Here is a 72089-nt window from a genome sequence, read left to right on the forward strand (position 1 = left end):
GGTGACGAAGATGATCATGGCGCCCCGAAGATGGAGATCAAAGGAGCAAAATGATATTGGCCATATCATGTCACTATTTGATTGCATGTGATGTTTATCATGTTTTGCATCTTATTTGCTTAGAACGACGGTAGTAAGTAAGATGATCCCTTATAATAATTTCAAGAAAGTGTTCCCCCTAACTGTGCACCGTTGCGAAGGTTCGTTGTTTCGAAGCACCACGTGATGATCGGGTGTGATAGATTCTAACGTTCGCATACAACGGGTGTTGACGAGCCTAGCATGTACAGACATGGCCTCGGAACACACGCAATACACTTAGGTTGACTTGACGAGCCTAGCATGTACAGACATGGCCTCGGAACACGGAAGACCGAAAGGTCGAGCATGAGTCGTATAGAAGATACGATCAACATGGAGATGTTCACCGATCTTGACTAGTCCGTCTCACGTGATGATCGGACACGGCCTAGTTAACTCGGATCATGTTTCACTTAGATGACTAGAGGGATGTCTATCTGAGTGGGAGTTCATTGAATAATTTGATTAGATGAACTTAATTATCATGAACTTAGTCTAAAATCTTTACAATATGTCTTGTAGATCAAATGGCCCACGTTGCCCTCAACTTCAACGCGTTCCTAGAGAAAACCAAGCTGAAAGATGATGGCAGCAACTATACGGACTGGGTCCGGAACCTGAGGATCATCCTCATAGCTGCCAAGAAAGATTATGTCCTAGAAGCACCGCTAGGTGAAGCACCCATCCCAGAGAACCAAGACGTTATGAACGCTTGGCAATCACGTGCTGATGATTACTCCCTCGTTCAGTGCGGCATGCTTTACAGCTTAGAACCGGGGCTCCAAAAGCGTTTTGAGAAACATGGAGCATATGAGATGTTCGAAGAGCTGAAAATGGTTTTCCAAGCTCATGCCCGGGTCGAGAGATATGAAGTCTCCGACAAGTTCTTCAGTTGTAAAATGGAGGAAAATAGTTCTGTCAGTGAGCACATACTCAGAATGTCTGGGTTACACAACCGCTTGTCTCAGCTGGGAGTTAATCTCCCGGATGACGCGGTCATTGACAGAATCCTTCAGTCGCTTCCACCGAGCTACAAGAGCTTTGTGATGAACTTCAATATGCAGGGGATGGAAAAGACCATTCCTGAGGTATATTCAATGCTGAAATCAGCGGAGGTGGAGATCAGAAAGGAACATCAAGTGTTGATGGTGAATAAAACCACTAAGTTCAAGAAGGGCAAGGGTAAGAAGAACTTCAAGAAGGACGGCAAGGGAGTTGCCGCGCCCGGTAAGCCAGTTGCCGGGAAGAAGTCAAAGAATGGACCCAAGCCTGAGACTGAGTGCTTTTATTGCAAGGGAAGTGGTCACTGGAAGCGGAACTGCCCCAAATACTTAGCGGACAAGAAGGCCGGCAACACCAAAGGTATATGTGATATACATGTAATTGATGTGTACCTTACCAGTACTCGTAGTAGCTCCTGGGTATTTGATACCGGTGCGGTTGCTCATATTTGTAACTCAAAACAGGAGCTGCGGAATAAGCGGAGACTGGCGAAGGACGAGGTGACGATGCGCGTCGGGAATGGTTCCAAGGTCGATGTGATCGCCGTCGGCACGCTGCCTCTGCATTTACCTACGGGATTAGTTTTAAACCTCAATAATTGTTATTTAGTGCCAGCTTTGAGCATGAACATTGTATCTGGATCTCGTTTAATTCGAGATGGCTACTCATTTAAATCCGAGAATAATGGTTGTTCTATTTATATGAGAGATATGTTTTATGGTCATGCCCCGCTGGTCAATGGTTTATTCTTGATGAATCTCGAACGTGATGTTACACATATTCATAGTGTGAATACCAAAAGATGTAAAGTTGATAACGATAGTCCCACATACTTGTGGCACTGCCGCCTTGGTCACATTGGTGTCAAGCGCATGAAGAAGCTCCATGCTGATGGACTTTTGGAGTCTCTTGATTACGAATCATTTGACACGTGCGAACCATGCCTCATGGGTAAGATGACCAAGACTCCGTTCTCCGGAACAATGGAGCGAGCAACCAACTTATTGGAAATCATACATACCGATGTGTGCGGTCCAATGAGTGTTGAGGCTCGCGGTGGCTATCGTTATGTTCTCACTCTCACTGATGACTTGAGTAGATATGGGTATGTTTACCTAATGAAACACAAGTCTGAAACCTTTGAAAAGTTCAAGGAATTTCAGAGTGAGGTTGAGAATCAACGTGACAGGAAAATAAAGTTCCTACGATCAGATCGTGGAGGAGAATATTTAAGTCACGAATTTGGTACACACTTAAGGAAATGTGGAATAGTTTCACAACTCACGCCGCCTGGAACACCTCAGCGAAATGGTGTGTCCGAACGTCGTAATCGCACTCTATTGGATATGGTGCGATCTATGATGTCTCTTACCGATCTACCGCTCTCATTTTGGGGCTATGCTTTAGAGACTGCCGCATTCACTTTAAATAGGGCTCCGTCGAAATCCGTTGAGACGACACCGTATGAATTATGGTTTGGGAAGAAACCTAAGCTGTCGTTTCTAAAAGTTTGGGGATGCGATGCTTATGTCAAGAAACTTCAACCTGAAAAGCTCGAACCCAAGTCGGAGAAATGCGTCTTCATAGGATACCCTAAGGAAACCATTGGGTATACCTTCTACCTTAGATCCGAAGGCAAGATCTTTGTTGCCAAGAACGGGTCCTTTCTGGAGAAAGAGTTTCTCTCGAAAGAATTAAGTGGGAGGAAAGTGGAACTTGATGAGGTGATAGTCGCCCCTTCCGAACCGGAAAGTAGCGCAGCGCGGGAAGATGTTCCTGTGGTGCCTACACCGACTGGGGAGGAAGTTAATGATGATGATCATGAAGCTTCGGATCAAGTTACTGCTGAACTTCGTAGGTCCACAAGGACACGTTCCGCACCAGAGTGGTACGGCAACCCTGTCCTGGAAATCATGTTGTTAGACAACGGTGAACCTTCGAACTATGAAGAAGCGATGGCGGGCCCGGATTCCGACAAATGGCTAGAAGCCATGAAATCCGAGATAGGATCCATGTATGAAAACGAAGTATGGACTTTGACTGACTTGCCCGATGATCGGCGAGCCATAGAAAACAAATGGATCTTTAAGAAGAAGACAGACGCGGATGGTAATGTGACCATCTATAAGGCTCGACTTGTCGCTAAGGGTTATCGACAAGTTCAAGGGGTTGACTACGATGAGACTTTCTCACCCGTAGCGAAGCTGAAGTCCGTCCGAATCATGTTAGCAATTGCCGCATACTATGATTATGAGATATGGCAGATGGACGTCAAAACGGCATTCCTTAACGGCTTCCTTAAGGAAGAATTGTATATGATGCAGCCGGAAGGTTTTGTCGATCCTAAGAATGCTGACAAAGTATGCAAGCTCCAGCGCTCAATCTATGGGCTGGTGCAAGCATCTCGGAGTTGGAACATTCGCTTTGATGAGATGATCAAAGCGTTTGGGTTTACACAGACTTATGGAGAAGCCTGTGTTTACAAGAAAGTGAGTGGGAGCTCTGTAGCATTTCTCATATTATATGTGGATGACATACTATTGATGGGAAATGATATAGAATTCTTGGAAAGTATAAAGGCCTATTTGAATAAGTGTTTTTCAATGAAGGACCTTGGAGAAGCTGCTTATATATTAGGCATCAAGATCTATAGAGATAGATCAAGACGCCTCATTGGTCTTTCACAGAGTACATACCTTGACAAGATATTGAAGAAGTTCAATATGGATCAGTCCAAGAAGGGGTTCTTGCCTGTATTGCAAGGTGTGCAATTGAGCACGGCTCAATGCCCGACCACGGCAGAAGATAGAGAAAAGATGAGTGTCATCCCCTATGCCTCGGCCATAGGGTCTATTATGTATGCCATGCTGTGTACCAGACCTGATGTAAACCTTGCCGTAAGTTTGGTAGGAAGGTACCAAAGTAATCCCGGCATGGAACACTGGACAGCGGTCAAGAATATCCTGAAGTACCTGAAAAGGACTAAGGATATGTTTCTCGTTTATGGAGGTGACGAAGAGCTCGTCGTAAAGGGTTACGTCGACGCTAGCTTCGACACAGATCTGGATGACTCCAAGTCACAAACCGGATACGTGTATATTTTGAATGGAGGGGCAGTAAGCTGGTGCAGTTGCAAGCAAAGCGTCGTGGCGGGATCTACATGTGAAGCGGAGTACATGGCGCCTCAGAGGCAGCACAGGAAGCAGTCTGGATAAAGGAGTTCATTACCGACCTAGGGGTGATTCCCAATGCGTCGGGCCCGATGACTCTCTTCTGTGACAACACTGGAGCTATTGCCCTTGCCAAGGAGCCCAGGTTTCACAGGAAGACCAGGCATATCAAGCGTCGCTTCAACTCCATTCGTGAAAGTGTTCAAAATGGAGACATAGAAATTTGTAAAGTACATACGGACCTGAATGTAGCAGATCCGTTGACTAAACCTCTCCCTAGAGCAAAACATGATCAACACCAGAACTCTATGGGTGTTCGATTCATCACAATGTAAATAGATTATTGACTCTAGTGCAAGTGGGAGACTGTTGGAAATATGCCCTAGAGGCAATAATAAAATGGTTATTATTGTATTTCCTTGTTCATGATAATTGTCTATTGTTCATGCTATAATTGTGTTATCCGAAAATCGTAATACATGTGTGAATACATAGACCACAACATGTCCCTAGTAAGCCTCTAGTTGACTAGCTCGTTGATCAACAGATGGTCATGGTTTCCTGACTATGGACATTGGATGTCATTGATAACGGGATCACATCATTAGGAGAATGATGTGATGGACAAGACCCAATCCTAAGCATAGCTCAAAGATCGTGTAGTTCGTTTGCTAGAGCTTTTCCAATGTCAAGTATCTTTTCCTTAGACCATGAGATCGTGTAACTCCTGGATGCCGTAGGAGTGCTTTGGGTGTGCCAAACGTCACAACGTAACTGGGTGACTATAAAGGTACACTACGGGTATTTCTGAAAGTGTCTGTTGGGTTGACACGGATCGAGACTGGGATTTGTCACTCCGTATGACGGAGAGGTATCTCTGGGCCCACTCGGTAATGCATCATCATAATGAGCTCAATGTGACTAAGGAGTTAGCCACGGGATCATGCATTACGGTACGAGTAAAGAGACTTGCCGGTAACGAGATTGAACAAGGTATTGGGATACCGACGATCGAATCTCGGGCAAGTAACATACCGATTGACAAAGGGAATTGTATACGGGATTGATTGAATCCTCGACATCGTGGTTCATCCGATGAGATCATCGTGGAACATGTGGGAGCCAACATGGGTATCCAGATCCCGCTGTTGGTTATTGACCGGAGAGGCGTCTCGGTCATGTCTGCATGTCTCCCGAACCCGTGGGGTCTACACACTTAAGGTTCGGTGACGCTAGGGTTGTAGAGATATTAGTATGCGGAAACCCGAAAGTTTTTCGGAGTCCTGGATGAGATCCCGGACGTCACGAGGAGTTCCGGAATGGTCCGGAGGTGAAGAATTATATATAGGAAGTCAAGTTTCGGCCACCGGGAAAGTTTCGGGGGTCACCGGTATTGTACCGGGACCACCGGAAGGGTCCCGGGGGTCCACCGGGTGGGGCCACCTATCCCGGAGGGGCCCATGGGCTGAGTGGGAAGGGAACCAGCCCCAAGTGGGCTGGGGCGCCCCCCCATGGGCCTCCCCCTGCGCCTAGGGTTGGAAACCCTGGGGGTGGGGGGCGCCCCACCTGACTTGGGGGGGGGAGTTTCCCCCCTGGCCCCCCCCCCTTGTAGATGGGTTCCAGGGCCGGCGCCCCCCCTCCAAGGGGCCTATATATAGTGGGGGAGGGAGGGCAGCAACAACACAGCCCCTGGCGCCTCCCTCTCCCCCTGCAACACCTCTCCCTCCCGCTTGCGCTTGGCGAAGCCCTGCCGGGATCCCCGCTACTTCCACCACCACGCCGTCGTGCTGCTGGATCTCCATCAACCTCTCCTTCCCCCTTGCTGGATCAAGAAGGAGGAGACGTCGCTGCTCCGTACGTGTGTTGAACGCGGAGGTGCCGTCCGTTCGGCACTCGGTCATCGGTGATTTGGATCACGACGAGTACGACTCCATCAACCCCGTTCACTTGAACGCTTCCGCTCGCGATCTACAAGGGTATGTAGATGCACTCCTTCCCTCTCGTTGCTAGTACACTCCATAGATGGATCTTGGTGATGCGTAGAAATTTTTTAAAATTCAGCAACGATCCCCAACATATATAGTGCAGGGGTGGGAGGGCAGCCGCACTCCCTTGCCTGGCGCAGCCCTCTCCTCCTCCGTAGTGCTTAGCGAAGCTCTGCCGGAGAACCACGAGCTCCATTGCCACCACGTCGTCGTGTTGCTGGAGTTCTCCCTCAACTTCTCCTCTCCCCTTGCTGGATCAAGAAGGAGGAGACGTCCCCGGGCTGTACGTGTGTTGAACGCGGAGGCGCCGTTCGTTCGGCACTAGATCGGATCTTCCGCGATTTGAATCGCTGCGAGTACGACTCCATCAACCGCGTTCTTGTAACGCTTCCGCGTAGCAATCTTCAAGGGTATGAAGATGCACTCCCTCTCTCTCGTTGTTAGCATCTCCTAGATTGATCTTGGTGACACGTAGGAAAATTTTGAATTACTGCTACGTTCCCCAACACTTTTGTGGAATAAACTCACTACTAGACATTAATGATCTAATCTCTGAAACCAGTTGTTCATAAGCCGGACAATCCACGCCAGCCCATGAAGGATCCAAGTGAACAATGATTAGAATTGTAGTGCGGTTGATGGCAAGAGACATACCTTGCATTAGAGCATGAATCTCCACTTCCATAGCATCATTGTAGTGAAAAATATGATAGGTTGTAAAGATAATCGACATGTTGTGTCTCTGCATCATCATACTAGCCGTCGCTAAGCCATCCTCCAGGGTGAAGGAGACATCAACAAAGAGGGCGACATGGTCCGCCGGTGGAGGAGGCCATGGGATAGCAGGCACCAACGGCTTCACTTGATGCATTGTCCGTTCTACATTTTCTCTTTTAACATTTCTTCGACGAGGTACTTTCGAGCATGTCCATTAGACTTCCAACAACTGTCCAAAAAATCCAGTGTGGCTTCAACAGGTGGTACCTCCTTGTCATACAAATTTTCATTATGAAGGTGTCACACACACGCCAGGCGGGTGTGATGACTTTATCTCACATGGATTCAGGGCACTGCGGCTACACATTCAGCATCCACTCCTCTTCGTTATCAACCAGCAGCTTGTGTCCTGGGAGGTCCCGAACCTGGCGCATGTAGCAATAGCGAGGTTGCTAGAGCACCCGACGCTATCTGCCAAGCCATCACCTTCGTCTTTTGTGGGATAGAAGACCGCCACATGTAGTTCCACAAGGATCTCTCATGCGTAGGACGGGCGATGGATGCCCCACCGGCGAAAGCATCTTCATGGGCAGTAGTAACTAGCCAATGGGCACTCTTCACCGAAAACGACGGTGCTCGTCCGGATGCCAGGTCTGAAAGTCTTGGCGCAAACTAGGGGATGTGCGAAGCTTCAGTATCTCGTGTACGGTAGGGCCATATCCCAGAATAACTCATTGAGGTGTTGGATGTTTCCGTCACCATACTCATCCAAAAAGTCTGAGACCCAGTTGAAGCAGCGGATCCACTTCGATGACACCGACTGGATAGATGGTCCCCGAGGGATCCATGGATCCCTCCAAGCTCTGATCGAAGTACCATTACCTACAAGCCATATAACTCCTTCCTTCACAAGTTTCAGTCTATATTAAATTCCCTTCCAGACATTTGGAGAATTCCCATAGAAAAATGCAGCCGAAATACACACATCACATAAGTGGGGATGGCTTTGCGAGCTTTTCATACCTTACCAAGTAAACTTTGCGTTCCTTTTCCACGAACAATACTGACAAACTTTGTGAGAGGTAGGCGTATATCATGCTGGACCCGCATCCTAATGTAGTCACCCCTTGAGTTGCCATTCAATCTCATCCAAAATTTTACCAGAATTCTTCTTGGGCTTTTCTATCATATCCTTCTTACAAAACACATCCTAGATCTTGTGAATCTAAAGCCAAATTGGCATATATGCAATCACAACCTCTTATGCAGGTTTGATCCCATCATACACACATAAGAGTATAACCCAGTATCTGAAGATCCATGACCCCTGCTCTGTCATCCTTTCCCAATCACCAAAACAAGATGCCTGGACAACGAAGAGGTTCGGAACAACGGGAAGGAACCTGATTTCTTGCACCGTGTTCCATGCCGCACCCATGTGTATGAAGAACGCAACATGGCTAAAGGTTTTGTGAGTGTGAATCCTAGCCAATGCCCACCATCTAGCACTTTTTCCAGCTTTGGATCATCCCAATCAAACTATGAAAAACCTTGTCTTTCAGATCAAGCCGATCGAAAAACACACCTAGGTCACCAGCGTCGCCGCCAAAACCACCCCTTCCCGCCGCAGACTGGGCATCGGAGGGGCCTGCATGGAGACTTGAGGAAGGCGTCCCAGGGAAAAGGGGAGGAGACAAACGAGAGGATCAGGCCGCGAGGTGAACGTGGTATTTAGTCAACCTTGCACTACTTATATTTTTTTTACTGGTGAACCATATGTAGGTCCTTTAGACGGGCTAGGACAATAAATTTCTATTAAAAAGAGATCTCAAAATTATGTTGTAAGATTGTGTACCAGTGCCAAAGTTGATAAGTGCAGGCATATTGCTGCCAAAGACCTACTTAGGTCCACATCGTGAGCACCAGTCCCTCCCGTATATCCGATAGTAAACCGCGGTGATTCTCTTCGGCACCACATTGAAATCTTACCATCTCTCTGTTTAAAACAAAAGTATCTTCACAGGATTTGCTGGATTTCCACACGACCGTACGTGAATGAAGAAGAAAAAGAAGAACCGTCTGCCTGGTTACCGACACGGTAATTACCTGGATCCGCGAGGTCGCGGCTGCAAAATGGGGCCACCCAGCTTATTATCATCTCTCGTGTCATCGCGTGAACAGCGACAGCCCCAGCGTCCCTCGAGCCGCGCAACGTCGCCGATCCGACGGCGGGGACCGGGGCCGACGTCGGCCCTTTCAAACAGAGCCGTCCGATGCCCCTGCGTCTCCTTTCCCTGTCCGCGCCGTACGTAGCCCACACCGGTAAAGAAAGCGACACCGAAGCAAAGGAAAAAAGGCCGGCGGTAGTAAAAGGCAAAGCGTAACACAGCGCGCGCGTGTGCCCCACCCCGCGCCGCAGAGACGGGACCCGCACGGGTCTCCGGCGGTCGGCGGCCCCACCGCCACGAGAAGGAAGCCGGAGCTCCAAAAGCGGGGCACGTTCCCGTATCTTCCGCAGTTCCGCTCCGCCGCCCCCTTGGCCCGCTCCGTCGCGTCCCGGCGAGCGATCTATCGCCTCGGCCGCGTCCTCGCCGTCGCCCGGGCGGCGGTCCATCCATGATCTTGTACGTGACGAGCGGACGGATTCTCTTGGAGACGAGAGGAGATAGAGGCGCTGCGCGCGCGCTGGGTTTGGGAGAGCGAGCGAGCACGCGGGCGTATGCGTGTGCCAATGAATGCGGCCATCAATGGGCGGCCGGCCTAGCTGGGGTGGCCGGGTGGGTGGGTGCATCGGCATCGCCCGGCGCCTCGGCGGAGCCTGCACGGCACGACAGTGAAAGCCCCCGTGTCCGTGTTTGCAGCTCTGCCGCGCCCTTGATGTGGTGCCAGGACAGGGAGGGAGGCCATGGCCCGACCCCTGTACGTACGTACGTACTACGTGCGTGTGTCCATTAACGCGCCACTGGGATCGGGGACAGACATACGTACATGCTCCACAGCCCACATGGACATGCGCGTCCGTGTCCGCGCGCGCGCAAATGATGCCGCTTTGCCCGGTGCTTCCGAAGGCCCGTGTGGAAAGGAAAGGAGCTCGACTCGATCTGTTGCCGTCTCGACCTGCCAACCCGGGCGGGCACTTTGTCTTTGCTCTGGCTCCAGGTAAGGCAGCCATGATGCTCCATGTAACGTTCATGTCGTGGCAGCATGGCCAACACCAACTGTCGACGGCTCTTCTCTTCTGGTAGCTTAACGGCTACGAAACACGTGTTTGACTGACTGCGTGCTAGTGTTCAGATTGAGTATAATCTTGGACTTTGTCAGGAGTCATGGCTTGACTGACTGACAGGTGGATCCAAGGAGAGTTCGATTCGAATGCGCGGCCCAAACGTCAACGGCTACTACCAGTTCTCCAAGCGTGTCCGTCATGAGTTCCTTTGCCTTCTTTGGTACTTTTGTGATGATGAAAGCGTTTTTATCCCCACGCAGTGTATCTTGTGCACCGGCGGACCCAAGGCCACTAACTACAGGACGCTTTACACCTATATATATACTGACTGGACATAATGATGGTTCAGCGGCTCGTTTTTGTCTCTGTAGCGGTAACATGGGTCGCACGTTAGCCCACAGGTGAAGATAATACGCACCGTACGTACATGCATGTCTACATGTGCCTAGGCCCAGATAGGTGAGTGGGCGGCGGCAAAATTTCGTGTTTTGACCTTTTTTGCAAAGAAATTCGAGATCTGACCCCTGTCTGAAACTATTTCGGGATCTGACCCTTTTGACTACCGCCAGGAGGGCCGGCGGTAGGTTTGCACGTCCTACCGCCATCAGCGGTGGCGGTAGGCCCTCTAACGACGACTGACGGCCGTCGGCGCGTACTGACGGGGAAAAGGGCCTACCACCGCAGACAGTGGCGGTAGGGTTCGGTGGCCTACCGCCAGAGGTGGTGGCGGTAGGTACCGAAGAGGCAACTGATGCTGCGGGCGGGCCCTACCCCACCCACCAGCCCGTTCTTCCTCCTCCCCTCGACTCAAACAGAGTCGAGCGCCGCCTCTCTCCTCCTCCCGATCCCCTCCCTCGATCTCCCTCTTCCCTCCACCATTTTCGCTAATCTTTGGGGCAAATCGAAGATACCGGTAAGCTCCTCCATTCCCTCAAATCAGTTTTCGCAATGGTTTTTTTATTTTTGAAGCTATTTTTGGCAGTAGGTGCAACCTAGGTTAATTTTTTAATGATGTTTTAGTTGTTTAGGAGTATATGATTTAGTAGTAGGCCTATGTAAGGATGTGTGGGTGAAACAATTGTAAGATATGTGAGGATATGTTGGTGAATGCATATATGTTGGTCCATTTTGTTTTGTTATGTATATATGAATTTTATAAGAAATCTTTCTGTATGTTGAATGCAAGATTGTGAGGATGAAGGCATAACAAAATTCGTAGATGGTTAATGTATTGCAAATTTGTGAAGATGAATGTTTTGCAAAATTGGTAGGTGGTTAATGCATAGTGTGAAAATGTGTGTATTTCTATTTCATATAGTTGCAAATGTTGTGATGGAGAATGCATATTAATTGTATGGTATTTTCAGATTTTGCAGTTTATAATTGAAGATGTATGGTTATAGTTTTTTTTATTCTATGTATAGATATGTATAGACGATGTTGTATAATAAGTGAAAAAATTATATATATGTTAGGATGGCCGAGGACGAGGACAATGGGCGTTTGTATACGGGGCTTGACCTTGCTTTTGACAAGGATCATCGTGCCCGTGCTATCGAGCGTGGAGAGGTAACCATTTTGAGAGACAATTTTTTTCGTCATTTTCATGTAATTTTTTTGAATGAAGGAAGCTTCTGACATATTTTCTCAATTGTTACAGAAACTTGCTGTCGTCCGCTTTAGGAGCCACACGACGGAAAACCAGATGCAATATGACATGCGCTACGAGCCGTATTTTGAGCGTGCCGGGCTGCTACCGTTTGTTCTTCAGTTCAAGCGTGTGCCGCCGTTGATGTGCCATTCAGCTCTCACTGCCCTCGTCGATCGTTGGCGGCCGGAGACACACAACTTCCATCTCCCTTGTGGCGAGCTGACGGTGACGTTGGAGGACTTTGCCATGATCACCGGGCTTCCCATTGACGGCAAGGCTCTCACCGGTCGAGTGGACAGCAAGAACTGGCGTGCGAGGGTTACCGCTCTCATCGGTGATTGCTCGGCCTCTCTTAGTGCGCAGGGAAGGACTGACAACAGGACAAACGGTGTCCCATTCCCTTGGCTCCGGCTTCATAGGTCGGGATGCCCTTTAGAAGCCAATGAGGAGACAATGGAGCAGTATGCTCGAGCGTACGTGTGGCACCTCCTATCACAGGTGGTCTTTGGAGACGTTGCTCCTTGGATGTTTCTTGACTTCTTGGCCGACTGGGACGAGAAGTACAGTTGGGGGGTCTGCTGGGCTCGCCTACTTATACCGTCAGGTAACAAGTTATGCAAATATCCATTAAGCATGGTAGTATGTGAAGGAAATATGCCCTAGAGACAATAATAAAGTTATTATTTATTTCCTTATATCATGATAAATGTTTATTATTCATGCTAGAATTGTATTAACCGGAAACATAATACATGTGTGAATACATAGACAAACAGAGTGTCACTAGTATGCCTCTACTTGACTAGCTCGTTGATCAAAGATGGTTTTGTTTCCTAGCCATAGACATGAGTTGTCATTTGATTAACGGGATCACATCATTAGGAGAATGATGTGATTGACTTGACCCATTCCGTTAGCTTAGCACTCGATCGTTTAGTATGTTGCTATTGCTTTCTTCATGACTTATACATGTTCTATGACTATGAGATTATGCAACTCCCGTTTACCGGAGGAACACTTTGTGTGCTACCAAACATCACAACGTAACTGGGTGATTATAAAGGTGCTCTACAGGTGTCTCCGAAGGTACTTGTTGGGTTGGCGTATTTCGAGATTAGGATTTGTCACTCCGATTGTCGGAGAGGTATCTCTGGGCCCTCTCGGTAATGCACATCACTTAAGCCTTGCAAGCATTGCAACTAATGAGTTTGTTGCGGGATGATGTATTATGGAACGAGTAAAGAGACTTGCCGGTAACGAGATTGAACTAGGTATTGAGATACCGACGATCGAATCTCGGGCAAGTAACATACTGATGACAAAGGGAACAACGTATGTTGTTATGCGGTCTGACCGATAAAGATCTTCGTAGAATATGTGGGAGCCAATATGAGCATCCAGGTTCCGCTATTGGTTATTGACCGGAGACGTGTCTCGGTCATGTCTACATAGTTCTCGAACCCGTAGGGTCCGCACGCTTAAAGTTTCGATGACAGTTATATTATGAGTTTAAATGTTTTGATGTACCGAAGGTTGTTCGGAGTCCCGGATGGATCACGGACATGACGAGGAGTCTCGAAATGGTCGAGACATGAAGATTGATATATTGGAAGCCTATGTTTGGATATCGGAAGTGTTCCGGGTGAAATCGGAATTTTACCAGAGTACCGGGAGGTTACCGGAACCCCCCGGGGGCTTAATGGGCCATAGTGGGCCTTAGTGGAAGAGAGGAGAGGCGGCCAGGGCAGGGCCGCGCGCCCCTCCCCCCTAGTCCGAATAGGACAAGGAGAGGGGGGCGGCGCCCCCCCTTTCCTTCCTCTCTCCCTCCTCTTTCCCCCTCCACTCCTAGTCCAACAAGGAAAAGGGAGGGAGTCCTACTCCCGGTGGGAGTAGGACTCCTCCTGGCGCGCCCCTTCTGGCCGGCCGCACCTCTTCCCCTTGCTCCTTTATATACGGGGGCAGGGGCATCCTAGAGACACAACAATTGATCGTTTGATCTTTTAGCCGTGTGCGGTGCCCCCTCCACCATAGTCCACCTCGATAATACTATAGCGGTGCTTAGGCGAAGCCCTGCGTCGGTAGAACATCATCATCGTCAGCACGCCGTCGTGCTGACGAAACTCTCCCTCAACACTCGGCTGGATCGGAGTTCGAGGGACGTCATCGGGCTGAACGTGTGCTGAACTCGGAGGTGCCGTGCGTTCGGTACTTGATCGGTCGGATCGTGAAGACGTACGACTACATCAACCGCGTTGTGCTAACGCTGCTTTCGGTCTACGAGGGTACATGGACAACACTCTCCCCTCTCGTTGCTATGCATCACCATGATCTTGCGTGTGCGTAGGAATTTTTTTGAAATTACTACGTTCCCCAACAGTATGTTCATGAATTCCTATAAAGAGCACTCCTCCAACTCTCATGTTATTACATTTAACCAGTTTGATTGTTGGGTTGCAGCTCGACGTCACATGTAGGAAAACCACCTCGAAGCCATGCATGGGTGGATGTATTTGGGGCCTCTCAGTTTGGATGTTGGAGCGTTTGCCGGTTGGGCGTCCTGAAAAGCATCCTTCACCGCACGTGCGGGTAGGCCTTAATGAAGAAGATGATGTTTTTCGACTCCCAACCGTGGAATTATCTTGGGACCGGGTTAGAATTTTTGGAAGCAAGAACAAGTCCTTGTACAAGAATTTCATCAACGAGATGGACAGCCTCACATATCGTCAGGTATATCGATTCAATATTTTCTCTAAGCTTTCATCAAATGCATTGGCCGAACTAATAGCTCTTTGACAGGTTAACTGGAGGCCTTACGAGGCAAATAGGGATTTCTCATTGAACCAGATGTGCACTAGGGACTCCCATCTTTGGCGGATCAGGTGCCCTCTCATATGCATTTATGCTGTCGAGTGGCATCTACCACATCGAGTGGCCATGCAATTTGGTATGAGGCAACGCACCCCACCGGAGCCAGTAAGCACGGGTGGACTTGAGCTTCACAAGTGAGTTACCTAACCGAGGCTATGTTAACCAACAATACAATGTTTCACATTGTTTCTTATGCTTTGTTGTTGTCATTCTTTGCAGTCAGAACCGAAAGAATAATCAGAATGTGGTTGAGTGGGGACAACACCATGCTAGGTATGTCGAGATGTGGGAGCAGAGGCTCGGTTCTATAAAGACGGATATGACTTTGGCGGACATGAGGAATTACAAAGAAACTCATCTAAAGTGGTATGACAATGGGAGGCGATTTCGGGTGCGTTTGAGGCCAAGGTGGACCGACACAGATCTCGCAGATCATGATGCAAACAATGAATCAGACGATGAGTATGACGCCATGGTGAGAAGTACACAAGGTTCTCACAGAGAGTACGCACCTTTGACTGATAGAGTGGTAAATCTTGTTAACCTATTTGGAGAGTGGATTCATATTATCTTGATTGTGCAAACTTTTGAGCTTACGTTGAATTTTCAGACTTTTGAGCTCAATAGAAGTATCATCGAAGGCTCGAATGCACTAATCCATAACCCCGGGACTCCGGAGTCGGACGCTACCTTGAGGGAACGGTGAAAGTAAGCACTTGATGTCCTTACTCCGTTGCATTAAAAATGTTTACTTCACAAGTCTTTTTACTTCACAAGTCCTTACTCTGTTGCATTAAAAATCTTTGTTGTTGTTGTTGTTGCTGCAGCGTTTCATGAAACGTTGCCGGAAGCTAGTCACCATTCTTGGATGCGCAAGCCCGGGTGCCGTAGATGTGCAGGCTAGTGGCGCCGCCGCTTCTTATAGCCACGCCGGTGCTAATACCCACGCCGGTGCTTCTTCTAGCCACGCCGGTGGTGGCAGCGACTCCGGTGAACCTGAGGAGGAAGAGGAGGTGGACTTGCAGGTCGATGAAGCCCCGGAAGAGATCAACATGTCATAAATGATGGATGCACCACCGGACTCCCAAGCAAATGAAGATCCATACAACCCGTCACCGTTCCAAAAGCCGCTACTTCGTCGCCGCAAGAAGACCGTGAATGCGGGGTGCTCTCAGAGAGGAAGAATGGGACGATGAACTAGTGTTTGGGCATGTTAAACTAATGTTTGGCCATGTTGAACTATCATGAGCTTTTAGTTTGCTTTGGACTTGAGGACTTTTATTTCAAGTTTTATGTTGGACTTGAGGACTTATATTTCTATTATTGTGTTGGACTTGTTTTGTACTATTTGTGCTCTATTTATGACACATTATGCTGGTGAAACTTGTGCATATATTCTGTTTTTGCTCTGAAACAGTGTGAAAACTGTAGTTTACAGGCTTGTTCTATAGCTGGGCTGAGGGCAGGACCCTACCGCCATCGTCTCCGGCGGTAGGCCTGGGTAGCCTACCGCCGGAGACTATGGCGGTAGGGTCCTGCAACCACTAGAGAAGGATAAGGCAGGGCAGTGGGTGTAAACTTCCTGGCGGTATGATCCTACCGCCACGGCCTATGGCGGTAGGCTTCAGCACCCTACCGCCAGATCCCATGGCGGTAGGCCCTTTTCCCCGTCAGTACGCGCCGACGGCCGTCAGTCGTCGTCCGAGGGCCTACCGCCAGCGCTGACGGAGGTAAGACGTGCAAACCTACCGCTAGGAGGGCTGGCGGTAGTCAAAAGGGTCAGATTCCGAAATATTTCCAGACAGGGGTCAAATCCCGAATTTCTTAGCAAAAAGGGTCAAAACACGAAAATTTGACGTGGGTGGCAGGATTCAAAGAGGCATGGAGCAAAATCCTACAAATCCCAATACATTTACCGTTGAACTGTCCGTCGTTTCCTGTTCGACCTCGCCCGCTGTTTTGTGTTTGGTTTGTTTCGGACGCTCCTGCTGCTGACCATTCCGGCATGGTGGCACACACACTGGCACGTAGCTGGAAAGGAAGCCAGGAACGACCTCGACCATGGGTCAAAGTGCCAAGGAGTGAAGTGTGTTTTAAACCTTGAGATTGTAGAATTAGTCGGAAATAGATCCTCACCTCCAAATCCCTGAAGTTTGTACCCTGTACTCATGATCCCGGTCTGATCCCGACCCTTTCACTTTGTTTACAACAATTTGACATACCGGGAAAAAGACAATCCCATTGGGAAAACTTTCTACTCTCACTGATTAAGTAGGCCCACGCGACATCATATCCATCTTCGCGCTCGGAAATGGATCAGAAGTTGCATGCGTACATGTACGCGTCTAGCCGGCGGCCAGAATCGGTCGATCAACGTGCTGCGTTGTACGTGTGTGTTTGTACTTGTGCATGAATTACCTCGGAAAGGTAATTGGCTCGTGTATTATTTGTGTCTCGTCGTACTGGCCGCTGCGGCAACCGACGCCGTTCGCGCGCTGCACCGGCAAGACTAGCATGCGCACGCTGCGGTGAATTCCATTCCTCGCATTGGCAAGACCTGCATCGTTCACATGCACTCCATGCTCGTGCACAACGGCGGCCCGGAGAGCAACTCCTCGCTGGACATCTCGGCCACACACACGCCCGGTGATGCGACTCTCAGCTTGCCGCCAGTGTCTTTGTCTGGATTGGGCAACTCTGGTGCGAGCGCACTCCCAATTGGATGCCGTTGCGCGCGATGCCACGGTGCTCTAGTGCTCTATGGAGGACTCTAGATGAAGCACTCATCATCATGCGCAGCCCAAGGCGTTAGTGTCTCCAGCGGTGTATCGCTATGGGTTGCAACCCATGTATGCACTCTAGTTATCGAGGCAAAGCCACTAGACCTTGTGGCGGCAGGCAACTCTGAACTGCTCGGTGCATACTGTAGAAGGCTGAAAAGCTTTGGGATGCAACTCATTCAGTATTCACATCAATCGGATACATATACATGGGGTGTACACAGCACACTAGCTCAACTAACTCTTATAATCAAGCTAATTAGCTGAGAAAGATTAGGAGACGTTCCTGAACGTTGCATGCAGAACAAACTGTCTCAACACATACGAAGCAGAAGCCGTGGTCGCACACGCAGCTCGATGCGATGCTACCCCCACGAACTTCACGTCTTCATGGCGAGGGGCGCACCGATGTGCGTGTAGCACTTCATCATCTTGCTCTCCTCCACTCACGACCAGACCACTACCGGTGCACGGCCCGGGTCCTGGAATGGACTGCAGCGCACGACGTTGTCGGCAACGGGCGACCCGGCGGCGCATGGGGTGCATAACGTTGGCAAAGCGGAGCAGCGCGGCACATGCACGGCTACGTTGATTTCAATAGAGAAAGAGAAAGGCACTAGGAATAGACAATGATATGACACGTGGGGTAGGGATGTAAGTGAGAGTAGACTCTGATCCTGGGTGGGATGGAACTTTTCCCAGTTTGCCAAACAGGTTCAAGGTCGGGATCAGACCAGGATCATGAGTACAGGGTACAGTCTTCAGGGAATTTGAGGTGAGGGTTTATTCACGACGAGCTCTACAATCTTAAGGTTTAAACCAGACTTCACTCAAGTGCCAACCGCCCACGCCGCTCGCGGGCGCGCCAATCTACGTGCGTTTTGCAGCGGGCGGTGCCTACGCGCTCTCCTTGCATGGCCGCGGTATCAGGTTCCTACGTGGTACTGGGACCGTCCAGACCCCCGATTATTTTGCTCCTTGCATGAGCGTGACCTCCCACCAATCTACCTACGTTGATGATGGGAATGGGCTTGTTTTATCTTTGGCCTTGATGCTGGGAATGTGCCATGAACCACGAATTACGGCATTAATTAGCATATCTCCAACTGCGATGCAAGTGGAAGTCGAACACGTACAGGTAGAGGCCAGGTGAGTGGTGACTTGACAAAGCCGGGGCGGTCGTGTCGCATGTGCCGGAGTAAAGGAGAAAGGAAAGAGGATGGCGAAAGGCGACCGACGAGACCCGACCCGTGATTAGGGACGAGACCGCCGGGGCGACAGCAGCGCATGCATTTAGGGCCATTTAAATAAATTAACCGACGAACATGTGTAGTGCAGTGCAGTGCAGTGCATGGACCATCGACACTGTCCTCGTCCGGTTTTGAAAGCGTTTCAAAAGCTTTTGCGCGATGTTTGGCAGATTCATCGCTTCCTTTTCCATGTCGAGATCAACATATCTTAGAATTTTAATGGCTCGGCTCGGAAATGGGGTGCTACGCGCGACGGCCGCCAGGTTTGAACCTGTTTTTCCATTCTAGTACTAGTATATATAGTGTAGCTACTCCCCACGAGGCTCGTGGTCGGATTAACGACACCCCCTGGCTTCAGTTCCCGGAGCGGATGACAAAAGTTCAGAGAGACAAAGGCATGTATGTATGTCGGCCAAGTTCGAGTGAGTAACACAAGGAAGGACATCTGTTCTGTTTGAAGCACGTTCATCTGAAAACCCGCCCCGGATGAGATGAGCACTGATGAGTGATGACTGTTCTTGACTTCACAGCGCACACGTTCAAGCAGGAGTATATATGTTTATGCAAACAGGCGCCCAAGATTCTTTCCTGTGCTGGCGGATCTCTTGTCAAAACTGGCAACTTCCCGCTCCCGGCGCCGGATTAGGCAAACCAGCTGCGTTGCGAGAACCAGTGAAACGCGCGCGGCATGGGAGTGACCCTGTGATGGTACGCCGGAGCTGTCGTGGCTAGCGTCCAATCTCGATCGGGGTAGCCCACGCTGGCGTCCCTGGAGTCGCGGGAAGGCGCATGTGGGTGATGTGAGGTCGGCCGCAACTCTAGCTGATGCCGCATCTTCTTTTGTGATCTTGTCACTGGACTGGACCATGTTTTTGTGTAGCTTTTGCCTTACGTGCGTGCGCTCCACATCTACGACGAGACGATGATGCGTCTGGCCGAGCGGCCGGAGGGGCTCGTCTGGCACTGGCTTCGGACGGCGCCATGCCATGTTTGCTAGCGCAAACGGGTGACAAAGTCGACATGTTTCACTCGACCTCTCCTCGTGCTTTCAGGGCATGGTATGTGCTTAGACTTGCACTAATGCACTCTGACTGTATAATGCCGGAATACCCGACAAACGCTCAAATGAGTAGTAGTAGCACGTACAAGTGGTCACGCAGATGGTAACAGTGGCACGTACTACAAACAAACAACCTTATCTCGCTTTCATTTGTTTATTATTAAGAGGGCGGCAGCTGAACCGGAAGGCGGGCGTACGTGCGTGCGTGCCTGTCACCAACGCGCCACATGCAGGCCAAATCGGCATTTACCCGGCGGACCACCCGCGCTGTCCTCCTGTCGTCTCGTCGCCTCTCCTCTCCTCTCCTGTGAGGTCGGTCGGTCAGGTCAGCCACGTTCGGTTCGACCCCGGGACGGGACCCTTCGAGCCTACCTCGCCGACCGCCGCGATCTCTGCTTGATTCCCGGCCCACCGCCGCCGCGCCGACCCAGCCCCGTTGACGAGCCAGGTTAAGTGGTTGCCTTGCTGCTTTCACCGTTTTGGGCAAGGGGGTGCTCGTAATACGTAATAACATATACCTCTGCGAATAGTTAACGAGAAAGAACACACTTGTGCACCGGGTTCGAGGCCGTGGTTCCTGGAATGTTTTTCGAGCCAAGACACGAGCGCATGTGCTAGCTTAGACCAGCCATAGTAACATGCCCATGTTACCACTCTATGTTACTACCTCCATAGTGTAGTAACATGTCCATATTACTACTCTATGTTAGTACCTTCATAGTGGTAACATGCAACACTTTATTTATTAGACTATAGACACATTTTGCCTTGATATGTGTGATGTTATTCATACTACTAGTAACTAGCTATGTTATCACACGTCTCTCTTTCTTCATTTATTGCTTGCGACATCATCTATTTTATCTAGATATGTGTGATGTTACTACCTATGTTACTCCCACTGTGGGTAGCCTTAGCTGGGCATGAAGCCATGAATGCAGGTGTTGATGGTTAACGGAATCCACGTGCCCTCTTGCTCTTGGGCTAACCTAACAAGGCCGATGCTAGGTACTACTCCTACCAAGCATCATCAATTTGTGATGGTACACGCGACCGGACGCGAGAGGCAACAACCGTTCTCTTCCAAACGACCTGATGCATGGGCGAATGATCTTTGCATTGTTCGGTCCATTTTGGGCGGCACCATGCAGACAACGAGCAGAAGCTCCCGTTGCGGTCGCTGTCCGTCGCGAACGCGTTCGTTCGTCCAAGCAACCTGCCGCGTGGGAGAACGATTCTCGTTCCGTTGCTCGGTCCATTCGAGGGGGCGCCTGCCTCTCAACCTGAGCCTGAAGACAACCGAGAGGAGCTCGACGGCGTCCCGACGTAGTCACGTCGACGTAACGCGGCACAGACGAGAGGTGGCGGCACCGGGAGAGGTGCTGGGACGCCGGACGGGGCGGAGAGGGAGAGGTCGATGGTCGGTTGACACGCGCGCGCCCACGGGCTTCACAGTGATTCCGTTACGGATCCGCCGAGCTGTTGGCCATCGCCGGGACCCCTGGCTGGCTGGCTGGCTGGTGAATCGCGGCATTGATCAGAGGTGTCAGGCGGATCGTGGATTCGCGAGACGCGTCGCCTCTCCCGTGCTGTGCCTGTGCGTGCATGCAGATGAAGGGGCGGGGTGGACGGACGCGGAGAGGGACCAGCGCTTCTTTGTTTCACGGTCGGCTTGGTTGGCCGGCAGAGTTACGCTTCTCGTGATATTTTTCATATGCTGCTTTTTTTTTCATATGCTGCTACTTGTTGGAAAGTTCTCAACTGCACGCGAGCTCTAAACAGGAAATTCGATTTAACGAAAAAAAAAAGTTCTTAAATTTTCTTGGGCAAACTTTAACAAATGTTTTGAGAGCTTGCCAATTTTCATGTTGAAATGGCATTCGTAAGTCGCGGCAAAAATAAAATAAAATCAGCACACCAAAATGCTTTTGAAAAATGGCATTTTTGGAGCATTGATTTTTTTGCCACGGTTCCAAGAATGTGATTTCATGATGAAATTTTGCAAGCACTCAGAACATTTGTCAATGTTTCACACAAAAAAATCTGAATTTTTTAATATGATTTTACTGTTCATCTGAGCTCATTTGTGCTCGAGCTAAGAATAGCTGTGTAACTCGTTTTGTTATTTTGGACCTTTTGTTTGTGGCGAGGTGGAACCGTGCAATATGGGAATACGCGGATAATGTTGTAAGATGTTTATTTAGTTTTCTGGTGATAGGAAAGTTCTTATGTCAGAAGAATATCCACACCCTTGATGAACTAATCTTTTGTTCTGGATTTTTTATCTATTATATATGATCTAATCACCTAGAGGATCACAGCTTAATTTCATCATTCCAAATATGAAGTTGCTTTACCACACATACCGTGTGGTCTTGATGAACTAGTCGTAATCGATGTATTCTTTCTTTTGCGAAAATTGTACCTTTTGTTTTCAAAGCAACGGTCTACCACGTCAATTTCTATTAGAGAAACCACCAAAAACTACATAGTTCAGTACATCTATGTAAACAAAGAAAAGAAAAACCGCTGCCAACCTTAAGCAAGGAAACATATCTCCAAGCTGCTAGGCCCTAAATCCCAAGACAAAAGTTCTCCGTTCAAACATAAACAGATTGGTACAAAAGCAGAAAACGCACGAGTAATCTGAACTTTCGAAAACACATTTTATTATAAATGGGTTGAATGTCCACTCCATTATGGTTTGTATGCAATAATTATTATTACTTACTATTGTTTCATCTAACTAAAATTTAACAAGAAAAGGTCTAATATGTAAGCCTAACATTGACAAGCAGTACTGGTTAACCTGTTGTGACATTAACTATAAACTAAGTACATTTTAAAATATGCAGCTGCCTAGCTCACACCTTGTTGTAGATAAAAGTCAATGATTCTAAAACTTAAATCTTAGTTACCCGAGCTTAGCCATAATATTATATTTTAATGTATGATGCATGCTTTGTTTGTAGGTTCGACAATTGTATATTTTTTCATGGTCTACTTGGCGTACTATTTTGGTGGAGTATAATGTGCTCTCCTTTTGTGTTCGTCTTCCGTAAACGCCTCCTCTACTGCTTTTGTTCTTCTACAAATTTTTATGGTTACTGTCACTAGACCTGCCACCACAATTGACAACCCATATTTTCATAACGTCACCACTTTTCATCACCATCTACAATCCCCGGCTCTGTTAGCCATCTCTCCTGGTGTGCGATTGGAGGTATCATCGTACCTATCTGTCATGCCGTCCATCGTCGCGATAATATGTCAACTTGCCGCACCTCATCACCCTCATATATCGTCATCGTTGCATATGTATTACTCATCGTTGATCGTCCCACTAAACTGCAGGAAGCACGAATCTGGTCTGACTATGGTAACCACTCTTAGTCTTTAACCCAAAACCTCTAATACCTTACCTGATGTCCTCAGTTTTTTTACTTGCTTGTATTTGTTTTATAGGTCCAATATGGGTGCTCCTCAGCCTAAGCAAGGAAAACAAACCATGACAGAAAAAGGAAGGGAGGGGGTGTATGACTGGCAAGAAGGAGTTACAAGATATTATAAGCACTTCTCAGTGGGTGTTTGAGTTGTAATAAGGCCACACACCGACTACCTACACCAAAGTGTAAATCATAATTCTCACACGTATGCACATGTAACTGTTTTCAATATAAGAACCAGAAATAATATTGACAACCCTTGATCTCCTTAGTCAGATGAAAAGGCGCACTCATAAGGTGATGAGGACGTCCCTATTACAACTACACCCACACCCCCTGCAGCCACTAGAGTTTGCCCATGACAACTGAATTATCAAGTAATTTCATTTGTGGGAACTACTTTTAATATTCATGAGAACATGATGCCACGTAAAGTAAATATATTTGTATTGTTGAGGAAGAAGGGGCAATCATGGATAAGAAAGATGAGCATTGAAGCGTGATAAAGCATGGAGAAGAAGACGATCACGCAATGGGTGATGATGTAGATTCAAGTGGAGATTCATGGTGTGTGCTTAATTTCCTTTTTGGGAAAGAGATTATGTTTTTCTTAGACTAAGAAAGGGTGTGTATGGCGGTTTGTACGTTTGCAAAGAACTAATTCCTATTTTGAAATGCATGAACTTAAATTGTAGGAATAGAAAAAGGTACACGAGTTAATATGTATATCCATGATTCATACGGGAATCATAACCACACGAAAACTTCAAAAGTCATTATGATGTTGCGTAGGAAATATGTGCAAGTGTAAACACAAACATACCTCACGTTTGATTTCCTCCGAAATTCTTATAAATTCTCCACTCCATAAGAAATTCAAATGAACATATAAGATATCAAATTCTTTGCTCCAAGTGACATCAAAGGGATTTTCCGTATAGGCATCATGTCCTTTAATTTGTTTTTGTTCCAAACAGGGCCTAAAGCTATTTTGGACCAGAATGGACGATGTCAACATCTTGTGCAACCCCGTTAGCAGTTTACAAGTACACAAGCGGCAATGTGGGACTCCTGGACCAAATGGGACCTCCTGTACGATGCATTCTGCCTTAAGATGTTGCTCGATTGCATAGGGCACATGAGCAGGACAACTCATTAACCAACCGTTCCGATGGCACGGTATATGTAATTCAATTTAAGGAAAAAGGGTTTTTAAGTAAATATTTTTCAAAACATGTTTAAAAAAAATTCTAAAAGCTTTTTTGTGAAATCTCTAAACATTTTATGAAAAAATTAACAATTTTTAAAACACAATTGTGTTTTTGGAAATCCAAATATTTTTCGGAAATCCAATCATTTTTTGCAATCACAAACTTTTTTTTGGGGGGGGGGGGGATGCGCTAACATATTTTGAAGATGTGAACATTTTTGGAAGAAGCATTTTTTTTGGAAAATTCAATTTTCTGAAATAAACAATTTCTAAAATTTCCATTAATATATTTTTTGGTTAAGAGAACATAGTAAAAAAATTCCAGACCGAAACCTTCTGGAAGATTCCTTAAGGGACTTGCACTTTTCGTAGAGGTTCCCTAAAACCAGAGTTTCTGTATGCTGGGATAGGTAAAATGGACGGCCCAAATTGATCGCCGCGTTGCTGCTTTTCTCTACACTCTACCGCAGTGTGCGGGTGCTATTTTTGCTTCTTGCTTGCCTGCCATGCGTGGGCACTGGGCAAGGCCCAAAACAACAGGGCTAGAGAGTGCACGTATGGGAAAGTACCCCTAAAAAAACTTCCTAGGAAAGTATCTAGCGCACCGGTGCTTGCGGTGCTACTGGTGCACCGGACGCCGCAGTGTGTTAAAAAATGTTTCAAAAAATCTGATTTTTTTGACCATATTGACACAACATTGGTCTATCTTGTCGCAAAAAATCAAACAAAATTCAAAACATTGGATGATATACAAAAATGACAATTTTAGCATCAATATGATAATTGGCCAAACTAAAGCCCAACTTCTGTTGTGTACTACACAGTGTCGATTTTGTGATTTTTGTACCTCGAGCAATATTTCAAATTAAATTTAAAACTTTACAACAACAACAACATGTGCTAATTTTTTCCAACTTTTTTAAAACATTTTTGAACATGCTACGAGCGTCAGCTGCACCGGTAGCACCAGAAGTACCGGTGCACCAGATACTTTCCCCGCACTTCCTTCCACTCTAGAAAAAAGCCCCGCATATCCCTCTAAAAGCAACACACTTCCTCTAGAAAAATAATAAGACAACAAAATACTTTACTAAAAAAATAAAAGGCGAGCAAAGCAAACACTCAATTTTTTTCTTTTCTGTTTTTTCGCATTTTGTTTAGGGTTTTCTCTAGTCTTTTGGCTAAAATAAGTGTGTTTGAAAATTATTTAATGTGCATATATTTTAAAATGTTCATGGGTATTAAAATTGTCCTCTGTTTAAAAAAAAACTACTCCCTCTGTCCCAAAATATAAGACATTTTTCGAGTTCACATTGAACTGCAAAAACGTCTTACATTATGAGATAGAGGTAGTATTTAACGCATTTTAAAAAAGGCTCACGTGTTTTTGGAAAATGTTTATGCGGTGTGAACAATCTCCTTCTAATTTAAAAAAATGTTAATTGCCTTGAAAATGCATGTGTCTTTACATTTTAAAAAATAATCACAAATTCATAAAAATATGATTGCGAAATTTTAATAAAATAGTATACAATGTAAGTGAAATGTCCACATAATTAAAAAAAATGTTTCATACCATTCACAAATTCACAAAATGTGCGTGACACTTAAAAATATGTTCACGTGCTACAAAAATATGTTTATCAATCTTTTAAAAAATATTTATACAATGTAAAAAATGTTCATGTACCTTTAAAGAAATTTGATGCCATTAGAAAAGGTTTAACTTTTATTAAAAATTTCTCAATCCATGATTTTTTAAAAATGTACATCATTTGGTGCATCATTTGGTGCTCTCGCGCGCTGTCCCAACCTAGCAAATTGCCAGCTGTGGCCATCCCACGATAAATAGCTCCCATGACAGCATGCGGCAAATAGGAATTACATGAAACCATGAAAATGTAGCTGAGGGTATGCTGGAAATAGGAATTGCCTGATCAAACCATGCAAATTCAGCTGATGAACGTTTCTAGGCAATGTATCATGGGTCCAGCCTTTTCCTTCTGTAGACAATTACCACTGAGAAGTAGGGAGCAACTAGTCCACACGTACCCCTTCAGGGGCTTCCCAGTGGACGCGCTCCGGCCGCCACATGGTGTGTCCCATCGTCTCCACGTGTAGTGCTAGGCGCACTCTGCGGGAGCACGTTTTTCAGGGTAATTTTCTTTGGGTCCCCCCCCTTTTTTTTTAGTTTTTTGATTTTGCCAGGTTTCTCTAGTTTTTCCTTTTTTTCTGACTCTTTTATTATTATTTCAAATTGGTTTACTTTTCGGCGTGGATTTCGCATGAAGCGCAACAAACACACTTGTTCTCACGATGAAGCATGCGTGAAGAACAAACTATACTTATATGCTTCCCCAATAAAAGTAAAAGTCACAGTTGTACTTCGCAGGAAGCATATTGTGCTTTTCTATAAAAGTGAAGTAGAATTGGCCTACTGCATGAAGCATAGTTGTGCTTTTTGCTGAAAAAGTGAAAAACACACTTGTGCTACCATGTGAAGCACATTCATTCCTTCTCCGAAAAAGTAGCGTGAAGCACAGTTGTGCTTTTAGTTTTTTTCTTCTTCTGTTGGCTTTTCTTTTTTTTTCTTTTTTAGGGTTCAGACTATTTTTGGGAAAGTTTGTTCAAACCTATTAACATGAGATCTAATTTTGAAGGTCTCAACGTGAGAAATGCAATAGTGAAAACGGTTTGTCCTTCGGATGCACAGTTTTAGGGATAAAATCTTTTGAAAGAATGAGTCTACATAAAATTTGAAAAAAAATGCTAACCAATCATTTGAAAAATATTAAATATGTATAAAAAATGTTTTTCATGTATCCCAAAAATTTATTAAAAAATAACAAGGTGTATTAAAAAGTTGATCATGTATTTTAAAAAATGTTAATCAAACATTTGGAAAAAAATTAAACACATATTTGAAAAATGTTAACCAAGCAATTGAAGAATGTTAAATGTATATGGCAAAAATGTTGACCATGGATTAAAAAAAGTGTCAAACCTGTATTTGAAAAATGTTAAAATGTGTATAGTAAAAAAGTTGACCATGTATTAAAAATGGTAATCTTGTATTTAAAAAATGTTAATCAAGCATTTGAAAAATGTGAATGGGAAAATGTTGACCATGTATTCGAAAAATCTTAATATTGTATTTGAAAAGTGTTAATCAAGCATTTGCAAAATATAAAAAAATATGTCTAAAATTATTAAACATGTATTCATAAAATGTTAATCAATTATTTGAATTTTTTATAGGTTACAAAAAATGTTTCTCATATATATACAAAAACATATACGATGTGTGTGAAAAAAGTTGATCGTGTATTTAGAAAATGTTAATCAAGCATTGAAAAATGTTAAACAAGTATTTGAAAAATGTTAATCTAGCATTTGAAAAATGTTAAATGTGTACAGGAAAATGTTGACCATGTATTAAAAAATGTTAATCTTGTATTTATAAAATTTTAATCAAGCATTTGAAAATCTTAAAATTTGAATATAAAAAATATTGATCATGTATTAACGAAATGTTAATCATGTATTTGAAAATTCTTAATCAAGCATTTGAAAAATGTAAGGTTGTGTGTAGAAAAAAAGTTGACTATTTATTAAAAAAATGTTAAACTTGTATTTGGAAAATATTCAATGTGTATTAGAAAAATGTTCTTGACGCATAGGAAAAATGTAGAACAAAATTGAAAAGAAATTAAAAAAAATGAAATAACAATGGAAACCAAAAAAAGAAATAAAAGACCACAAAAAAACAGACCGAAGAAACAAGTGCTAAAAGAATGGAAAATAATGAACACCAGTAAAGAAACAAAGAAAAAGAAAAAAAATGTTGGTAACCAAGAAAGAAAGAAAAAACAAGAGAAAAAAGGAAAAATTAGAAAGAAAAGAAAAAGCACCAAAAAAGCAGGAAAGAAAACAACAGAGAAACCTGAAAAATGAAAGAAAAATAAAATAAAAAACCAAAGTATAATGAAGAAAAAGAAAACCATTGAATACAGGAGAAGAAATAAGAAAAATAAAGAAAAAACTAAAAAAATCATAAAAGAAAAAAAAGCTGAAGTATAACGAAGAAACAAGAAAAACTAGGGACGAAAAAAAGATAACCGGAGGAAAAAGTAAAAGAAAACTGAAGAAATACCGGTGCAAAAAATTAAACGAAACAAGGAAAAACAAAAAATCCGCAAAAAACCGAGGAAAGAAGCAAAGAACTGAAGAAATAAAAGAAATGCGAAAACCAAGAAAGAAACAAAAAAACATATTGAAAAACAAAAAACCAAAGAAAATTCGTTAAAGAAAATCGGAGTGAAAGGAATAAAAAAAAAGATAATAATGAAGAAACCAAAGCGAAGGCAGCCGACGTTGATCGGGCCTCTGAATCAAACGACGAAAAATAGATGAAATTGGACCGGCGCAATGGCTACGTGTGGGGAAAAGCTTTCAGACGAAGGTACTGTAGCATATACTATCGCTAGGGAGATATAGCTCCCGCGCCTTTGCAAGGGGTAGACCTTAATTATTTTTTGTGAATCGGGTAAACCTTAAATAATACTAGTTTTTTGAGACATTCTCGCTAGGCTTTATTAAAATATAACAGCGTTTAGAGGAAGAAATTAAGATCCCCAGGTTGGACTAACCAGACACGATGGCCGAACCAAAGTGTAAGAGCATAGCCTCAAAATTCGAGCCCCTAAACTCGTGGATAATGTTACAAGAAGAAAAAGCATGTGATCGGGCTATGACTTCATGTACAATAGATGCATGCTCTGCCGTTGATCCCATCTTGATACCATCCACCACCCTTTTACAGTCGGATGCTAGTGCTACTTGAATTTTTTGAGCATATAAATCCTCTGCAATTGCCATTGCTTCTCTTACCGCTAGAGCCTCCAGAGTAACAGAATTGTGTATGTGGTTAAACATGATTGAAGAAGCACCTACAAAAACTCCAATTAAATCCCGACACACCACTGCAACAACACCTATACTCCCATTCAAAACCACTGCATCTGCATTAATTTTCACATGGTCCGGTGGTGGGGGTAACCAATGTGAAGGTCTGACTGTAGAACTCCTACTGGTCACATAGTTCGGTTTTGCTAGGATCTGGATGTCCCGCATATAGGCAGTTATGAAGTTGTTGGTCTACAGCGGGCTATCAAAAATATCCTCGTGAACAGCTCTCCTTCTTGATCTCCAGATCGCCCATAGCGTCACCACCATGCGTGTAAACTCGTCGTGGGGTAGTGTTTCATGCATCATGAATATCCAACTTTTAGCGCTTAAGTTCAGACTGTCGCACATCGTCTCTACTAGCTCCTGCGAGGACAGCGACCAGATGCATCGTGCCATCACGCAGTTAATGAGTGAGTGTTTCCATCCATCCTTTGAAGAACAAAACGGACAAGCAGAGTTTGTTGACATGTGACGATGGTGCAGTACATCCGCCATCGGGATTGACTCGGTGCACAATCTTCATATGAAAATTTTCCGCTTCGAAGGGACTTTGATATTCCACAAAGACGTCCATGCTTGTTTTTCCTGGTCAGGTTGACGGCCCACCAGTGCCCTGCAGGAGGTTAGTAGCTTATAAGCCGAACTTACAGTGAACATGCCCCGACGATCCTCTCCCCAAGACCAAAAGTCGTCAATCCTCTTCGTGCATAGTGGTATTTGAAGTATAACTTGAACGTCTATTGGAACAAAAACTCTCCTTAAATAATAGTACTAATTTTTTTGAGACAACCTTAAATAATACTAGTGATTTCATAGCAAAACAACAGACGAGATCACCAAGCCCATTTACTACCATGGAGCCTCATGGGCTAAAACGCAATTATCAAGCCCATGCTATTAGCCTAAAAGAAAATTCAAGCCAATGTACCATTCCCCGCCGGCTTCGCACACAACCTCGCCTGCGTCCTCGTCCTGCCGCCAAATTTTCCCCTCCGCCTCGAGCAAGCGTGGGGGATCGAGGCGGAGGCGGACCAGCCCCAACCCAAACTCCAGGGTTCCTCGATCCTGTCCGATCAGACCGACCCGCGGGGTTGTTCTGCCCTAATTCCCCTCCTACGCATCAGAGGTACCGATAATTCACCTTACTCCTCCACCTAGGTCGCACGGTCCGAGCGATTTCTCGAAATTTCTACTTCCGTGAACGCGCGGAGAGTGATGCTCTGTTTGATTTCGGTGGATGTTGGCTTGGAAGCAATGGCAGTTCATATAGTCCCCTTAATCCGAGTTTAAGCCGCAAATCACGTCGTCTAGGTGGTAATGGCGGTCGCCGGCTGTCCATTTGGGCTTCATATTTTAGGAGATGGGAGTGCAATTTTGGGGGGTGGGGTTAGGGCCTAACACGCTTATGATGACGTGGTGGCGTCAAATAATTTGGGGGGTGGAGGAATTACATGTTTGGCATTTCGATTTTCAGTTTTCATCTCAACCAAGTATTCGTTCCAGGATACATACAGTAGCTACAAGGCACATGTCCTAACCAAATTGGGAGCCTGAGAATCATGTTTTGAAAGTTTAGAGTAAGTCAACCTAGCTGTTAGGCACCGCAGGTATAGAATCAGGCCTACAAGGTGCGACTGAGAGCGTCGGCTGCTGGGCTGCTGCCCACTTGCTTTTTTCGCGAATACGCAAAGCTTGCGTATCATTTCATTGATAGAAGAAGTTAGAACAAGCACAAAGCAAGATACAACACATGACACGGACGCAAGAGGTAGAGAGACATGGGATGCTCAGCCCAAACAAGAAAAAAACACAGCTAAACTCGCCATCCTAAGAAGTAGCTCAGAGCGACAGCACAATGACCAATATCTCCAGATCCAGACCCGAGGACGCCACGAGCAACCAAGACAACGCCTTCACGAAGGAGTACGGCGCCGAGACGCCGTCGCCGTCCGATCCGGAAAACCGGACCTAGGGTTTCCCTTGATGCTCGAAGAGGGACCCAGATAACGACCATGACAACGCTTCCAAGAAGGGGACGGCACCCGTGGGTGTCGCCGCTGCCAGCATAGAATGCAGGGATTTCTCCCTGGCCAGAGTCCGAGCAATCCCAAGCCGTCGGAGCATGGGTCGGAGAAGAGGGAGTCGGGCATAGGTCGAAACCACGACCACAGGAAGGGGAGCCACGCCCGCCGACAGAGAGGTGACGCTGCTGCCCACTTGCATATAATGACTTCAGTTTTATGGTTAGAACAGTGCTCATATTGAAGTCATACCATTTGTCCAGTCAGATTTGGTTGCTACTATAGTACACATAAATAGTGTCATCTTATTTGTTTAGTAATATCTCATTTTACTTGTATGACTTAGCTACCGTCAAGTGATGGACAAGGGCGTTGCAATCTAAACTAGGATACTGCTCATTCAATCATTACAGTGATGCTACACTGAAGCTAGTTAGCTAAACGTCATGTTCTACTGATGATTGAATTGTACTAGTTTTTGTTGTGCAATGAACTGGAGTGTGCCCTTTCTTTCAGACTGTTTTAGTTATTCAGCAATTGACCAGATTCAAGTTCGATGTATAAGCACGACGCCTGTCATTTGACTTTGAAGAATTTTCATTGAACCAAACTACCTTACCGAACTCTGCTCTGATCAATATGTCGAATACATTAATTATAGTATACATCTTCTCGTGTATCTGTAGCACCTGGATATGGATTCATATTTGCAGGTTTACATGCTAAAATTGTACTCCCTCCGTTCCTAAATATAAGTCTTTGTAGAGATTTCACTATGGATCACATACGGATGTATATAGATGCATTTTAGAGTGTAGATTCACTTATTTTGCTCCGTATGTGGTCCATAGTGAAATCTCTCCAAAAACTTATATTTAGGAACAGAGGAAGTATTATAAATGCTCGTGTTTTTTATAATGAAACTGGTGAGAGCACATTCAGAATCAGGATTTTTTTTACTGAAGCTGAGAATCAGCAATTGATACATGTTGGGGGAACACCTTTATTGAGTTAAGGGGCCATTGTTTCCCCCTTTTCTCCTTTTACAGGTAGGGGCCATCTGTTTATCTTCGATCATGAAAAGGTTTCCCATCTTGTGCCGAAAGAGCAGATGGTAGATCCTAGGCATATTCTATTTTTTTACGTGATCGTACGCTAATTCTAGCATGTCAGCAATTGTGCAACGTGTGTTACAAAGAGGAAATTGTCGCATTGACTGCGGACACAGGAGAGTGCATATGGGTTCCTTTTCTTTCCGCGCGTAACTTGATTGGCAAAAAAACTTTGACCATATGGTAGAATAGGGGGAGCCAACTGGCTGTTATATTAATCCTTCCGAGTAGCCATGAAGTCAACATGAAAAAACTCAACCAACAGGCCTAGAACTGGTGGTATTTTTTCTCTTGAACACACGCTGAAAGGCGTAGCATCTATACTATTATAAAAATGATGAGTTGGGCTGGATCTGGAGGATCCTAGCCATCAAATTGCATAAATCAAACGGGGTACGTTGCTCCAATGCTGCCGCGCATCACATCATGACATTTTTGAAAAGTCTACAATCAGTTGTCAATTATATGTAAGTCCTCAATTAGTTAGCAATTGATCCCATTATTTGGAAGCCCTCAATTAGTTATCAGTCGAACCAATCCAATTACTGTCATTGTTTGCAATTATTGTCATTTGCAATATACTCCCTCCGTCCCATAATATAAGAACGTTTTTGACACTACACTAGTGTCAAAAACGAACATTATGGGACGGAGGGAGTATGTTACAAGTATGTATAGAATTCAAGCTTTTTGAATAAATTTATAAAATCCAAGAAAATTATATATCATAAAAGTACTTATCGACATAAATTTACGAATTGTAATGCCCTTTTGCAAACTCAAGACATGATTAACCAGCAAAAAAGAGAAATATAAAACCTCAATATTTGAACCAGTAACAACAAAGGCACTTAGTTTTGAATATAAGGCTTGTCTTATTTGATTCTTGATTTCGGGGTTGAAATTTGTATGTTTACATAGTTTTCTATGTGCTACATCTTTGAACTTTTTAGGAATTTTTGAACTATCATTAATATTTATGTGAATCTCACAAATGTAAACTCCAGGCTACAGCTCCTTACTCAGGTGTGTCTTCCAATTATTGTAGGAATGGAGGATAGAACCCCTCCATTTGCACAGGCAATTCCCGTTCGAAACAGATCCTCCTCGACCCTCGTGGAACTTGTGAGGGCTGTAAAGGTGATGCATATCTCCTATTACGTGGACAAGATCATATTACTTGAACTTTACTGCGTTGTTCCTATTTCTTTCATATGCTGCACAATGTTGTTTATCACTTTTTTTACTTTTATTTGTCTTTATGTGATGTGATGGTTCACCAACGAGCCTACCATACTTTTCATTCCTTTCAGGAGGTAAATTATTGTTATTTTTGTAATGTAATAAACTTGCTGTCATCTAAATAAAATAGAAGCAGATGCATTATTAAATTATTGAGGACAGAGTCACAAGGAAGAAGATAGCCAGTGAGGCTACTACGATTATTCCTTTGTTCTCGTTGGACAACATAATCAGAGCCATCCCTGACATCTTCTTCTTGTAATGGAATAATCAATAAGCTAATAAAGTGACTGCCCTTTGTCAGTCAGTAATTAATTACGACCTACATGTGCACAGTACACTATGCGGGGTGGGGGGTAGATAAAAACTTCCATTTTGCGCTAGCTTCAGAAAAGTTAAGCATGATCACAATCCATCTTAGTGACTGTCTCTGTCATGCAATAAACAGTGAGCCTTTCTCAGATTTCCTGAATTCTTTAACATCACAGTGTTGGTTGCTTAGCTCTTGTCCCAGGTGCAGGCAATACTTGGCTACAAATAAATTAACTCAAGCTGTGTTGACGGCATGTGCCATCAAGTTGTGAATGTTTGACGTTTTGCATGGCGCTCTTTCTAGCAGAAACCTAGTCGGGCAGGGATATTCTCACCACTTTACAGACGCAGCCATGGTTTTTATACTGGAATTTTGGTAGGTCCCTGGCGTGTTCCTTTTTTTATGAGTGCACCTTATCTTGTTGTACGTTCCTGCTTGTGAGAGGTTCTTGTTATATATTTCAGGGCTCGTGATTTGTTAAAAGGACGGTTTCGTGTTCTGCGCAAAGCACATGCAGCTGGGCACTGCTTTCCCAAATTGGTCTAATGGCGTGTTCATTTATGGTGTTCTTCAGACTAGTTCAATTCTTGTTTGCAATGTTCTTCAAGCTAGTACCATCCTTATTTACAATGTTCATTGAACTGGTTGCCATCTCCCTGTTGTCATGTTGGTATGTGAAACTAGTTGTGACAAGTAGCCAGGCAACCACTGCTTTATTAACAGTTTGTGCTTAACAGTTCAAGGTAAGTTTCCCTGTAAGCAACATGTATTGCCTGACTAGGTAGGAAGCATCTGTTTCCTTCCTCTGTAAAATGGTTTGACATTTGGCTGTAATGGCTGCTGAAATGGAAAAAGGTAACGACTCAAACAGCAAATGCCATATTTATGTTAGAATCTGCAGTGATCACTGATCAGCGTATTTTCATTTATCAATGGCATTTAGAAACTAATTCACTTAGTTTTCTTATGGGAAAGTTGCTCTTTGGTTAAATACTAGCCAAAAATGCAAGTTATTTTTTGTTATATTGCATCAAGAAGCATGCCCTCAGAGGCTCACATTTAACCATATTGTCACTGTTTGTTTGAGAAATGTCACTATAATTTCATTAACCTAAGCACCTTTTTTATCTTAACGTTTTCTGTTAGACAAGATGATATTTTGTGTTCACTAGGCACCTTTTATCTTTATGTTTCCTCAGTAAACTGTTGTCTAGCAAAGATGAACAAACATTTATGTTCATTATGTCCTGTGTCAGTTCTTACTTTCCGTCTCTCTTCTTGAAACTGAAAGGTAGAGATTCTCTACCTTATAATTTCCAACTCTACTGAAGATGATCAGTCAAGTCAATGTGTCTGTGGTCTTCCTGCAATGTCACTGCTTACGTAGCACACATAGGATTTCTTGTCCACAGCTTCAGTGCATATCTTATGCATTGATCTGTTCTTTTTTGACAAAGTAAATGTTGTAAGTAGCCTAGTTGAAAATTCTACCGCAATTTATGATGTCTAAGAAGGCCATGGAACGAAGTAAAACTACTTACTGTTGAGAAGAATATAGTTTTTTTAGTTTCTTGTTACGTAATCTGGTATCAATTGGTTATTTTTCAAAATGAAAGGCAAATCAATTCTCCATCTGTGCAGGGGTTAAGGCCTTAGGTTCTGGGTATTATCGACTGAAACTGAGCTGTTACAGCAACTGCACTTGAAGACATATCCAACGATGTGTTGTGGCCGTACTAAACATCAAGTTAAACAGTTACTAATCATTGGTCACCGTTGAGAAGCTGGCCTCGAGGTGAGTGTACTCAAATTAAATATTGCCTCTTAAGATCGTTTCTGTATGGAATATGGTGGAAAATGAATATCCAGTGCAAAATGTATAGGTGATGATATGAAGTAAACGATTGAATCAGACAATAAAAAATTACAAGAAGCGCCCTGTTTGCTTCTGTTTGATTGATAGGAATCATAAATTCAATTCAAAGTAGTTTCTTGTCACACCACCAACTCGTAAAAACAGCTGAGATGACCTTTGTCCCATCAAGTCACCACTTTAAAACGTGCCTATACCTCACCTATGTAGAGGTTAGGTTACCAAAGCAACATTGACTTCTTGGTAGAGGTTAGCTATATTCGCAAGCTCCCTATGGCTTTGGACTGCGAGTTAACCTCTTTGACTCTTCTCAGACACGCACTTTAACCTCTACTGTAGTTTTCTTTTTCTAACTAATAATGGACCTGGTCGTCTCTGATGCATCCTAATCATAATGCACACTCGACCTTGTTTTGATTGAGCCTTTAACTTCTATTTCCAAACAAGCAATATACCTAGCCATTCATAATAGTCAATAAACCTTGAATTTCCTGATTAATTCCAATGAAAATAAATTTATTGAACTGGTGTGTGTAACTACTTTAATTTCAGAGAGAACCAAATTTGGGGAGCTGCTGCCTGCTGGATTATTTAGCGTGCAAAAATTGTATTGAGGATTTTGATATCCACACATGACTAGCAGAAACTACTTGGTTAGAAATTGGCGACTCCGTTGCAAACCAAACATATATTTGTGACAGTTTTTATATCACTCATTGCACGTCTTCTTTAGAATTATAGTTTCGAACTTTGTTTCACAAACTTAATCAGCATTATCATTTCAATCATTCTAACCATCAGAGTAATCTAGGTGCACAAAACTTGTAGTATGATGTATCTTGAGTCTTTCCCTTACATGTTATTAACTCTTTAAATACCATGTTGATTACTTCATGTATGCCAGCATTAATTTGCTTGGGAAAGCAATGCAAACATGCAAAACCATTCTCTCTAGAACAATATCTGGTGTCAATGATCGTGAAGTCATTTCGTTTTTTACCTTCAGACACTAGTTCTTTGAACTGTGACATTTTATTTAGTTGTAGAGAATACTGGTTTATGGTTTAGCTAGTGTACCTGGATATATGGTCTATTATCTGTTGTGACATGCTGACTACTAATCATTTTTTGAACAAAAGTCAAGCAATGACTATAGTTTTTGTGTGGAAGGAGTTTAGTGTTGTGTCCCATTGGCTAGTGAGAAATAGTACCTAGTATGCCCTTTCAAGTATGAACGCTGGAAATGCAACATATGGAATCAAACAGGTGAAGTAGAAGCAAACTTTTGATAATTACATATGATGACTGGATAAATGAAATGTCCATTTCATCATTCCACAGTACTGCACTTCGAATTTATTTTGTCTATATGGCTAGATTGACACAATGTGAGCAACTTACACAAACTAAGTATTAATGTCATCAAGGAAGTCCTTTCAGTAACTTATAGTAATATCCATTTTTGCCAAAATCACTGGAACATTAATTTGAATTCAAGTAGATAAATTTCTGTCAAAAATTTGGGAAGTCATTTTCTATCTATGTCTGTCATGCTCCAAAAAGACGTGTAAAATCACATATGTTAACACTTTATACTTAGCTTCTCTAACTTCGTAACGATGATCTTGATGCTTTACAGACATGCCTTATAAAGTCTACGAATGTCTCATGTATTCTAGACCATGTCTTTTTGACCAGAATTAGGCAAACCTTGCACATGCTGCAAGTAAACTTTGTCTATGCTGTTAGAGAACACACAAACAAATATCTAGCCACTAGGGTTGGTACTCGGTATAAATATCACACATAGACCAGAGAAACTAATATAGCAACAAGTACAATCTAAAACTGTAAATGTTTCTGTAAGGCAGTAACCCTGGTAGTGGGAAAAAAACATTTCAATACAAGACTCACATAGAGATACCTGAAAACAAGGCATCTCTCATCTAGGAGTAGTGAGAGACATTATTGTTCTTAATTCAGAGCTCTCATCATCTTACACCATTCCCCATGAATGCTACAAATTTACACCACAAAATCCACAATCATGCATGTACATGAGAACAAACACCAATAGCTAGTTCGCTACTGCATCCCAAGGTCGACGGGCTCCTCTGCGAGGCAGTACTGCTGCATCCCTTGGGAGCTGGACGCGACAGTAGTGTTAGGGCAGACCAAGGGGCTCACTTCATTCCACCTCATGCTCTGGTCGCCCATGCCGAAGAAGCATTCCAGCCCGTCCAGCTTGACCTGGTTGAATTGGAAACTCTCGTCCAGCTCCAGTGCAGGCAGCACGCCGGAACAGTGGATGCCACCTTCGTTTAGCGGGGCTGTGTGCATCGATGGCGCCACGAAGTTTGGAGCTTCCCCGTACATTGGGGGAGGAAGGCACGGTGGGGCTTGCAGGGCAGCGAAAGAGCTTCCTCCTAGCTTGAACAGAAGCTTCCGGATGGACTCATCCACCCCTTCTCCGATACGATTGCCTTCCACCATTGAACCCGGCATCGGACGGGACGGCATGGCCATTGCATGCTGGTGCCAATTGTAAGCACCAGCAGCAAAGCCATTGTTCCCGGCTGCGCCCTCGCTGGCTTCTTCCTTATGCCCGCCGTTCGCTGCCTGGCGTGCGAACTGGTGCTGCCTCTGGTCCTTGCGCGACTGTTTGCCGAAGAGCTTCTTCTTGAGCCTTGTGTTCCAGTAGTTCTTGATGTCATTGTCCGTCCTCCCCGGCAGCTGTGCCGCTATTATTGACCACCTACGCCCAACCCAAGGCATGCATGATATGTTTAGAACTTAGATCATAGATAGCAGGTAATAGATTGTACTACACCCATGTGCCTGCCTACCAGTTTGCAGCTAATCCTACAGCTGAGTTGATCATACAATTGACAAGACGGGTGAGACCAACTGTACCAGTACCTGCTGCCTATGCTGATGTAGAGGCTGAGGATGATCCTGTCCTCCTCGTCTGAGAATCCACCGTGTCTTATGTTCGGCCGGAGGTAATTGAGCCACCGGAGGCGGCAGCTCTTTCCACACCTCCTCAGACCTGCGGATGCCCCAGAGACACAAGAAGCACACCTAATTAGCTTCTCCCTATATTATCACTACCGCTTACTGGCAGCATCACTACATGGTAGTCAGCAATTCTGATGAGCACATACCAATCTTCTGTGGCAGCGCGATCCAGTTGCCGCCGGTGCCGTTCTGCTCGATGTAGGACTTGAGCGTGGCGTCCTCCTCCGGCGACCATGGGCCCTTCTTCACGCTCGCCTTGTCGCAGCACGGAGCTCTCCCCATGGTGGTATCCTTCCTCCTCTTCTAGCTTTGGGGCTCTCGTGTGAGAGGGGACGAGAGGATGCTTTGGTTAGGGCCTAAACTTGGTTAGGCATGATGATGGTGTGGGCGGTGGGTTTATGTGCTCAAAAGGCAGGCAGGAGAGACGAGGTGTATTATTGACATGGGAAAAGGTGGCCGCGTGTGGTGGTAATAAAATACGGTTTAATTTGTGGTGGTCTGATCTGGGTTGCTTTCTTTCTAATTGTTGTTTCCCTTGGATTAGAATCTCCATCATGCGTCCATCAGCACTGGTTGCTGGCCTATCCATGAACTTGGTCTTGGTGCACCGTAGGGACCTTAGTGAGATCTTCTTATCTACTCCATCCGTTCCGAATTACTTGTCTTGAATTTGTCTAGATACGGATGTATCTAGCACTCCGTATCTAGACAAATCCAAGACAAGTAATTTGGAACGGAGGGAGTAGTATGGTTCCATTGGTTCATGCGTTATTTCTCATTTGGCTATACTTCACTTGCATATTCTGTTGTTTGATCTTCGTGCTATTTTTTTTTGTTTGGAAAATAGTACCCCCGCCGTTCCTTGTGGCCTGTCCAAAAGTATACATGAAGTTATACACATGGCCTGGGTGCAAATTTTACTGTTATTTTTATGTCAACATGTTGGTTTAAAAGTTAAATAATTAAAAATTGTGAAATAGTTTTTCATGAAAAATTTAGAGGTATTATTTTCAGTTGACCAGTCTCATTTGTTTTAAGAATTCATGTGTTATGGAATGGAGTTAGTTTTTTTATTAGTAGAAGAGAAGTAGTAACAAGTTTTTTCTCACACACACACACACACACACACACACACACACTGAATTGATATTATTCCAAGAAATGGCACGCTAATTGTACATCAGAAGTCCCTAAATGTGGACGCAATAGATACTGGTAAATATTTTTCCTCTTCTGGATGGTGGGTGGCACCCATCCTTTTTTTGTTTTGACATAACATTTGGTAAAAGCATAATAAGTTGGTATTAGCATACACGAGCAACAACCACACCATCTTACTGATATATCTATACTATATCGGATGCTGTTTTATCTCGCAGTTCCGTCTGTGACTGTGGAATGTGCTAATATAGTATTACATCATGCCATAATTTATTAGCATGATCTGATCTTTAGATTGCATCTTCTCTGATTCTTGCTGGCAGCTGTCCTGTTCATACTGGCTCCTTGTAAAAACTTTAAGCTATACTCTTGGAGCCATTTGATGTGTGAGTGCCTTTCAGGGATACCCAGGGGCAACCCTGTAAGTACCCTGTCATATCACTGCAAAAAATATCACCCTCATTTTTAATGTGTCTCCATTATGCTCACTTTGCGGAGAACTTTAAAGTCAAATAATTTGCTCGATTTCAAGTAGTTTGAAATACACCATTGTCGTTTGTCACTTATTGACCCCTTCCCCCTGGATCTCTTCAGTCACTATCAATGGTAGGGTACTATGATGTCACTGGTATGCATGGTGATGTAGGCTGGCTTGCATCAGGGTTGATTTTATTTGGTGGTATTTTTTATCTCTCCGTTTTACTTAACGTATCTGTGATGATATTTATATTTCATATTTTGAGCTGTGTTCATGTAATGACATTTTTTTGTAAAAAGAATATTGGGATTGATAATAACTTAATTGATTACTGTATTTATTTGAAAATGGCAATATGAGAGTAGTACTTAATCTTGCCTTTTACTGCACATCTTCGGTCATACAGGCAGGATAGTTTTGATGTTTGAAGTAGTATATGCATATCTATTCTCCATTTGACGTTTTCAGCCTTTTAAATGATTATTGGATAGAAAGATGTGGGCTGTCAGCTGAAATTATAGCAGGACAAATTGAGCTTCTGTCCACTTTAGGGTTGAAAATTCTATATCTTTTGGCATTTTTTTTAAAGACTCGGTTTCTGATTCCTAATTTCCAACGGGTGTCACGGTGTCATTCACGTGAAGGCTGAAGAGGTCTGACTGAAGCAAGTCTGGACACGAGAAAACGACGTTGCAGAAATTGCAGGAAAACTATGATTATATTAGCCGTCAGTGGAATTCTGAAGGATCTCTGTGAAAGTAACTTGGAATGGGAACTCTGAAAGTAACTTCAAATGGTGGGCGTGATTAGACAAAGTTTGTCAGTTAGCTGGCTATCCCTATTTCACACGAGAAACTGCTCATCTTTTGCCTTTCCAAAATGAGATGAAGAGACAGCAAATCAAGGTGCCGCGAGATGACTGCCAACTAACCTTTTTTTTCGTAAGAAGACTGCGTCGCTGCGAAGAAACAGGGCTGAGGTACATTTTTCTTTGAGGTACAGATGTGGCGCTTATGGTCGAGATTAGAGGGCGTGCCTATATCTCACCTACAGCGAGTATGGCTTCGGACTCGCTGAAGGGGCGAGCGAGCTGGGCTTGCCCACGAGCGCGGGAGGCCGCAGCCTCTTTTTCCTGTTCTCTTTTTTACATTTTCTGTTTTGTTTTTTACTTTTATTGTTGTACTTTTGTTTATACTTTAAAATATTCTAAATATAAATATTACAAAAACACTCTTCAAAAAACATTTGAAATATGTTGTACAAGTATTTAAAAAATGTTGAACAAGTATTTAAAAAATGTTGATCATGTATATAAAAATGTTGAACAAGTATTTGGAAAAACGTTGATCATGTATATAAAAATGTTGAACAAGTATTTAAAAAAATGTTGATCATGTATATAAAAAATGTTGATCATGTATATAAAAATGTAGAATGAGAAACAAAATAAACAAAGAAAAACAAAACAAAATTAAAACCAAAAAAGAAACAAAATAAATCAAAGGAAAAGGAAATGAAAAAACTAAAGAAACAAATGAAAAACCTAGACAAGAAAAAAAACCCGGCTTGACTCGCTTCAAGTAGGACACACCCCTTTACCTGATGCAAACAGTAGCGCGGTGTGGTGGCTACGTGCGCTTGCTTCTTCTTGGAGAAACAAGGATTGATCCCTTGTTCTCTCCTTCTCCCTCCCCTTTTTTCTTTAACTGAGCGCGTAGTGGGCCAACCCAAATACTATGCGCATTCAGCGAGAGATCCCTTCCACCTCGCTGAATGCGATAAGTAGTCGCCGCGGAGATTAGATGCCAAATTTTTTGGGCCAGTATTGCCTACTATTTTTTTTTGCGAAAAATGCCCATTGTGCAAATAAGGGCCATGAGTTGGCCACAACATTGCCTTACTGGGCCAGCCCATGGAGGTCCTCGCTCTGCTGCTGCCGCACGGAACTGCCCCAATGATATGTATCGCTCATAGCAACACTTATCATAGTGCTTGCCCACTAGGGCGCTCCCGACAGGCTGGCCCATTAGGGGGGTAGGAGGAAATGCTCGGGCAGCGAGAGAGCAATACCCCTGCGGGAGCCTTTCAAGGGTCATTTTTGGATGGGCTTAGAGCGCGCCATGTGTCGCGGTCTAGGCACTCCCTTGGTGTTTTTTTACGCGTTTTCGGGTTTTAGATGGTTTTTTTTGGTTTTTGCCCGGTCTCCCCAGGTATCGGGCAAAAAACTAAGAAAAAAATGCATGAAAAATGATTTTCTTTCTTACGTGAGAGGCACAGATTTGCTTCTTGTGGAGGCACAGGTTTGTTGCGCCTCTCCGAAAAGGGAAAAACACTTTTTTCCTTTCGTGAGAGGCATAGATTTGCTTCTAGTGGAGTGCCTCTCAGAAAAGAAAAAATATGTATTTTTTCTTTCACGAGAGACACAAATTTGCTTTTCGTGGAGACGCATAGGTTTGCTTCGCGAGAGGCATGCCTCTCGGAAAAGAAAAAAAACGTGTTTCCTTACTTCCGAGAGAGGCACTGATTTCCTTTTCGTGGACGAACATGTTTGCTTTGTGAGAGGCATAACTGTGCCTCTCGGAAAGGAAAAACGAGTTATCTTTATTCTGCGAGATGCACAAAGTTGTTTCTTGTGGAGGCACAGGTTTGCTTCGTGAGAGGCATAGTTGTGCCTCTCGGAAAAGCAAAAAAAAGGAAGAAAATTGTGATTTCGGCCCTTTTTTCTATGGTTTTTTTTCATGGAAAAAAAGTCCATCGAAACATATTAACATGGAATCTAGTATTGATGATCTCGACGCGAGAAATTCAATGGTGAGGACGGTTCACGATGTGGACGCACGATTTAAGAGATAAAATGTTTGAATAAATGAATCTACGAAAAAAGGAAAACTCCAAGGTTCGACAAGTGGTCCACATGCAGTACACCACTTGTCGCAACCTAAAAAGGTGGAAGTGACCTTTGCAAAGGTACCTCTTAATTAGTGATTTCGACGATTTTGGGATTTTTCTTCATCTGGTTTTTCTGGCTTTTGGACCATTTTTTCCTTCCTTTTTGGGTTGTTTAAGACCGGCCCATTAGCAGGAGTAGGAGCAAACACTCGAGTAGTAGTATTTCCACTCAAAAAAAAAAACTCGAGTAGTAGTTTTGGGTTTTTCATCTGGTTGTTTCTTGCTTCCGGGTCACTTTTAGTTTTTCTTTTCTTCGGATTCCTCCTCCCTTTGCTAATGGGCCGCCTGCCAGGAGCGCCCTAGTGGGCGAGCACTATGATAAGTGTTGCTACAAGAGACACATATCACTTGAGGTAGTGATCGTGAGAGTGCGAGGCGCGCTGGCCTGGCACATGTAAACGTGTTGTGGGCGACCCTTCTTCCAGGGCTCACATTAACGACAGTGCCCACAAACATTGCCTCCAGCCCACCGGCGAAAGGCGTTAGATAGCAAGTTGGATGCACACCTTGTTTTTCTTACCTTTTCTGGTCCGATTAATTCAAATTTAAAAATACAAGATGAAAAAGAAATTCTAAAATGTAAAAAGTTCAGAATTATAAAATGTTCATGTATTAAAAAAGGTCGTTTAGAATTAAAAAATCATTTGCAAATCAAGAAAATGTTTATAAGTTAAAAAATCTTAACAAATCTGAAGAATTTCACGAATTTGATTCACAAACTCAAAAACTTTTCACGATGTTACAAAATGTTTGTGAATTTTACACAATGTTCAAAATTTGAAAAAATCTTCATCGATTTGAATATATTTACATATTTTCAAAAGTTTCACGACTTTGGAAAATATTCGTGAATTTTAAAAATGTTCATAAAAACTTAGAAATGTTCATAATTTTTAAAAAAGTTTATTTATTTGGAAAAAATGTGGATTTGAAGATGTTCACGAATTTAAAAAAGCAAAAAATGAGAATTGTTCACACATTTGATTTTTTTTTTAAATTTGATAAAATATTTGCAAAGTTGAAAAGTGTTCAGGAAATTGAAAAAAATTCACGAATATGAGAATTGTTCGCAATTTTAGAAAACACAAATTATTAAACAAGTTCGTGAAATTTGAAATGGAAATTGGAAAAATATTAAAAAGATAAAAAACAAAACAAAACACTAAGAAATAAAAAAAAAGTTGGAAGCTTCATAAAAACCGATTTGAAAAATCACACTAGTAAAAAAGCAGAAAAAGAAGCCACACGTTAGGTAAAGCGGGTCGTCCAATAGTTGGGCCGCAGCCCGTGTCACATTGCTTGTACGCGATCGCTCACATAAGGTGATACATAGCATCTGTAGGCCCCGTGTCTCCTTATAGTCACTTATCCACCTCTGAGTTTTCTCATAAATAAACTTGACCTCCTTAAGTTTTAGGAGCTGTTCGGTTTATTGCCCTGAGACACCCTTCCCGAATATTGGACGTTGACCCAGTCTGGTGTTCATTTGGATGGGGACCAAATAATTGGTGCGCCACCCTTCCCAAATATTGGACGTTGACCTAGTCTGGTGTTCATTTGGATGGGGACCAAATAATTGGTGCGCCCACTGCTCAAGGGCAGCTCCAGTTCAATTGTCAGCCAATTTTTTGGTAGCGCATGGGTGAGGATATCCATCGCCAATTATTTGGTGAGCCCACGATTGCCAAGGCTAACATTGGCACAAACCAAACAACCCATTAGTCTTTTATATGGCCTTGTTGTGCTGCTGCCCCCAAATAAGACTTTGTTCTATGTTTTTGTACCTTCTTCGTCTTTTTATTTTTTGTATGTGCGGGCCTCCGTTTCTTTTCGGTTTGACTTTTGTATCATCGTTGGTGCTTTATTTATAAAGCGGGGCAAGATCCTTTTTCATTACAACATGCCAAGATAATGTGCCAGAAACATGAAGATTTGTACTACCAGGAAGAAACTGTTGGAAATATGCCCTAAAGGCAATAATAAAGTGGTTATTATTATATTTCTTTAATCATGATAAAGGTTTATTATTCATGCTAAAATTGTATTGACCGGAAACTTAAATTCATGTGTGGATACATAAACAAGTACCGTGTCCCTAGTGAGCCTCTACTAGACTAGCTCATTGATCAAAAGATGGTTAAGGTTCCTAACCATAGGCATGTGTTGTCACTTGATAACGGGATCACATCATTAGGAGAATGATGTGATGGACAAGACCCATCCGTTAGTTTAGCATATGATCGTTCAGTTTATTGCTACTGCTTTCTTAATGTCAAATACATATTTCTTCGACCATGAGATCATGCAACTCCCGGATACCGGAGGAATACCTTGTGTGCTATCAAACGTCACAACGTAACTGAGTGATATAAAGGTGCTCTACAGGTATCTCCGAAGGTGTCCATTGAGTTGGCGTGAATCGAGATTGGGATTTGTCACTCCGTATGACGGAGAGGTATCTTTGAGCCCTCTCGGTAATACAACATCACAAGAAGCTTGCAAGCAAAGTGACTAAGGAGTTAGTTGCAAGATGATGTATTACGGAATGAGTAAAGAGACTTGCCGGTAACGAGATTGAACTAGGTATGGAGATACTAACGATCGAATCTCGGGCAAGTAACATATCGATAGACAAAGGGAACTACGTATGTTGTCATAAAGGTTCAACCGATAAAGATCTTCGTAGAATATGTAGGAACCAATATGGGCATCCAGGTCCTGCTATTGGTTATGGACCGGAGAAGCGTCTCGGTCATGTCTACATCATTCTCGAACCCGTAGGGTCTGCACGCTTAACGTTCGTCGACGATATAGTACTATATGAGTTATATGAGTTGGTGACCGAATGTTGTTCGAAGTCCCGGATGAGATCATGAACATGACGAGGAGCTCTGGAATGGTCCGGAGGTAAAGATTGGTATATAGGATGATAGTATTTGGTCTCCGAAAAAGGTTTCGGAATGCATCGGGTATTTATAGGATCACTAGAAGGGGTTTCGGGTAGGCCACGAGAGTTATTGGGCCTTAACGGGCCAAGGGGAGGGAGCACCCCAGCCCACAAGGGGGCTGGCGCGCCCCCATCCTAGCTGCCGACCCTAGGGGAAGGAAAGAGGAGGGGCTAGCCCCTCCTGCCTTTCTCCTCGCTCAAGGAAAGGAAAGGGAGGGGGCGCCTCCCCTCCTGCCCTTCTCCCACACGCCTAGGAAGGAAGGGGAGGGGCGCCCTAGGGCTGGCCGCCGGCCCCCTTGGGGCGCCCTAAGAAGCCTCCTCTCCCCCCTCCACCTATATATATGTGAGCAGGGGAGGGGGCAACTGTAGGATCGAAAGTATGTCTAGAGGGGGGTGATTAGACTACTTGACCAAATAAAAATCTAGCCTTTTCCCAATTTTAAGTCTTGCCAGATTTTAGCAACTTAGCACAAGTCAAACAATCAACCTACACATGCAAATCTAAGAGTATAGCAGTGGAATGTAAATCATTGCATATGAAGGTAAAAGGGAGGAGTTTGAAGGGAGCAAACGCAATGTAGACACGGAGATTGTTGGCGTGGTTCCGATAGGTGGTGCTATCGTACATCCACGTTGATGGAGACTTCAACCCACGAAGGGTAACGGCTGGGCGAGTCCACGGAGGGCTCCACCCACGAAGGGTCCACAAAGAAGCAACCTTGTCTATCCCACCATGGCCATCGCCCACGAAGGACTTGCCTCACTAGGGTAGATCTTCACGAAGTAGGCGATCTCCTTGCTCGTACAAACTCCTTGGTTCAACTCCAAAATCTTGACGGAGGCTCCCAAGTGACACCTAACACATCTAGGAGACACCACTCTCCAAAAGGTAATAGATGGTGTGTTGATGATGAACTCCTTGCTCTTGTGCTTCAAATGATAGTCTCCCCAACACTCAACTCTCTCTCACAGATTTGGATTTGGTGGAAAGATGGTTTGAGTGGAAAGCAACTTGGGGAAGGCTAGAGATCAAGATTCTTGTGGTTGGATTGGAATATCTTGGTCTCAGCACATGAGTAGGTGGTTCTCTCTCAGAAAATGAATGCTGGAAGTGTAGGCACGTTCTGATGGCTCTCTCCCCGAATGGAGAATGGGTGGAGGGGTATATATAGCCTCCACACAAAATCTAACCGTTACACATAATTTACCAAACTCGATGGGACCGAATACTCAAACTCGGTCAAACCGATTTAGTTCAAAATGTGAACTTTAGGATTTTTGGTGGGACCGACATGTCAACTCGGTGGGACCGATTTCATTAAGGTTAGAGCATAACGTAATCTCTGTGAGACGGATCACATGAACTCGGTGAGACCGATTTCTGTAATAGGCAAACAGAGAGTTGGTCAGGCAAACTCGGTGGGACCGATTCGCTCATTTCGGTGAAACCGAAACGTTACGAAAAGGAAACAGAGAGTTTGCATTGCGAACTCGGTGGGACCGATCGCTCATCCCGGTTAGACCAAAATGTTACGAAGGGAAACAGAGAGTTTGCAATCCCATCTCGGTGAGACCGAGATCCCTATCGGTGAGACCGAGCTGATTAGGGTTTCTGGCTATGGCTATGTCAAATGAACTCGGTGGCGCCGGATAGATCAAATCGGCGAGGCCGAGTTTGACTTTTGGTTTGGGACATATGTGGATATGAGAAAGTGGTTGAGGGCTTTTGGAGCATATCACTAAGCATTTTGAGCAAGCAAGCCATTAAACAACACCTCATCCCCTTTTAATAGTATTGGCTTTTCCTATGGACTCAATGTGATCTGGGATCACTAAAATGAAAATGTAGAGTCTTGAGCTTGAGCCAATATGTGTCCTTAGCATTTTGAGGGGTCCACATCTCTAGTCCATGCCATGCCAATCATTAAAGTTTCTGAAATGATCATCTTGAAAGAATATTAGTTCAATGAGCTATATGTTGTTAAGAATTACCAAAACCACTCAGGGATTAGTTGCACTTTCAATCTCCCCCTTTTTGGTAATTGATGACAACATGTAGATCAAAGCTTTGACAAATGATAATAAGAATGAAAAACATCGTCGCTTTGAGAAGTATGAGATAAGCAAGAGCTCCCCCTAAATTTATGCATTATTTAAAATTTGCTTTTGAATGCAAATGCACAATCGATTAGGATCATGGGTTACTCTTCCATGTCACATACATCTTGGTGGAGCACTCAAAATGATAGTAAATAAAATATGCACTCATCACCAAGGCAAAGTGAATGATCATACATGATAAATACATAATATCATCATTCAAGCAAGCATTAAAGTATGATATGATCAAACACATGACCATACAAGTATCTCACACACACATAAAGTATCATCCAGGCAAGCATACAAATAAGTATCAAACAAGTAGCAAAGAGACAGCAAAAAAGAAGAAAATCTCTCTCTCTCTCGAAGCCTATGATCTATTCACTTTCTCCCACTTTGGCAACAAGTTACCAAAAAAGCTTGCAAATGCATAGTGCTATGCGTCTCTCTAGGCTTGATCTTCGGGAGGTGGCGTTGAGAGGACTCCAAGGACGAATGCATCTGTTGAAGTTGTTGGAGCTGGTGGAGTTGCAACCGGAGGGGCAACTAAAGCTGTGGCTGCAGGTGCTGATGTAGTAGCTCTTGTGTGTGTCACAGGCATTGCTTCAGATATCTGTGCCCTAGGCACTCTCTGAAAAGCATCAGTGGTAGCTTTCCCTTTCCTCTCTTCAGCTTCTTCCTGGAGCTGCTCAACAGCTGTTTGCATTTCTGTCACCTTCAAGTCTAGATCATAGAACTTTGTTTCAATGATCCTCTCCAAGCTCTCTTGATTCTGAGTCAGGGTGGCCAATCCCTTCTCAATCCTCAAGGTGGCTTGAATAATATATCCAAGTTGATCTTGTTTTGACTTAAGGAAAATTTGTGAAGCCTCTTCAACACTTGGCATCTTGGCTGCCTTCTCAACTTTTGCTTTCTCCCTCTTCTCTTGAGCCTCTACTCATGTAGGATCTTCAGCATCCATGGCAACTGTGTTGTCCTCAAAGTCATGCCTCAAGGAAAGGTGTTCTTTATCCAAAAAGTATGTGCATGTTCCCATCTTGGAGTTGATGAGCATCTGGACGTGTGGAGCATACCCACATGATCTCTTCTGGTCTGCAGTTGTCCTCTTGATTGTCTCAACAATCAAACTCATCACTTTAAACTTCTGGGGCACATCAAATAACTGAAGTAAATTAATGGAGTGGCCTTTGATCATCCTGTGATCTCCTGATTTGGGCAACAAGGTGTGCCTCAAGATTGTGTTAATAGTGGCCAGTCCAGACAACGGATAATATACAGAGCCTAGCTTGTGATTCTCCAAGGCTTTGTCAGGAATCTCCTCGTACATGTTGGCCATGGAGTTGTGATCTTTCTTTTTCTTGGCATAGAAATCTATGTCATCCTTAAGCTCTTCAGGGGCATTAATCAGCTTGGCCCACTCAGCAACTGTTGATTGGTACCTTGTACCTTCAGACATCCATACAATTCTTCCATCTGGATAGAAATGAGCTGTAGAATAGAAATGCATAATGAGCTCATCGTTCCACTTGGTCAGTTTCTGACCCATAAATTTATCAACTCAATTGAGTCTGAAGCTCTCATGCACTCCAGGGAAGTGGTCTTCATTGTTGTCGATGTACTTCCCCACTTCATGTCACACACTATGGGCTTCTTATCCAAAAGAATTGTCTCATAGAAGTCCTGCTGCTCCTTGGTGTGAAATCTATAGTCCACAACAGTCCTCCTCACAGCATAAGGGTCTGATTGTCTCCACAATCTGAGACCTGCATCCTTTCTGACTTTCATATTTTCTGCCACTGGATGATTGTCATCATGGTCAGGGATCTTTGGCTTTAACTTTCTGAGCACTTGGGCTTCATCATCATCTTCTTCTTCAATTTCAGGCACTGGGGCCTTGTTGTTCTCAGCAGCTAGTATGTTTCTTGTGCTCCTCTTTGGTGCAGTCTTGGGGGCTGGAGCAGAAGCTTTGGGGCAGTCTTGGGCTTTGATGGAGTAGCCCCAGACTTGATGGCATCCCCCATCAGCTTTTGAGCTTTAGATGCGGGTGCATCATCCTTTTCTTCCTCTTCTTCCTCATCCTCAGCTGGGTCTTTCATCATAGAGGATCTTCCAATTACTCTGGCCATGGTCTTCTTGACCCTTTCCTTTCTCTTCTTGCCCTCACCAGCCTCTTTTGGTTCAAGAGTGAACTCAATGGTTTCCTGTGTTGAGGCTCTGGCTTTGGACATGGGCACTCTCTTGGCAGGTGCCTTTTTATTCAGACCTGGCTTGGTAGATGCAGCAATGCCAAATTCCTTCTTGACAACCTTCTTCTTGGAGCTGACCTCATCCTCAGTAGCCACATAATCTTCATCTTCAGAATCAGAATTTCTCTTTCTCCTCTGCCTAGTAGCAGCCTTAGGCAGGTTGCTAGGAGTACTTCTGCTGCCATCATCATAGCTGTCAGAGGGACTAATGCCCTCACTCAGATTCACTTGCTCCTCAGACTTGTTCTGGCTATCACTCTGATCAGATATTCTGACACTGCAAACTGAAAGCTGACCCTATGAATAGTTATAGATGAGATAGAGTGGATGAGCATCACAAAGTGCAGAGATTTTGTAAAACAAATGAGTCAAAACTTAGTCTTAGTTTTCCACAGAAAGCATTTAGGAGCTATCGATTTGTTAAACTCGATGACACCGAAGCAACTTTGGAGTCTAAACTAGTGGAATCGGTCAGACGGAGACACAGTTCGGTGACTCCGAGATTGCTAGGGTTTCACTGAGAGTTGAACTCGATCACACCGATTTGCAAGTTTCGGTCAGACCGAAAATTACAAGTGCAATGGCCTAAGCCAAATAGGTGAGACCGATTTCCACAACTCGGTTGGTCCGAGATGAGTTCGGCGGAAACCTGACCCTAAATTTTCAAATCAAAACTAATCTAAAGGAAGTTTTTGCTGGATAGGATGATCTCATACGTGGTAAGAATCATGGCATTGACTTTGTGCTAAGAATCGGAGTAAAAAGATTGCACAAAGGGTCAAACTCATACCCTAACTCGGCGATGAGCTCGCTACGGCGGCAACGGGGGTGAAGATTTCCATTGACGGCGACGGAGACCAGCGGCAGGGGGTCGCTGGCGACGAGAGGACGATCCGAAGACCCGAGTCGGCAGAGCAGGACACGCGCAAGCGAAAAGGTTTCAGAGAAATTTCCAAAATTTGACCTGTCGGTACATATATCCCGACCCTGTCGGTGTGACCGAGTGGAACAACTCGGTAGCACCGAGATGCAGAATCGCAAGCGGTTACTGTAACTCGCTGTGACCGAACGGTTCTAATTGGTTGCACCGAGATTGAAAACCTAGATCAACTCAGTGAACTCGGTTTGACCAAAAAGGATGAATCGGTCAGACCGAAATACACAGAGAGGTTTTGGAAGTTTAAGTCTATGAAGAATCGGTGACTCCGAGTGCTCCTCACTCAGAGGGTTCGAATCTGACTTGATCAAACTTTGTGATGTAGCTGAAGGAAATATGCCCTAGAGGCAATAATAAAGTTATTATTTATTTCCTTATTTCATGATAAATGTTTATTATTCATGCTAGAATTGTACTAACCGGAAACATAATACATGTGTGAATACATAGACAAACAGAGTGTCACTAGTATGCCTCTACTTGACTAGCTTGTTGATCAAAGATGGTTAAGTTTCCTAACCATAAACATGAGTTGTCATTTGATAAACGGGATCACATCATTAGGAGAATGATGTGATTGACTTGACCCATTTCGTTAGCTTTGCACTTGATCGTTTTAGTTTACTGCTATTGCTTTCTTCATAACTTATACATGTTCCTATGACTATGAGATTATGCAACTCCCGATTACCGGAGGGACACTTTGTGTGCTACCAAACGTCACAACGTAACTGGGTGATTACAAAGGTGCTCTACAGGTGTCTGAGATGGTACTTGTTGAGTTGGCATAGATCGAGATTAGGATTTGTCACTCCGATTGTCGGAGAGGTATCTCTGGGCCCTCTCGGTAATGCACATCACTATAAGCCTTGCAAGCAATGCAACTAATGAGTTAGTTGCGGGATGATGCATTACAGAACGAGTAAAGAGACTTGCCGGTAACGAGATTGAGCTAGGTATTGAGATACCGATGATCGAATCTCGGACAAGTAACATACCGATGACAAAGGAAACAACGTATGTTGTTATGCGGTTTGACCGATAAAGATCTTCGTAGAATATGTAGGAACCGATATGAGCATCCAGGTTCCGCTATTGGTTATTGACCGGAGACGTGTCTCAGTCATGTCTACATAGTTCTCGAACCCGTAGGGTCCGCACGCTTAAAGTTCCGTGACGATCAGTATTATGAGTTTATGTGTTTTGATGTACCGAAGGTAGTTCGGAGTCCCGGATATGATCACGGGCATGACGAGGAGTCTCGAAATGGTTGAGACATAAAGATCGATATATTGGAAGCCTATATTTGGACATCGGAATGGTTCTGGGTGAAATCGGGATTTTACCGGAGTACCAGGAGGTTACCGGAACCCCCCGGTAATTGTATGGGCCTTAATGGGCCATAGTGGAGAGAGAGAGAGGAGGCCAGGACAGGCCGCGCGCCCCCTCCCCCTCTGGTCTGAATTGGACTAGGAGGGGGCGGCGCCCCCCTTTCCTTCCTCCCTCTCTCCCCCTTCCTTCTCTCCTAGTCCAACTAGGGAGGGGGGGGGGGGGAATCCTACTCCCGGTGGGAGTAGGACTCCTCCAGGGCGCGCCATAGCTAGGCCGGCCCTCCCCCTCCTCCACTCCTTTATATACGTGGCCAGGGGGCACCCCATAGACACACAAGTTGATCATTGATCTTTCTTAGCCGTGTGCGGTGCCCCCCTCCACCATAATCCACCTCGGTCATATCGTAGCGGTGCTTAGGTGAAGCCCTGCGTCGGTAACTTCATCAACACCGTCATCACGCCGTCGTGCTGACGAAGCTCTTCCCCGAAGCTCTACTGGATCGTGAGTTCGCAGGACGTCATCGAGCTGAACGTGTGCAGATCGCGGAGGTGCTGTACGTTCGGTACTGACGATCGGTCGATCGTGAAGACGTACGACTACATCAACCGTATTGTCATAACGCTTCCGCTTTCGGTCTACGAGGGTACGTGGACAACACTCTCCCCTCTCGTTGCTATGCATCACCATGATCTTGCGTGTGCATAGGACTTTTTTTGAAATTACTACGTTCCCCAACAGTGGCATCCGAGCCAGGTTTATGCGTAGATGTTATATGCACAAGTAGAACACAAGTGAGTTGTGGATGATACAAGTCATACTGCTTACCAGCATGTCATACTTTGGTTCGGCGGTATTGTTGGATGAAGCGGCCCGGACCGACATTACGCATACGCTTACGCGAGACTGGTTCTACCGACGTGCTTCGCACACAGGTTGCTGGCGGGTGTCAGTTTCTCCAACTTTAGTTGAACCGAGTGTGACTATGCCCAGTCCTTGTTGAAGGTTAAAACAGCACTAACTTGACGAAATATCATTGTGGTTTTGATGCGTAGGTAAGAACGGTTCTTGCTCAGCCCGTAGCAGCCACGTAAAACTTGCAACAACAAAGTAGAGGACATCTAACTTGTTTTTGCAGGGCATGTTGTGATGTGATATGGTCAAGGCATGATGCTATATTTTATTGTATGAGATGATCATGTTTTGTAACGGAGTTATCGGCAACTGGCAGGAGCCATATGGTTGTCGCTTTATTGTATGAAATACAATCGCCCTATATTTGCTTTACTTTATCACTAAGCGGTAGCGATAGTCGTAGAAGCAATAGTTGGCGAGACGACAACGTTGCTACGATGGAGATCAAGGTGTCGCGCCGGTGACGATGGTGATCATGACGATGCTTTGGAGATGGAGATCAAAGGCACAAGATGATGATGTCCATATCATATCACTTATATTGATTGCATGTGATGTTTATCCTTTATGCATCTTATTCTGCTTGTTTGACGGTAGCATTATAAGATGATCTCTCACTAAATTTCAAGGTACAAGTGTTCTCCCTGAGTATGCACCATTGCCAAAGTTCGTCGTGCCGAGACACCACGTGATGATCGGGTGTGATAAGCTCTACGTTCATATACAACGGGTGCAAGCAAGTTTTGCACACACAGAAATACTCGGGTTAAACTTGACGAGCCTAGCATATGTAGATATGGCCTCGGAACACTGAGACCGAAAGGTCGAGCGTGAATCATATAGTAGATATGATCAACATAGTGATGTTCACCATTGAAAACTACTCCATCTCACGTGATGATCGGACATGGTTTAGTTGATATGGATCACGTGATCATTTAGATGACTAGAGGGATGTCTATCTAAGTGGGAGTTCTTAAGTAATATGATTAATTGAAATTTAAATTTATGATGAACTTAGTCCTAGTAGTATTAACATATCTATGTTGTAGATCAATAGCTCGATTTTAGCTCCCCTGTTTTATTTTTGATATGTTCCTAGAGAAAACTAAGTTGAAAGATGTTAGTAGCAATGATGCGGATTGGATCCATGATCTGAGGATTATCCTCATTGCTGCACAGAAGAATTATGTCCTTGATGCACCGCTAGGTGACAGACTGATTGCAGGAGCAGATGCAGATGTTATGAACGTTTGGCAAGCTCGATATGATGACTACTTGATAGTTTAGTGCACCATGCTTTACGGCTTAGAATCGGGGCTTCAAAGACGTTTTGAACGCCACAAAGCATATGAGATGTTCCAAGAGTTGAAATTAGTATTTCAGACTCATGCCCATGTCGAAAGGTACGAGACCTTTGACAAGCACTTTGCCTACAAGATGGAGGAGAATTGCTCAGCTAGTGAGCATGTGCTCAGAATGTCTGAGTACTACAATCACTTGAATCAAGTGGGAGTTACTCTTCCAGATAAGATAGTGATTGACAGAGTTCTCTAATCACTATCACCAAGTTACTAGAACTTCGTGATGAACTATAATATGCAAGGGATAACGGAAACAATTCCCAAGCTCTTCGTGATGCTGAAATCGATGAAAATAGATATCAAGAAAAGCATCAAGTGTTGATAGTTGACAAGACCACTAGTTTCAATAAAAGGGCAAAGGGAAGAAGGGGAACTTCAAGAAGAACGGCAAGCAAGTTGCTACTCAAGTGAAGAAGCCCAAGTCTGGACCTAAGCCCGAGACTAAGTGCTTCTACTGCAAAGGGACTGGTCACTGGAAGCAGAACTGCCCCAAGTATTTGGCGGATAGGAAGGATGGCAAAGTGAACAAAGGTATATTTGATATACATGTTATTGATGTGTACTTTACTAGTGTTTATAGCAACCCCTCAGTATTTGATACTAGTTCAGTTGCTAAGATTAGTAACTCGAAACGGGAGTTGCAGAATGAACAGAGACTAGTTAAGGGTGAAGTGACGATGTGTGTTGGAAGTGGTTCCAAGATTGATATGATCATCATCGCACACTCCCTATACTTTCGGGATTAGTGTTGAACCTAAATAAATGTTATTTGGTGTTTGCGTTAAGCATGAATATGATTTGATCATGTTTATTGCAATACGGTTATTCATTTAAAGACAGAGAATAATTGTTGTTCTGTTTACATGAATAAAACCTTCAATGGTCATACACTGCTACCTCTTGAGCACTGCGTTGCTTTTCCCTTGAAGAGGAAAGGGTGATGCAGTAAAGTAGCGTAAGTATTTCCCTCAGTTTTTGAGAACTAAGGTATCAATCTAGTAGGAGGTCACGCTCAAGTCCCTTGCACCTACACAAACAAATAAGAACCTCGCAACCAACGCGATAAAGGGGTTGTCAATCCCTTCATGGTCACTTGCGAGAGTGAGATCTGATAGAGATGATAAGATAATATTTTTGGTATTTTTTATGATAAAGAGTAAAACTAAAGAAAGCAAAGTAAACAGTAATGGAAATAACGGGAGATTAATATGATGGAAAATAGACCCGGGGGCCATAGGTTTCACTAGTGGTTTCTCTCAAGATAGCATAAGTATTACGGTGGGTGAACGAATTACTGTCGAGCAATTGATAGAATTGAGCATAGTTATGAGAATATCTAGGTATGATCATGTATATAGGCATCACGTCCGTGACAAGTAGGCCGACTCCTGCCTGCATCTACTACTATTACTCCACACATCGACCGCTATCCAGCATGCATCTAGAGTATTAAGTTCATAAGAACGGAGTAACGCTTTAAGCAAGATGACATGATGTAGAGGGATAAACTCATGCAATATGATATAAACCCCATCATTTTATCCTCGATGGCAACAATACAATACGTGTCGTTTCCCCTACTGTCATTGGTATTGAGCACCGCAAGATTGAACCCAAAGCTAAGCACTTCTCCCATTGCAAGAAAGATCAATCTAGTAGGCCAAACCAAACTGATAATTCGAAGAGACTTGCAAAGATAACCAATCATACATAAAAGAATTCATAGAAGATTCAAATATTGTTCATAGATAATCTTCATCATAAACCCACAATTCATCGGATCTCAACAAACACACCACAAAAGAATATTACATCGAATAGATCTCCAAGAGAATCGAGGAGAACTTTGTATTGAGATCCAAAGAGAAGAAGCCATCTAGCTAATAACTATGGACCCGAAGGTCTGAGGTAAACTACTCACACAGCATCAGAGAGGCTATGGTGTTGATGTAGAAGCCCTCCATGATCGATGCCCCCTCCGGCAGGACGCCGGAAAAGGCCCAAGATGGGATCTCACGGGCACAGAAGGTTGCGGCGGTGGAATTAGGTTTTCGTGGTGCTCCTTGATGGTTTGGGGGTACGTAGGTATATATAGGAGGAAGACGTAGGTCGATGGAGTCATGAGGGACCCATGAGGGTGGAGGGCGCGCCTGGGGGTAGGGGGTAGGCGCGCCCCCTGCCTCGTGGCCGCCTCGTTGGTTGCTTGACGTCCACTCCAAGTCCTCTGGATCACGTTTGTTCCAAAAATCACGCTCCCGAAGGTTTCATTCCGCTTGGACTCCGTTTGATATCCTTTTTCTGCGAAACACTGAAATAGGCAAAAAACAGCAATTTGGGCTGGGCCTCCGGTTAATAGGTTAGTCCCAAAAATAATATAAAAGTGTATAAATAAGCCCATTAAACATCCAAAACAGAATATAATATAGCATGGAACAATCAAAAATTATAGATACGTTGGAGACGTATCAAGCATCCCCAAGCTTAATTCCTGCTCGTCCTCGAGTAGGTAAATGATAAAACATAATTTTTTATGTGGAATGCTTCTTAGCATAATTCTCAATGTAAATATTTTTATTGTGGCATGAATATTTAGATTTGAAAGATTCAAGATAAAAGTTTAATGTTGACATAAAAACAATAATACTTCAAATATGCTAACCAAGCAATTATGTCTTATCAAAATAACATAGCCAAAGAAAGTTTATCCCTACAAAATCATATAGTTAGGCCATGTTTCAATATTGTCACACAAACGTTCTCATCATGCATAACCCCGATGACAAGCCGAGCAATTGGTTCATACTTTTTAACGCGCTTCAGCCTTTTCAACTCTTACGCAATACATGAGCGCAAGCCATGGATATAGCACTATGGGTGGAGTAAAGTATAATGATGGGGGTTATGAGAGAAGACAAAAAAGGTAGAAAGTCTCACATTGACGCGGCTAATCAATAGGGTATGGAGATGCCCATCAATTGATGTCAATGAGAGGAGTAGGGATTGCCATGCAACGGATGCACTAGAGCTATAAATACAAGCCCATCATTGGAATATACAAGCCAAGTTCTATAATGAAAAATTCCCACTAGTATATGAAAGTGACAACATAGGAGACTCTCTATCATGAAAATCACGGTGCTAATTTGAAGCACAAGTGTGGAAAAAGGATAGTAACATTGTCCCTTCTCTCTTTTTCTCTCATTTTTCTTTCTTTTTTTTCTTCTTTTTTTTTTCCTTTTTTCCTTTTCTTTTTCTTTTTGGGCCTTCTTTTTTCTTCTTCTTTGGCCTCTTTTTTTATTTAGTTCGGAATCTCATCCCGACTTGTGGGGGAATTATAGTCTCCATCATCCTTTCCTCACATGGGACAATGCTCTAATAATGATGATCATCACACTTTTATTACTTACAACTCAAGAATTACAACTCAATACTTAGAACAAAATATGACTCTATGTGAATGCCTCCGGCGGTGTACCGGGATATGCGATGAATCAAGAGTGACATGTATGAAAAAAATTATGAATGGTGGCTTTGCCACAAAATACGATGTCAACTACATGATCATGCAAAGCAATATGACAATGATGAAGCGTGTCATAATAAACGGAACGGTGGAAAGTTGCATGGCAATATATCTCGGAATGGCTATGGAAATGCCATGATAGGTAGGTATGGTGGCTGTTTTGAGGAAGATATAAGGAGGCTTATGTGTGATAGAGCGTATCATATCACGGGGTTTGGATGCACCGACGAAGTTTGCACCAACTCTCAAGGTGAGAAAGGGAAATGCGCGGTACCGTAGAGGCTAGAAAATTGTGGAAGGTTGAGAGTGCGTATAATCCATGGACTCACATTAGTCATAAAGAACTAATATACTTATTGCAAAAGTTTATTAGCCCTCGAAGCAAAGTACTACTACGCATGCCCCTAGAGGGATAGATTGGTAGGAAAAGACCATCGCTCGTCCCCGACCGCCACTCATAAGGAAAGCAATAAAAGAACACCTATGTGTCAAAATTGTCACACAACTTTTACCATACGTGCATGCTACGGGACTTGCCAACTTTAACACAAGTATTTCTCAATTTCACAATTACTCAACTAGCACACTCTAATATTACCACCTTTATATCTCAAAACACTTATCAAGTATCTAACTTCTCATGATATTCAATGAACTCAATATGGAAGATTAATTTCACAATTAAAGCAAATTACCATGCTGTTTAAGACTCTCAAAGTAATATAAGTGAAGCATGAGAGATCAATAATTTCTATAAAATACAACCACCGCCGTGCTCTAAAAGATATAAGTGAAGCACTAGAGCAAAACTATATAGCTCAAAAGATATAAGTGAAGCACATAGAGTATTCTAACAAATTCCGAATCATGTGTGTCTCTCTCAAAAGGTGTGTACAGAAAGGATGATTGTGGCAAACTAACAAACAAAGACTCAAATCATACAAGACGCTCCAAGCAAAACACATATCATGTGGTGAATAAAAATATAGCTCCAAGTAAAGTTACCGATGGATGAGGACGAAAGAGGGGATGCCTTCCGGGGCATCCCCAAGCTTTGGCTTTTTGGTGTCCTTGGATTTACCTTGGGGTGCCTTGGGCATCCCCAATCTTAGGCTCTTGCCACTCCTTGTTCCATAGTCCATCAAATCTTTACCCAAAACTTGAAAACTTCACAACACAAAACTTAACAGAAAATCTCGTGAGCTCCGTTAGCGAAAGAAAACAAAACACCACTTCAAGGTACTGTTGGAAATATGCCCTAGAGGCAATAATAAATGGTTATTATCATATTTCCTTGTTCATGATAATTGTCTATTGTTCATGCTATAATTGTGTTATCCGGAAATCTTAATACATGTGTGAATACATAGACCACAACGTGTCCCTAGTAAGCCTCTAGTTGACTAGCTCGTTGATCAACAGATAGTCATGGTTTCCTGACTATGGACATTGGATGTCATTGATAATGGGATCACATCATTAGGAGAATGATGTGATGGACAAGACCCAATCCTAAGCATAGCGCAAAGATCGTGTAGTTCGTTTGCTAGAGCTTTTCCAATGTCAAGTATCTTTTCCTTAGACCATGAGATCGTGTAACTCCCGGATGCCGTAGGAGTGCTTTGGGTGTACCAAACGTCACAACGTAACTGGGTGACTATAAAGGTACACTATGGGTATCTCTGAAAGTGACTGTTGGGTTGACACGGATCGAGACTGGGATTTGTTACTCCGTATGACGGAGAGGTATCTCTGGGCCCACTCGGTAATGCATCATCATAATGAGCTCAATGTGACTAAGGAGTTAGCCACGGGACCATGCATTACGGTACGAGTAAAGAGACTTGCCGGTAACGAGATTGAACAAGGTATTGGGACACCGACGATCGAATCTCGGGCAAGTAACATACCGATTGACAAAGGGAATTGTATACGGGATTGATTGAATCCTCGACATCGTGGTTCATCCGATGAGATCATCGTGGAACATGTGGGAGCCAACATGGGTATCCAGATCCCGCTGTTGGTTATTGACCGGAGAGGCGTCTCGGTCATGTCTGCATGTCTCCCGAACCCGTAGGGTCTACACACTTAAGGTTCAGTGACGCTAGGGTTGTAGAGATATTAGTATGCAGAAACCCGAAAGTTGTTCGGAGTCCCGGATGAGATCCCGGACTTCACGAGGAGTTCCGGAATGGTCCGGAGGTGAAGAATTATATATAGGAAGTCAAGTTTCGGCCACCGGGAAAGTTTCGGGGGTCACCGATATTGTACCGGGACCACCGGAAGGGTCCCGGGGGTCCACCGGGTGGGGCCACCTATCCCGGAGGGCCCCATGGGCTGAAGTGGGAAGGGAACCAGCCCCTAGTGGGCTGGGGCGCCCCCATGGGCCTCCCCCTGCGCCTAGGGTTGGAAACCCTGGGGGTGGGGGGCGCCCTACCTGACTTGGGGGGCAAGTTTCCCCCCTGGCCGCCGCCCCCCCCCTTGTAGATGGGTTCCAGGGCCGGCGCCCCCCCTCCAAGGGGCCTATATATAGTGGGGGGAGGGAGGGCAGCAGTACCACAGCCCCTGGCGCCTCCCTCTCCCCCTGCAACACCTCTCCCTCCCGCTTGCGCTTGGCGAAGCCCTGCCGGGATCCCCGCTACTTCCACCACCACGCCGTCATGCTGCTGGATCTCCATCAACCTCTCCTTCCCCCTTGCTAGATCAAGAAGGAGGAGACGTCGCTGCTCCGTACGTGTGTTGAACGCGGAGGTGCCGTCCGTTCGGCACTCGGTCATCGGTGATTTGGATCACGACGAGTACGACTCCATCAACCCCGTTCACTTGAACGCTTCCGCTCGCGATCTACAAGGGTATGTAGATGCACTCCTTCCCTCTTGTTGCGAGTACACTCCATAGATGGATCTTGGTGATGCGTAGAAAATTTTAAAATTCTGCAACGATCGCCAACAGTGGCATCATGAGCCAGGCCTATGCGTAGTTACTATGCACGAGTAGAACACAAAGCAGTTGTGGGCGTAGATGTTGTCAATTTTTCTTGCCACTACTAGTCTTATCTTGTTTCGGCGGTATTGTGGGATGAAGCGGCCCGGACCAACCTTACACGTACGCTTACGTGAGACAGGTTCCACCGACTGACATGCACTAGTTGCATAAGGTGGCTAGCGGGTGTCTGTCTCTCCCACTTTAGTCGGAACGGATTCGATGAAAAGGGTCCTTATGAAGGGTAAATAGAAATTGGCATATCATGTTGTGGTTTTACGTAGGTAAGAAACGTTCTTGCTAGAAACCTATAGAAGCCACGTAAAAACTTGCAACAACAATTAGAGGACGTCTAACTTGTTTTTGCAGCATGTGCCTTGTGATGTGATATGGCCAGAAGATGTGATGAATGATATATGTGATGTATGAGATTGATCATATTCTTGTAATAGGAATCACGACTTGCATGTCGATGAGTATGACAACCGGCAGGAGCCATAGGAGTTGTCTTTATTATTTTGTATGACCTGCGTGTCATTGAATAACACCATGTAAATTACTTTACTTTATTGCTAAACGCGTTAGCCATAGAAGTAGAAGTAATCGTTGGCGTGACAACTTCATGGAGACACGATGATGGAGATCATTGTGTCATGCCGGTGACGAAGATGATCATGGCGCCCCGAAGATGGAGATCAAAGGAGCAAAATGATATTGGCCATATCATGTCACTATTTGATTACATGTGATGTTTATCATGTTTTGCATCTTATTTGCTTAGAACGACGGTAGTAAGTAAGATGATCCCTTATAATAATTTCAAGAAAGTGTTCCCCCTAACTGTGCACCGTTGCGAAGGTTCGTTGTTTCGAAGCACCACATGATGATCGGGTGTGATAGATTCTAACGTTCGCATACAACGGGTGTTGACGAGCCTAGCATGTACAGACACGGCCTCGGAACACACGCAATACACTTAGGTTGACTTGACGAGCCTAGCATGTACAGACATGGCCTCGGAACACGGAAGACCGAAAGGTCGAGCATGAGTCGTATAGAAGATACGATCAACATGGAGATGTTCACCGATCTTGACTAGTCCGTCTCACGTGATGATCGGACACGGCCTAGTTAACTCGGATCATGTTTCACTTAGATGACTAGAGGGATGTCTATCTGAGTGGGAGTTCATTGAATAATTTGATTAGATGAACTTAATTATCATGAACTTAGTCTAAAATCTTTACAATATGTCTTGTAGATCAAATGGCCCATGTTGTCCTCAACTTCAACGCGTTCCTAGAGAAAACCAAGCTGAAAGATGATGGCAGCAACTATACGGACTGGGTCCGGAACCTGAGGATCATCCTCATAGCTGCCAAGAAAGATTATGTCCTAGAAGCACCGCTAGGTGAAGCACCCATCCCAGAGAACCAAGACGTTATGAATGCTTGGCAATCACGTGCTGATGATTACTCCCTCGTTCAGTGCGGCATGCTTTACAGCTTAGAACCGGGGCTCCAAAAGCGTTTTGAGAAACACGGAGCATATGAGATGTTCGAAGAGCTGAAAATGGTTTTCCAAGCTCATGCCCGGGTCGAGAGATATGAAGTCTCCGACAAGTTCTTCAGTTGTAAAATGGAGGAAAATAGTTCTGTCAGTGAGCACATACTCAGAATGTCTGGGTTACACAACCGCTTGTCTCAGCTGGGAGTTAATCTCCCGGATGACGCGGTCATTGACAGAATCCTTCAGTCGCTTCCACCGAGCTACAAGAGCTTTGTGATGAACTTCAATATGCAGGGGATGGAAAAGACCATTCCTGAGGTATATTCAATGCTGAAATCAGCGGAGGTGGAAATAAAAAAGGAACATCAAGTGTTGATGGTGAATAAAACCACTAAGTTCAAGAAGGGCAAGGGTAAGAAGAACTTCAAGAAATACGGCAAGGGAGTTGCCGCGCCCGGTAAGCCAGTTGCCGGGAAGAAGTCAAAGAATGGACCCAAGCCTGAGACTGAGTGCTTTTATTGCAAGGGAAGTGGTCACTGGAAGCGGAGCTGCCCCAAATACTTAGCGGACAAGAAGGCCGGCAACACCAAAGGTATATGTGATATACATGTAATTGATGTGTACCTTACCAGTACTCGTAGTAGCTCCTGGGTATTTGATACCGGTGCGGTTGCTCATATTTGTAACTCAAAACAGGAGCTACGGAATAAGCGGAGACTGGCGAAGGACGAGGTGACGATGCGCGTCGGGAATGGTTCCAAGGTCGATGTGATCGCCGTCGGCACGCTGCCTCTGCATTTACCTACGGGATTAGTTTTAAACCTCAATAATTGTTATTTAGTGCCAGCTTTGAGCATGAACATTGTATCTGGATCTCGTTTAATTCGAGATGGCTACTCATTTAAATCCGAGAATAATGGTTGTTCTATTTATATGAGAGATATGTTTTATGGTCATGCCCCGCTGGTCAATGGTTTATTCTTGATGAATCTCGAACGTGATGTTACACATATTCATAGTGTGAATACCAAAAGATGTAAAGTTGATAACGATAGTCCCACATACTTGTGGCACTGCCGCCTTGGTCACATTGGTGTCAAGCGCATAAAGAAGCTCCATGCTGATGGACTTTTGGAGTCTCTTGATTACGAATCATTTGACACGTGCGAACCGTGCCTCATGGGTAAGATGACCAAGACTCCGTTCTCTGGAACAATGGAGCGAGCAACCAACTTATTGGAAATCATACATACTGATGTGTGCGGTCCAATGAGTGTTGAGGCTCGCGGTGGCTATCGTTATGTTCTCACTCTCACTGATGATTTAAGTAGATATGGGTATGTCTACCTAATGAAACACAAGTCTGAAACCTTTGAAAAGTTCAAGGAATTTCAGAGTGAGGTTGAGAATCAACGTGACAGGAAAATAAAGTTCCTGCGATCAGATCGTGGAGGGGAATATTTAAGTCATGAATTTGGCACACACTTAAGGAAATGTGGAATCGTTTCACAACTCACACCGCCTGGAACACCTCAGCGAAATGGTGTGTCCGAATGTCGTAATCGCACTCTATTGGATATGGTGCGATCTATGATGTCTCTTACCGATCTACCGCTCTCATTTTGGGGCTATGCTTTAGAGACTGCCGCATTCACTTTAAATAGGGCTCCGTCAAAATCCGTTGAGACGACACCATATGAATTATGGTTTGGGAAGAAACCTAAGCTGTCGTTTCTAAAAGTTTGGGGATGCGATGCTTATGTCAAGAAACTTCAACCTGAAAAGCTCGAACCCATGTCGGAGAAATGCGTCTTCATAGGATACCCTAAGGAAACCATTGGGTATACCTTCTACCTCAGATCCGAAGGCAAGATCTTTGTTGCCAAGAACGGGTCCTTTCCGGAGAAAGAGTTTCTCTCGAAAGAATTGAGTGGGAGGAAAGTGGAACTTGATGAGGTGATAGTCACCCCTTCCGAACCGGAAAGTAGCGCAGCGCGGGAAGATGTTCCTGTGGTGCCTACACCGACTGGGGAGGAAGTTAATGATGATGATCATGAAGCTTCGGATCAAGTTACTGCTGAACTTCGTAGGTCCACAAGGACACGTTCCGCACCAGAATGGTACGGCAACCCTGTCCTGGAAATCATGTTGTTAGACAACGGTGAACCTTCGAACTATGAAGAAGCGATGGCGGGCCCGGATTCCGACAAATGGCTAGAAGCCATGAAATCCGAGATAGGATCCATGTATGAAAACGAAGTATGGACTTTGACTGACTTGCCCGATGATCGGCGAGCCATAGAAAATAAATGGATCTTTAAGAAGAAGACAGACGCGGATGGTAATGTGACCATCTATAAGGCTCGACTTGTCGCTAAGGGTTATCGACAAGTTCAAGGGGTTGACTACGATGAGACTTTCTCACCCGTAGCGAAGCTGAAGTCCGTCCGAATCATGTTAGCAATTGCCGCATTTTATGATTATGAGATATGGCAAATGGACGTCAAAACGGCATTCCTCAACGGCTTTCTTAAGGAAGAATTATATATGATGCAGCCGGAAGGTTTTGTCGATCCTAAGAATGCTAACAAGGTATGCAAGCTCCAGCGCTCCATATATGGGCTGGTGCAAGCATCTCGGAGTTGGAACATTCGTTTTGATGAGATGATCAAAGCGTTTGGGTTTACACAGACTTATGGAGAAGCCTGTGTTTACAAGAAAGTGAGTGGGAGCTCTGTAGCATTTCTCTTATTATATGTGGATGACATACTATTGATGGGAAATGATATAGAATTCTTGGAAAGTATAAAGGCCTACTTGAATAAGTGTTTTTCAATGAAGGACTTTGGAGAAGCTGCTTATATGTTAGGCATCAAGATCTATAGAGATAGATCAAGACGCCTCATTGGTCTTTCACAGAGTACGTACCTTGACAAGATATTGAAGAAGTTCAATATGGATGAGTCCAAGAAGGGGTTCTTGCCTGTATTGCAAGGTGTGCAATTGAGCACGGCTCATTGCCCGACCACGGCAGAAGATAGAGAAAAGATGAGTGTCATCCCCTATGCCTCGGCCATAGGGTCTATTATGTATGCCATGCTGTGTACCAGACCTGATGTAAACCTTGCCGTAAGTTTGGTAGGAAGGTACCAAAGTAATCCCGGCATGGAACACTGGACATCGGTCAAGAATATCCTGAAGTACCTGAAGAGGACTAAGGATATGTTTCTCGTTTATGGAGGTGACGAAGAGCTCGTCGTAAAGGGTTACGTCGACGCTAGCTTCGACACAGATCTGGATGACTCTAAGTCACAAACCGGATACGTGTATATTTTGAATGGAGGGGCCGTAAGCTGGTGCAGTTGCAAGCAAAGCGTCGTGGCGGGATCTACATGTGAAGCGGAGTACATGGCGGCCTCAGAGGCAGCGCAAGAAGCAATCTGGATGAACGAGTTCATTACCGACCTAGGGGTGATTCCCAATGCGTCGGGCCCGATGACTCTCTTCTGTGACAACACTGGAGCTATTGCCCTTGCCAAGGAGCCCAGGTTTCACAGGAAGACCAGGCATATCAAGTGTCGCGTCAACTCCATTCATGAAAGTGTTCAAAATGGAGACATAGATATTTGTAAAGTACATACGGACCTGAATGTAGCAGATCCGTTGACTAAACCTCTCCCTAGAGCAAAACATGATCAACACCAGAACTCTATGGGTGTTCGATTCATCACAATGTAACTAGATTATTGACTCTAGTGCAAGTGGGAGACTGTTGGAAATATGCCCTAGAGGCAATAATAAATGGTTATTATTATATTTCCTTGTTCATGAAAATTGTCTATTGTTCATGCTATAATTGTGTTATCCGGAAATCGTAATATATGTGTGAATACATAGACCAGAACGTGTCCCTAGTAAGCCTCTAGTTGACTAGCTCGTTGATCAACAGATAGTCATGGTTTCCTGACTATGGACATTGGATGTCATTGATAACGGGATCACATCATTAGGAGAATGATGTGATGGACAAGACCCAATCCTAAGCATAGCGCAAAGATCGTGTAGTTCGTTTGCTAGAGCTTTTCCAATGTCAAGTATCTTTTCCTTAGACCATGAGATCGTGTAACTCCCAGATGCCGTAGGAGTGCTTTGGGTGTACCAAACGTCACAACGTAACTGGGTGACTATAAAGGTACACTATGGGTATCTCTGAAAGTGACTGTTGGGTTGACACGGATCGAGACTGGGATTTGTCACTCCGTATGACGGAGAGGTCTCTCTGGGCCCACTCGGTAATGCATCATCATAATGAGCTCAATGTGACTAAGGAGTTAGCCACGGGATCATGCATTACGGTACGAGTAAAGAGACTTGCCGGTAACGAGATTGAACAAGGTATTGGGATACCGACGATCGAATCTCGGGCAAGTAACATACCGATTGACAAAGGGAATTGTATACGGGATTGATTGAATCCTCGACATCGTGGTTCATCCGATGAGATCATCGTGGAACATGTGGGAGCCAACATGGGTATCCAGATCCCGCTGTTGGTTATTGACCGGAGAGGCGTCTCGGTCATGTCTGCATGTCTCCCGAACCCGTAGGGTCTACACACTTAAGGTTCGGTGACGCTAGGGTTGTAGAGATATTAGTATGCGGAAACCCGAAAGTTGTTCGGAGTCCCGGATGAGATCCCGGACGTCACGAGGAGTTCCAGAATGGTCCGGAGGTGAAGAATTATATATAGGAAGTCAAGTTTCGGCCACCGGGAAAGTTTCGGGGGTCACCGGTATTGTACCGGGACCACCGGAAGGGTCCCGGGGGTCCACCGGGTGGGGCCACCTATCCCGGAGGGCCCCATGGGCTGAAGTGGGAAGGGAACCAGCCCCTAGTGGGCTGGGGCGCCCCCCATGGGCCTCCCCCTGCGCCTAGGGTTGGAAACCCTGGGGGTGGGGTGCGCCCTACCTGACTTGGGGGGCAAGTTTCCCCCCTGGCCGCCGCCCCCCCTTGTAGATGGGTTCCAGGGCCGGCGCCCCCCTCCAAGGGGCCTATATATAGTGGGGGGGAGGGAGGGAGGGCAGCAGTACCACAGCCCCTGGCGCCTCCCTCTCCCCCTGCAACACCTCTCCCTCCCGCTTGCGCTTGGCGAAGCCCTGCCGGGATCCCCGCTACTTCCACCACCACGCCGTCGTGCTGCTGGAAGTCCATCAACCTCTCCTTCCCCCTTGCTGGATCAAGAAGGAGGAGACGTCGCTGCTCCGTACGTGTGTTGAACGCGGAGGTGCCGTCCGTTCGGCACTCGGTCATCGGTGATTTGGATCACGACGAGTACGACTCCATCAACCCCGTTCACTTGAACGCTTCCGCTCGCGATCTACAAGGGTATGTAGATGCACTCCTTCCCTCTCGTTGCTAGTACACTCCATAGATGTATCTTGGTGATGCGTAGAAAATTTTAAAATTCTGCAACGATCCCCAACAGGTACTGTAATGAACTCATTATTTATTTATATTGGTGTTAAACCTACTGTATTCCAACTTCTCTATGGTTTATAAGCTCTTTTACTAGCCATTGATTCATCAAAATAAGCAAACAACACACGAAAAACAGAATCTGTCAAAACCAGAACAGTCTGTAGTAATATGTAACTAACGCAAACTTCTGGAACTCAGAAAAATCCACCAAAATAGGAAGACCTAGATATTTTTTTATTGATCTACTGAAATTGGAATCAGTATTTTATCACGTTCTTGTGATTTTTAACAATTGTTTTCGTGAACAGAAAGTTTCTGGAATTTTCAGCAAGACAAATAACTATCATCCAAGAAGATCATATAGGTTTAACTTGGCACAAACACTAATTAAAACACAAAAACAAATCTAACCAGAGGCTAGATCAAAGATTTATTCCTAAACATAACCAAAAAGCAAAAAACTAAAAATAAAATTGGGTTGCCTCCCAACAAGCGCTATCGTTTAACGCCCCTAGCTAGGCATAAAAACAAGGATAGATCTAGGTATTGCCATCTTTGGTAGGCAATCCATAAGTGGCTCTCATAATAGATTCATATGGTAATTTAATTTTCTTTCTAGGGAAGTGTTCCATGCCTTTCCTTAACGGAAATTGGAATCTAATATTTCCTTCCTTCATATCAATGATTGCACCACTCGTTCTAAGGAAAGGTCTACCAAGAATAATAGGACATGAAGGATTGCAATCTATATCAAGAACAATGAAATCTATGGGCACATAATTCCTATTTGCAACAATAAGAACATCGTTAATTCTTCCCATAGGTTTCTTGATAGTGGAATCCGCAATATGCAAATTTAAAGAGCAATCATCAAATTCACGGAAACCTAGCAAATCACACAAAGTTTTTGGAATCGTGGAAACACTAGCACCCAAATCACACAAAGCATAGCATTCATGATTGTTAATTTTAATTTTTATTGTAGGTTCCCATTCATCATAAAGTTTTGTAGGGATAGAAACTTCCAACTCAAGTTTTTCTTCATAAGATTGCATCAAAGCATCAACGATATGTTTAGTAAAAACTTTATTTTGACTATAAGCATGCAGAGAATTTAGCACGGATTGCAACAAAGAAATACAATCTATCAAAGAGCAATTATCATAATTAAATTCCTTGAAATCCAAAATAGTGGGTTCATTGCTATCTAAAGTTTTAATCTCTTCAACCCCACTTTTACCAATTTTTTCATCAAGATCTAAAAACTCCGAATTTTTGGGACGCCTTCTAACTAAAGTTGACTCAATTTGGAATGTTATACATTAGATCATCATTTCATATCATATTTTATTGCATTTTTGCTTGATCCTAGAAATTCTACGCAACTCAAGGACCCACGGAGAGAGTTGGGGATTTCGTTATTTTCATATTTGAGTTTTCTCAAATTTTGAAAAGAGGATCGTTTGATTTTAATTATTTCTCTTCGAATATTTGTTTTATGAAAAATAAAAGAGAGGGGATAAAATGACTTCCCCAAAATAAAGAAATATTGGAGATTTAATATTAAAATCAAATAAGATTTTATTCGGAGTTTTTATCGCTATTTTATTTGAATTAGGAAAAAATTTGCGTTTTTCAAAATTGCATTACAGGCCCAAATAAATGTTCACCTTGTCCGGTAGATTTTTAGAGGACGGGAAAAATTTATTTTAGGATTTTTGGAGTCCATTTAGTATTTCTTTTCTTCATTTTTCTGCACGGAATTTATTTTAAAAAAAAGAAAAAAATCAACCGACCTAACCGGGCCGTGTCCGCCTGGGACACTAGCCTGGCCAGCCCTTTAAAGCCGCGGGGGCCCGAGCCGCCAGTGCCCCGCCCGAAACCCTAGCGCCGCCGCCCGAACCGCCCCTCCGCCGCCGGTTCTGCGCCGCCGCCGCGTCGCCGTCCCGCGCCGCCGCCGTGTCGCCCTCGCCTCCTCGCAGCGCCGCCGCCGCCCCGTTCCGCCACCCCGCCGCCGGATCCCCTCACCGCCGTCGCTGCCAGCCCCGCCGGAGTCGCCGCCGACCTCGCCGGACCTCGCTGAGGTAGCCCGCCGCCGCCGGTTTTCGTCACGAAACCGTACGTTTTTTTGAAAACCCTAGTTTTTTTTATTTAGATCGGTTTTATTTTTTCCCGGTTTAGTTATTTAGCGAACGCCCATTCGTACGTTCATTTTAACGAACGGTTTTCATCCGTTAGCCGCAGACAGCGAACGTTCGTTCGTTAGCCTGTTCGTCAGTTTTTCTTTTTCCTGGGTTTTTCCGCGATTATTTTTCGATCGCGTTTTCTGCCCTAATCTTCGTTCTAGTATAAGTTTTCGCTCGTTTATGGGAATCAGGCGATTCAAGCGCCTAGATCTTCGTTTCGAAGCCCTCTTTCTGTTTAACCAACTTGAACAAGATTTTGCTACTGTAAAATTTGACTTTAGTCCAGATTAGTAAACGAATCTTGTTTCTTTCGGAGTTTGAGTTTTGTTACTTCGTTTGGTTTGATTCTTTTTGCAAACCGGAGTTCTTAAGTTGAACTTTCTGGTTAGATATCTTATTTGAATATTACCCGTGCTTCTAGTTGTGTGCTTATTGTATGTTTGTTTGTTTGCGATAGAGTACCCGGAGTGCGAAGCGTGCTACTACGAGTCTCTAGGTTTCGCGGATCGTCAGCAAGGCAAGTAACACTTTGATCATACCTCTTTACTACCCAGTTTTATTGCATTGATCAATCCTCAAACAATTGCATGGTTAGGATATGATTAAATTGTGGGTTTTGGGAAATAGATGAGGTAGTACCTATTCACCTGTTTATTATCAAACCTTTGGGAGTTACTTCTACGTTGCTTATATTGCTATGCTATGCTCGTAGACGTGGATTGGGTTTGAGTGTATCCATGACATATGTGAGTTTATTAATTAATGGTTCAACTTAAGGTGGCAACTTAAATACACATCTGGGTGGATTGCTTGTGGGCACCTGGAGAATCCAGTGTTGTCCTAGGATATCCCGGAGGACCCGTGTGATCATCCTACGGCCCGCCACCTAGGCTCAAAGGGATCATAAGATTATGCATGCTAGAAACTTTCGTGTGCAGCCACAAGCCATTATGGGCTCTGGCATAGTTGATTAAGTTGCGTGAAGC

General features: G+C 44.2%; 1 protein-coding gene across 1 annotated transcript; it reads right to left on the reverse strand.

Annotated features, from left to right (window-relative positions):
• Nucleotides 1-37855: 37855 nt before the first annotated feature.
• Nucleotides 37856-39380, reverse strand: LOC123125609 (transcription factor MYB4). The gene is made up of 3 exons (XM_044546085.1): nt 39140-39380; nt 38895-39024; nt 37856-38730 (listed from the first exon to the last, which is right to left on the reverse strand). Exons 1-3 carry the CDS (start codon nt 39273-39275, stop codon nt 38061-38063), a joined length of 936 nt encoding a protein of 311 aa, XP_044402020.1. The 5' UTR covers nt 39276-39380; the 3' UTR covers nt 37856-38060.
• Nucleotides 39381-72089: the final 32709 nt, after the last annotated feature.

The sequence above is a fragment of the Triticum aestivum genome, chromosome 5D (assembly GCF_018294505.1).
Source record: "Triticum aestivum cultivar Chinese Spring chromosome 5D, IWGSC CS RefSeq v2.1, whole genome shotgun sequence".
NCBI lineage: Eukaryota > Viridiplantae > Streptophyta > Magnoliopsida > Poales > Poaceae > Triticum > Triticum aestivum.

Bases quoted from the DNA above. Each gene is read 5' to 3' on its own strand.
- LOC123125609 (XM_044546085.1), bottom strand. From the start codon at position 39,275: ATGGGGAGAGCTCCGTGCTGCGACAAGGCGAGCGTGAAGAAGGGCCCA. The intron at 39,025-39,139 runs GTATGTGCTCAT...GGGCATCCGCAG, and splicing joins CGCGCTGCCACAGAAGATTG to GTCTGAGGAGGTGTGGAAAG. The intron at 38,731-38,894 runs GTACTGGTACAG...GGTTGGGCGTAG, and splicing joins TACATCAGCATAGGCAGCAG to GTGGTCAATAATAGCGGCAC.